This window comes from Fundulus heteroclitus, chromosome 8 (assembly GCF_011125445.2).
Source record: "Fundulus heteroclitus isolate FHET01 chromosome 8, MU-UCD_Fhet_4.1, whole genome shotgun sequence".
NCBI classification, from domain to species: Eukaryota; Metazoa; Chordata; class Actinopteri; order Cyprinodontiformes; family Fundulidae; genus Fundulus; species Fundulus heteroclitus.
In genome coordinates, this window is record NC_046368.1 from 1,493 (window position 1) to 72,113 (window position 70,621).

Genomic DNA, 70,621 nt, shown 5'->3' on the forward strand with positions numbered 1-70,621 from the left:
AGGTTTTAACCATGTTGTATTTTAAAATATTTCAGTCTAGTTATCAAACACTTTGCACTCACAAAATCTAATGTTTTAATTAGCAAAAAGGAAGTGCGTAACACACCTGCTCAAAATGTGCACTTTTCCCCCTTAAATTGGTCACTCTTGCATTCTGCATTCACTCATCAAGTCCCTGAAGTTCCTAACTAGCACAAAAAATTTACTTTTCAAATGAGCCCAAGTTTGTCTCCATCATCCACCTTCACACATGGTGCAAAACTGAGAAATCATGGAAGCCGCCGCCGTCGCCGCCGGTTACGGACTCTTTAAACAGTATCTGATTGAGTTAAAAAAAGGTGCAATCTAGATTAAAAGCAAATTGCATACATTTTATTACCTCATCTAAGCATCCCATTAGGTTAGGATGACTTTAAACCGTGGTCTACTGGACACTTCATCATAGCCAGGAGATGTTGGAGCTACAAGGGGAAGGATGGCGTCCTGCTGTTCGGAGCGGACTCCCCCCCCCGCTGACTCCACAGTGTCATAAACATGGAGCCGTATTTTTAGTTCCTCTCTGTACTTCTGTAAACAAGCAGGCTGTGCTGCAGAGCAGAGAGAGGAGGCCACATGCTGTCCACAAACCCATCAAGAAGCCGCTTTAGGGAACCGCAGAGGTCAGTCAAGGGTTTGTGGCTGGGCCGGTTTTGGGGCTGGGGGATTGCGGCGAGCCTTCAGAACAGGGTTCAGTCCTGCCTTCAGCGCAGACCGGTTGCTGTTCTCCGCCGAGACCGTCTTCACCCCCTTCCTTAAGGAGGACCTCGTCGTTCTCCAAAACCAACTCCAGGCTGGGTCCTCGAGCTGCTCCTTCCTCCGGCTCGCCCTCCTCTCTGAGACGGAGTTTTATGTTCATGCTGACAGGTTTTTCTGACTTATCTGTACAATGAAGAAAAAGAAAAAAAAGAACATTAAATGGATAATCCCAGAAAGAAGAAGGGAGAATGAGCTAGAATAGAGGTAGAAGTACAGTCTCATGATTAAAAACTTAAAAGTATAAGTAGGGCTGGGCGATAAATCGATCTAATCGATTAATTCAAATTACAATTCTTTAGGATTTCATTTTTGGAAAATCTGGATTTTATTTTGCCAATACAGTCATTGGGTTTCCATGAAAAGAACAGCATGTGATGCTGAATATATGTTTAGGCAAATGTATTGTCAAAATATTGTTAAGTGGAAACTTTTTTTTACCATAATACGAGGTACTTCATTTACCTATTTACTTTTTTTTTTATTTAGTTTGAAGTTCACAAGTGCAGTGAAGCCTGTTCTTAGCTCAATGTGTAATACCGCTAGCAGCAAATGTTTTGTTATATTTTTATTGTTTATAATGGCACGGCTGCCATCTTGTTTACAAGCATGTTTCACATCTTGTTTTTAGTTGCACTTTGAATTCAGGTCACCTCCCTGACGAAATGCTTGACATAAAAAGCAAGGTTTTAAAATAATTTCTTCAATTTCTTTTTATGAAACAAAAAGGAGGGGAAAAAAAAAAAAAAAATCGATTAATCGGATTTGGTATGATAAAATCGGAGATTTATTTTTTAATCCATATCGCCCAGCCCCAAGTATAAGTTATTAAAAGCTCAGTCATTGGAACTCGGATATATGGGGTACAGTGATGGACACATTTATTTGCACCGCTACAAAACTTTCATTCGAGCGCAAGTAGTGGGTAACAAAGAAAAAAAGTTACGTTGTAAATGCTGTTGAAACCTTAGCTAGCTGGGTAGCATGTTGTCTTTTCCTGTAACATCCTGTAACAGCCACAAATGTTTTTGTAGGATTTAAATTAGGGCTGGACGATATTTCAATAACAATATATATCGATCGATAGACATATATCGATGATAGAAAAAAAGTGTCAATAGAAAGTTTAATAGAATAACAGTTTTCCTTCATTTTACATTCTAGCCTATCATGTAGGTTAATATTACAGTCGTCAATCCTCCCAACCAATCACAAACGAAGACCAAACTCCGCTCCCTTCAAAGAGTTAATGTTCTTTTTTTTCCTTTTTTTTTTTTTTAATTTGCAGTTTTGGTAAAATGTTGGTTGAATAAAGGGTTGAATTCACTGTTTGGGTGTTCTGTTGCTAAGCAACAGTATAAAATGGCCAGGGCTGCACTCAAGATATATGTTTTGAATTTGTTGATAATTATCAATATCGATCATCAATATGATTTATCAATTTCTAATTTTCTTATATCGTCCAGTCCTAATTTAAGTCTTGGAACTAAGATGGCCAAAGACGGACCGATTTGTGTTGTTTTGGTCATCTGTTTCGGACCATTTTCCAGCTGAAATACCCGGTTTACTGACAGAGTGCATCGGATTTTAAATTAAAATATCCCCACATTTCAGTGAGTTCATAATGCCATGCATGCTAGAAAACGTGTCCAGGCCCTTTGGGAGAGAAACCGGCGGAGAGCCCCTGCAGATACTTCGCCGTACCCAACAGTGGGCATGGGTTGCATTCGCAGACCTTCCTAAAATGTGTGTTAATGAAAAGTTTATTCTCAGTCCCTTCTGAGCTCAAATCCCAGTAGAGTTTATAAAACTCCAAATGCTTATGTTTTTTTTGATCATTTATCTTTGAATGGCCTTCCTCCAGGTCCCTCACCCTGTCCCAACTGCCTCTCCTTGGGCAGCAGCAGCACGTCCACGTTGCGATGCTGCTCCAGGGCGGCTGTGAGCACGGCGCCCTCGCGGCTGAACAGAAACACCAAAGGCAAGGCGATGTCTTCGGTGGAGTCGCCGTCTCCGATCATCTGGAACAGGGGGGTCTCCTCGCTGTTGCTGTCTTCGCGGTTATCTGTGCGGCAAGCGTTTGCAATAGTTTACTTGCTGAGCAGTTCAGACATTGAAGCCTAGAAGAAGTAATGCTGAAATAAAAATAAAAAAAGCGTTTCAGCTCTGATCAGAAGCCGCACCTATAAAGATCGCTCCACTCGCTCCTGCTTGTTGAAGCCAACGGGCCTTGGCTGCGAACATGCAGTCGCCCCGTAATGCCAGCGCAATGCGGCCTTTGATCTCTGCTGCATTTTCTATTGGTCCACATGCGGTGTAGGGGTCAGCTTTCACTATGGTTCCTTTCACCTGTGGTACAGGAATTCATTTTAGTTATTAAATTCAGTTTATGCTTGCGAGAAAAGCAAATTAAAACAAAATAAGTATCTCAGAACTGATCCGGCGATAAACCTTTGCAGCATTTCTCATGTCCATTCACGGAATGCTATCATTTATCTCACCCCGTGCTCCTGCTTGGTGAGGTCCATCCCAAACTTGGCCGGTCCCGCGGTGAGAGCCGTCCTGCCCAGGAACGGAGGGGAAATGAGCTGAACGACGTGCGGCACCACCAGCTCCTCCTCTGCAGTCTGGCTCACCTCTGCCACGAGCTTTACACGAAACACTCCCTTATGCTGAGTGGAAAAACGGCAAAAAGACAAATAACAATCTATTTGAACGTGGCATTTTCCATGTTGTTCAGGTGTGTTTTGTAACTAGAAAAAGATCCTTTATGCACCTAAAATATTATATTTTTTAATTAAATGTGCAATTTAAGTTAACCATTTTTTTAGTTAAATGTGCAATTAAACATGTAGACTTAGATTCCAGGGTCAATATTTTAAAAACAGAATAAAATCATAATAGAATGATAGAATTATTCTATTATTATCTGAATAGATACAAATTACAATGAGTTCAAAAGGTTTGAATAATAAGTAGTAATTACAGGTATGGAGTACTACCAACTTTCATTTGACAGCATTTAGACAGGAAATGGGGCAAGGAGAGAATGAAAACACGTGTACTGGATGGATCAGGCTAGGAGCACATGTTGTACAGAACTGAGCCACCCAGCACCAAGGAAGGAACCCATTTCTCTAAATTCATAAAGTTCAAAGTAATTGTAATTACACAAACTCCTTTAAGTACCCCAGTAGGCTACTTAAAGGAGCTATAAGTAATACTGACACCTCGTGGCTCAAATTGGCACATAATTGAATACGCCCTTTTTAAACGGTCCGTTGTTGCACTAAACTTTTACTTCCACAGGACAGGTAAATAATGTTCTATTCTGTTCTATTTCTGGTCCGTTTCTCTTACTGGCTTCCATGTTTGCAGGCTGTTGCTCTTTTGCCAAAATAAAAAAACAAATGCTGCACTCTGTGTTCGGAACCCCGGGAACTCTCATATGATTGGCTGAGGAACCAGGAAGTAAACACTAGCTATACGGACCTCTAGGTTTGAAAGGAGAAAAAAAACGTGACTAAGACATTATTGATGGAGAGGAAGAGCTTATAGGAAATGTTACTTCCAAATGTTACTTTCATCCTGGGTATGAAATTAGAATGATTTAGGTTGACTTTACAGTAAATATCTTACTTAGAGCTCCTTTAATTACTTTTTTTATATTTAACAATAAGTAGCTTGAGGGATCATAAATGCATGACTCCATAATGCATAAATATGACCAAGTTGATTAAGTCTTTTCTTTTAGACACTTAAAATCTTTATTCATACAACATTGAAAAAAGTTAATAGTTAAATCAGGCAATGACTGCTCTCACCTCAATCAGGATTTTATCCCAAAGCGCTTTTTATTTGCTAAATAGGAAATCTTCCAACATCTTGGAATCTGGAGATCTTAAATGCTCATATTGCGGACCAGGGTGTGATCTAGAAATTGCTCCGTGTGCTTAAGAGGGATTGATTTTTATGTAAATAAGGCCCAACATAAATACCTTCAGACCACCGCTGTCTCCTCGGGTAATGTCACTCAGAGGGGTGAGGGAGATGCCCATGCTCTTTAAGAACTCCACCGGCTCCATGACGTTATCGTGGAGCGGTAGTTCAATTTCCCTGAGAAGAGTAATGAAAACACTCAGTTCCACATTAATGCAGCAGAGAGTCTAATGCAAAAAGTCAAACCTGATAGGTAGAGGGGTGAAGGCTCGGCCCACCCCGGTCAGGTACTTGTAGCCGTCCCGTATGGATTTGGCAAACGATGGGTTGTTGGGGAACAATGTCTCTGTGCTGGGGCAGGAGTGTGTAAATAGGTCCTCATCATGAGCAACAGCAGCATCCTCCTAAAGGCCAGCGAAATCAGGTAAGAAGAACTGCTGTACTATTTAATACTTAACGTATCAAAAAAAAAGGAACATTAGAATTTCAACAGGGTACCTCTAACAAATTATTCAAATTATTATTAGTCATTTTGTATCTTTTTTTATATATATAGAAAGGATATAAGTGACAGTTTAATATAAATGAGTTCAGCAATATATACACAGGTCCTGGTCATATAATTAGAATATCATGAAAAAGTAGGATTTTCTTCAGTAATTCCACTCAAAATGTAAAACTTGTATATTATTAATCAATTACATAGAGACTATATATATATATATATATATATATATTTTTTTTTTTTTTTTTTTATATGACCATCACCTGTATGTTACACAATAAAATGTCGTAATTATAAGATGTTTAATATCCTTACACTATGTGTGATTAGGGCATATAATCTTGTTCATGTTATAGAGCAAAAATGTGCAGATTGGGCTAAAGAAAGAGCTTTTACCGTGACGTTGGTCTGAACGGCTGCTTGAGTCGTGGAGAGAGAGACGGGCAGTAAGTGAGCCTCTGTGGTGAAGATGTAGTCGTCTATGTCAATTGGCAGCTGGCTCTTGTCCGAAAACAGCAGATAGAGGTATTTGAACATCTCTGCCAGAAAGAACGAGTCCATCCTGTACAAAAAGACAAAAACAATAACGTCAACACCAAACGATGATTTCCTGCTGCCCTCAAAGTTTGCCTCCGTTGGTCCCAAGCAGCACCTGTCCTCATGTGTCCCAGTCCGGACGTCCTGCACAGCAGCAAAACCACAAGGCACCCTGGCAAAGGCATTGAGCTTCTCCACTATGGATTGTCCCACTCTGAGGTAGTAAGGGTCACCAGTGGCCTGCACAGATCAAAAGCTATACTTAAACCCTTGCCAAAAGAAAGGAAAAAAACATGGAAGTCAAGCAATGCAGGATATAGGAGCACTTTTATTTGTTAGGGTATTTCACCTGGACTTTCTAGACTGCAATAATATTCAGTATAGTAAGAACTAACAACAGTTTAAGTTGGGATTTATAAAAGGGGCATCTATCTGGCTGCTAGCTGGCTGGATGGTCCATCTGGTAAAGATTTTAAACATTATGTCTTTTAAAAAAGTGCTTCATAATGATTATTCAGGCGTCAATATGCCACTAATATGTTTGTTAATTGGCAACTAGTTAGGGGTCAATATGTGAAAAGAAAGTGAGACCAAGCTAATCATTAAAACTGCTATGTTTTTGGTTTTAGGGATTTCATAATATGTAAAAAGTGTAAACAGATTTATTTGTATCCAACTGCATTTACATTTTCTTTTTACACGGCGTTTATTTGTATTCTGGTCTACTCCTTTTAAAAATGGATGTGAAATTAAGTATGTTGACTTTAGTGCAGCAATGTTGAGAATTGCTATTAACCTTTCAATGTCAGCAGTACATTTTGCTCGTTTCTTTCACGATTTGTTGGGATCTTTTCGTGTTCCTTTTAACCGTGCAAATACATCAAACTAGGGCTACAGAGTGGCACAGTTGCTAGCACTGTTGCCTTGAACCAAGACAGTTCCTGGGTTCAAATCCCAGCATGTTTGTTTGTTTGTTTCGGGGTTTCCACCTTATAGAGGTAGTAGGTGCTTTCTGCAAACTCTGGTCTCAGGAGGTGTTGGCCCCAATGAACTCGGAACTCCGTGGTAAAAGCCTGTGTGGAGATTAACCAAAGGAAGAAAACATAAAAGACAGTGACTGGGGACACTGATCGACAGATTCAGCCACAACAACAGAATATAGCTGCGTAATATCACTTATTAAAAAACACAAACTTTATAATTAGTAAGACATCCGTTATTCTTGTATATTATAAATGTGTATCCATTGCGCGATAAGACACAGAGCCAACAGGAGATGGAAATACTTTACCTCTGGAAGGAACTTGTGCTGCTTTGTGACTTGGTATAGCATCTCATGAGTTTCTATGGCTGGTTTCAGATCTCCTGTTAAAACCTATACAACATAAAATAAGTAAAAACTTTGTTTAGAATGAGCAGTCTGTCATCTACTGTTTACTAATTGGAACAAATGTGCTTAAGATCATTGATGCTTTGTTGTTGTATTGACATTTATTGGGTTTTAATTTCGTACAGTGTCCTTGAGTGTTATGAAAGCTGCTTTTCAAATATAAAAAAAATGCATTATTAACGTAGTAAAAACTAGGGTCTGTGATTTTTCCAGAAGTTTCCCCAAGTCCCTTTTTGAATAACTGCGCATGCGCACGACCGGCTTCCCTCGCTCTTCAGGGGGATCGCATCTTACAAATCTCCCAAATCCACTCTGGTCTTATTTCTTTCTACTGAGGCCTTCCTCTTCTTCTGATAAACATGAACGCGGGTCGCTTCATGCGACTCCCGGCCATGTGAGAGCATGGAGCTACAATGAACGGCTAACTGCTAAGCTAACTGCTAACCTAGCCGCTAACCTCACCAGATACATAGACACAAGAAGTGCGCATGCTAAGCTAGCAAGTTGAATCTTAGAAGGGAACGAGCAAGGACACTGGTGTTACAGGAGCGAGTTAGAATGATTGCCATGTGGACTAACCAATAGATAAAGTGATACTTCAGGGACAGAGGGGAGTGAAAGCAGGAGTAAAACTCATATCCATGCTTTCTGGACTGAGGGACATGGATTGGTTAGAGTTTTTACAGGCCTGCAGCTCCCACAGAACAAATTTTTAACCTCTTTTTTGTGAATACATGATGCATAAATTACTTTCAGGATGGCAGGACCATTTCACCCAGTATTACAAAAAGCGTTTCTGAACAGAATTACCAACTACAGCTTTAATGGAGCATTGTTTATTTTTAAATGGTGCACCTGACCTGTAATCCAGGGAAGAAAGCGAGCAGAGAATCCATCCAGCTGCGAACGCTCACGGTGGGATTGTGCATGTGTACGTTGAGCAGAAGAGGAGGCTGGCTGATGTACTTCATAATGGCGGTGTAGTGCTGTTACGGAGAAACGTCAAAGGAACTGCATTAAATATAAGTCGTTTACAGCATCCGGTGACAAGGTCTGTGCCAGTGTTGTAGGATGGGATGCAAAATAACTCACACCCCTTCAGCTTTTCCAAAATATCTTCCCACATTACAACCACAGGCTTCAATATAATGTTTTCTTTTTATGTGACTGTCTAACAAAGTAGCACATAATTGTGAAGTGAAAGGTAAATGTTAAATGGTTTTGAATAGAAATCAGAAAAGTGTGGCATGCATTTGTATTCAGGCACTATTTCGTCTTCAGGGTTTATGTCGACCAACTTTGCATACGAGGGACTGAGATTCCTTCATTTTCAGTGTTATCACAGATTGTTAATTGAATCGAGATCTGATCTTTGACTGCCGTCTCCTCTATCCCTTGCTGAAGTAAACCCACAGCAGGATGCAACCATCACCACGGTTCACAGCGGCAATGGCGTTCAGTGCGACGTGGAGCGTTAAGGTCCTAAAGACGTTGGGTTTTGCTTATAGTTTGTGGTCTTATGTGACCAGTGTGCCTCCTTCTACATGGTTAGTGTCCCGAAGGCGAGTAGCAACAAGACTTCTTATGGCTTTTTTTGCCGCTCATATATAAAGGCCAGATTTGTGTAGTGCGTAACTAACAGTTGATACAGTCACTATTTGGCAACATTTTGAAAACCCATCACTCATTTTTCCTCCCATTCACAATAATGCTTTACTGTGCTGTACTATGGCTTAAAACACATTAAATATGGCAGCTGCACAGGCGTTTGCTTAAAGGGTCGCTTACAACGTTGAACCTCTGTAGAAATGTATCGTCTCCTAAAAGAATGTAGGCCTTCATCAGATACTCGTAGTACGAGTCGATCCCTGCGCCGACTCCACTGTCTGCAGAAAAACGGGGCGTTAAATCAAAGCGATGTGGGATCAAGATTGCGCAACAATAGGAGGGACTGTGGGATTTATTAGGCTTAAGCAAATGTATACTTAAGCTAGAAGGATCTTACCTTTCCTGACCCATTCTCCGTTGTGGATGTTGATCACAGTTCCCACCAGGTCACTTCCTCTTTGTCTCCTGTCCCAGAGGACATCCAGGGCCTTCCTGGCATGCTCCTATGAAACATCAACCAGCAGCCATCTTTAATTTTCAATATAAGCCACACATCGCAGTAATTACACATATGCAGGCACACTAACGCACAAAAGCAAACATTAAGAGGACTCTGCAATTATGGGCTGGCGGTACCTCGAACACAGACTCTCCCGACAGTCTGCTGAGAGCAGCAAACTCCAGGATCATCGTCCCTGCGCAGGCTGTACATGTGTCAGATTCAGTGCCGGTGCGTGAGAGTGGGTTCAAGGTGCCGTACCGCAGATTCACCTGGTGAACAAAAGAAGGGGTCGCCACTTTATTCAGTTAAAATAAAATATATATATATATAAAAAATAATAGCTAGCACATGACATTTACAAAATTCCCAAACATTTTCTTTCGGTCAGAATTGTTTGTGTTCACTGAACTGTGCAGAACTAGCTTCCATACTGAGGGAGAAAGTCAAATTACCGTATTTTCTGGACTATAAGTCGCAGTTTTTTTTTTCATAGTTTGGCCCGGGGTTCGATTTATACTCTGGAGCGACTCATGTGTGAAATTATTACACATTTTTACCGGTATATCATTACACCTGTTATTTTCCCACCAAACCACAAGAGGGCGCTCTAGGCCTGTGTTGAATCAGACGTAAGCGACGTAGAAGCGGAAGTGCCGCATCTTCTACGTCCGGAGTTAACGGAGTTATTTGAAAGTGACACCGAGGATGAAGATTTCACTGGATTTTAGTTATTTGGAGTGACACGGGCGCTTTGGTTAACTTCTTCGCATGTTATTTATGCTATAGTTATCTGAATAGCTTTTAATATGTTATGTTAACATACCAGGCACATTCTCAGCTGTGTCATGTAGCGTAAGCTAACTGTACAATTATTCAGCCTGTTGTTGCCTCCGTTCTATTTTTTATTTAAAATTGTCTTTCAAGTTGACACGCCTGATCTGGATGTTGTATATTATCAAATAAATTTCTCCCAAAAATGCGACTTATACACCAGTGCGACTTATATATGTTTTTTTCCTTCTTTATTATGCATTTTATGGCTGGTGCGACTTGTACTTATAGTCCGGAAAATAGGGTACATTGATTTCCCTGACTCAGGCCAACTTAATATTTTAGAGAAATAATAATAATTTGCTCGTTTGATACTTAATTAGATCACATTTAGTAATTTCTGTTTATTTTTTTAGCCCTTTTGAACACCTAGGGTACAATAATGTCAGTTTTTACAGTTATGTGCTTTATCTCTTTATTCCTAAATCAAAGAACAGCCAACCTGTTGCACATAAAGTATAATCCAGCACCTGAGGCGTGTTGATTCTCTGTAAACTAATAACTGACAGCAAAAACGTTTAACTCAAAGCTGGATGTGCATCGACCAAAAAAAAGGGACAAAATGACATTTAAATTAGATTTAATGTGGAAAATCCATTGGACGCTTCAGTCAATCAAGGGATTTTAATAATATGCATTAATATTAATCACACAAATCCGCCCCTTGTGGGTACCTTAGGGTAGGGAAGGCCACTAGTGGTGTTGAAGGCAGGAAGCAGCCGATGGCCCAACTCTACGGCCATCTGGAGGAGCTCGCCGCGATACCACTGCATCCTCTCCCCGCGCTGCCTCAGCAGGTCGGCCATCACATGTCCCCCCAAAAGGCCGCTGGACACACGTTTTCAACACGATGAGCAACGTGGCGGGACACGTGCAGCACGTAAAGCGCGCACGGCAAGTCTGCGTTATACCCCAAAACTCTGATGTTGGTCTCGAACACGGACACCACCACGTCGTTGTCCAGGCGCACGTCGCTCACGGCCTTCTTCACCGCGTCCTCGAACTCGTCCAGCTTGTTCAACACCTGCACACACGGATGAAACGACTCAACTGTCAAAAGGAAGCAGGTGGTAAAACGCGCGACCGGATGAAAAGGAAGTACTTACCACTAAAGTATCTAGGGTGTCGATCAGCGTGAGGGAGAACCTACAGAAGATGTGGCAGAAATGTTACGACACGGTGGGTGAGAGGAGGTCATGTCACACTTCACTGATGATTACCTTTATTTTTATTTTTTTAAAGATCCACAACCTGTTTGAACTGGCAGAATATAACAATGCACTCCTTTTTGTACATACAGTGATTTACATTATTGTGAGTCCGTGATTTATTCCTTTAATGTTGATTTCATTCACACACGTTTTATCAGTGAGAATGCTATACAGCATTCTCAAAAAATTGAGGAAGTTGAAGAATTTGAAAAAATTTGAAGATTCTTCAATTTTGTTCAAATTCTTCAAATTCCTCAACTTTTTTCAAATTTTTCAGATTTTTTCAAATTTTGTTCAAATTCTTCAAATTTTTCAAATTCCTTCACATTTTTTCAAATTCTTCCATCAAATGTTTTGAATTCTTCAAATTCCTTCAGATTTTTCAAATTCTTCACATTCTTCTAATTCTTCATTTTTTTCAAATTCTTCAAATCTGATTTCAGTGTTTTTCAGCTACTTTTCTCTTCTGCATTGATATTCTGCATCTTCTGCTCAAATCATTCTGCAGATTAGCATTCTCACTCGCTGTTACGCAGGAACAGCTTTTTCTAGTTGTTTCAAAAGCACAGCAAGAAATCAGCAGGAATATCATCGATCCAGGGCTGGACGATATATATTAAAAAAAAAAGCATATCGATAAAATAGAAATCATATTGATCGATATCGATGATTATCAACAAATTCAAAACATATGTTTTAAGTGCAATGCTGGCCATTTTATGCTTTGCTTGGTGACCTATTTTAGATACAGAACACACAAACACTGAATTCAACCCTTTATTCAACCAACTTTTACCAAAACTGCAAGTTTTTAAAAAATGAAAAAGAACATGTGCCCTCTGAACTCTTTGAAGGGGGTGGAGCTTGGGGGCGGAGCTATCCTGTGTCTCTGTTTGTGATTGGTTGGGAGGATGTAATGACTAATTAACCTACATCATAGGCTAGAATGCAAAAGGAAGGAAAACTGTTATTCTATTGAACTTTTTACTGACCCTTTTTTTTCTATCATCAATATATGTCTATTGATCGATATATATTGTTATTGAATTATCGTCCAGCCCTATATCGACTAATTATTTATGTATATATATATATATATTTTTAACAGTAAAAAATATTAATTAAATAATGCTGTATTTTGATTTGAACCGTTTTCTTTTTCCTTTGGGATTGGTCCAAAATGGTATAGTAAATAATAAAGCGTTTAGACTGAGGTAAGACTCTGCAAATGAACTCTAAAGTCGACTGGCAGCACTGTCTTTAAATAAACCATTTAAACACATTTCAACCAGTCTGTTCGCTTCAGGGAGCCGTGAGTTTTCCCTCAAGCTTCCCAGGCATCAAATGCCAAACTGTGCTGCTCTTACTTCCCCAAGGAGTCGTCGATGTCCCCTCTGTTGGGTTCTTCTCCGCGCACTCTCCCTTTGCAGCTGAGAGGCATCAGCTCGTCTGCTGGATAGGCGTATTTCTGCAACAGCAACAGCTGCAATTAGGCTTGCCACAGCCATCACATAATCATTTCAGTCCTGCTATTTAAGCAATTTAACCATCTCCCTGCTACTTGTAAAAGGTGTTATTCGTTTGTATGCAATGAATGAAAGGAGACTCTTTGAGCCTTACATCCTGTTGAAAGACTCGAGGCTAATGGCAATTGATTTGGGAGTTGAAGCTAAGTTACCCCTACCATCACAATCAATCAAAAGAAGGGAAATCGTCTATTCTGAGGAGCAAGCAGGGAACGCCAACTCCACATTGGCTGCACGTGTATAAAAGCTGCAGAAAATGTGTTCAAGATCCAACTGACAGTCATATTTTTAGTCTCTTGCGGGGTTTTTTGCAAGTACCCGGTTCGATCCCAGTGCCTGCACTCTGGGTCCCTGAGCAAGACCCTTAACCCCAGATTGATCCCCGGGCGCCACACATGGCAGCCCACTGCTCCCCAAGGGTGATGGGTTAAAAGCAGAGAACAAATTTCGTTGTAATGTATGTTTCAATGACAATAAAGATGATATTACTATTAAACAACACAGCGTAATCTTGTGACTTTCTTCTCAGCCAAATAAACAAAGTTGTTTTTTTTTTTAGGTGCCAATAAACCACTCCTGAATTTTAACAAAAATGTATTTAAAAAGGTTTTTAGATAAGTTTGCAATTCCTATATCTAGTCAGGCTGTCTGGTAAATACATACATAAAAATGAAGGAAAGAAATGCAGGTTTGGAGTTTCTGCTGCCTTAAAACGAGTCAGCTTTTCCAGAAATGAGCTAAGTTAGGAAACATTCACCATGGAGAAATTGTACAGAAATACTTGGTGAAACAGTTGAACCACTTTATCATCTTGTTTTCAGTCGTGGTTTAGATTTTCCAACATCTTGTATCTGTGGACTGATCCTTAGAAGTTTCTGTAAAGCATTTGTCTTTGCAACTTGTAAAAAAAAAATCTTATGACCTGTCCAGGGTGTACCCTGCCGCACCAGCACCCCTCGCGACCCCACATGGGATAGACGTGTAAGAAAATGGATATATATATATATATTTATAACATTCTGACTTTCAATGTCAGGCCCAGTCTGGCTGTTATTGATGTTTTCCAGAAGCCCTGCATGCTGTGATTCTTTGGTCTGACAAACCCGATGCATGTCCACTCTTCATTAAACTAAGTGATCGTTTCAAAATCAGGTACTTTAACCGGATCCAGCTCGGTTGGTTTCTATCTCCACTAATAAAAAAAAAAAACTTCCGACTCAACAAAACTAAACAAAACAAACAAACAAAAAAACAAACAAAGAACTGGCAATTAAAAGAAAAACTTTAAATGTCCTTACCATGTAACTTCCATAGGCATGGTCGAACATTTCAAGAATTTGGTTTCTGTAAAACAAATCAGAGTTTAACATGAAACGAGCCGCCCTTTCCAGCTGATTCCAGCCATGCCACAGACAGAAGAACTGGCTTTGGGTCAGTTTTCACCTGATGTTGGTCTTCTCCTCTGGGCTCATGCTCTGGTTCTCTAAACAATCCACCCAGCTAAGAAGACCAGCGATCAGAAGCGTCTTCGTCAGCATCTCAGCGGCGAAAGAGAAGCCCAGCTTCCTCCAGGGTTTACCGCCAAGTCTCCTCATAGCTTCTCCCATAAGGCTCAGCTTTAATAGGAACAAACAAACTCCTCTCTTATCCAACACCCACGCTAATCAAACAGTCCAGCTGTGGCACAGCTGTCCTCTGTCAGACCCCAGCTCATCCTCTCTCGCTCTGGTTGAGAAATACCTCGGTTTTAGCTACCTCAAAATCTCCATTTTTTTCCCCCCTCCAGCTTTGTTGTCCGAAACTAATAGGAACACTGCATGAAAACAAAGCACTTCCGATCAAGTGTCTCCATGTAAACAAAAGAGGAAGGAAGAAAGAAGGGACTCCAATTGGAAGAATAGCGAAAAAAAAACTACCAAAATAGCCAACTAGCTAAAGAAAACACACATCTACCCAGATGTGGAAATACAAGGAAGCTATGAATAAACCACAGAAGTGAAATGAAATGAGACGGTGGCGATGTGGCTCCTCCAGCCTCCAGCTGTTGGGAGGCTCCCCGATGCTAGCCCGATGTCGCTAGCAATGCTATTTAGCTAGCGAACTAAAGCTTCTTGATAAAACGCGCGAACTGAGTTGGTACCGGGTTTTACCCGAGAACAGATATAACTACGTTTTCAGCTGGATGAAACGACTCAAAAGCAGGTACACAGCCGGGAACGCGAAGCTAAGAAGTCTGTTGGAGCTGTCAAACAACAGGCTACCCCGGCTGTGAAAGTGAACGACAAAAAAAAACCCTGATTGTTGTCTTTCAGGCAACCACAGTGCCGCGTAAGCGCGTAGTCAGTCCTTCGCTTTATTCATTTCCGCTCTTTCGGGCCACTATTCTTCAAAATATTATCCCTATTTTTACTTTATTTGTCAAATTAAAGCGAAATGTACGTTTGAAGCTTGTCCACGACACAACAAGCGTCCTTTAAAAGTACAGAAATTGTCCTTCAGACTGAGCTCAGGGTAAAAAAGGTAACCACACGCACAGGCAGTGGGTTCGCCTCATCTGTCATTCGCGACGGAATCAGTTTCCCGGACGAGGGGCGGAAGCACAGTTTCACTTGTGTGACCGATACGTAACTTAACCGTTATTAACGTAACATTTATTTATTTATTTATTTATTTATTATATATTAAAAAAAACATATGAAGTCCCTGCCCTAAATGAAAACGAGTCAATGATATAGTCCATGTCCTGGGTGTGATCTCCCATGTTTTGTGTTTTAATTGTGCAGATTTACGCTAACAGGAGTTAATGACGTAACAAACTTAAATCGCCCCAGACAGGTCGTCTCTCGACCTCTTTCCCCTCCCACGCCGCCTCGTCATTCCCGAGTGATCCGCCGTCTAAATGCACCACGTCCCGCGTCAGCTGACGTTTTACAAAAGCTCTTTTTAGTGCATCTGTACTGCAGAACTCAGTCTGTTGATGTTACTAAATTAAAATAAAAATGTCCACAGTGCGTTGCACGCTGGAATCCGATGGACATTTTGAGTGATAACTTCCCTTTTTTTTATTTTACTTTACTAAACGATCCAGTCTGCTGTGCCAAGACTTAGCCACAAGATGTCACCATTGAGCAATTGTTCTCGCTCATCTTTGCACACGTTTGGGTCGTGTTTGAGTTCTTTATAACACGGGAATTACATCTGAGATTCAGAAATAGTGTGTCATTGCAACGATCAAATTGGTTTCAAGAGCTTAACGTGGAATTAGCCCAGCCCTAAAACGTTTATGGATGTGAGTCAGACAGAGGAAGGAAATGTAGAAACAACATGAGATGTGAGTTTGCTTGATCTTATCTGTGGGATTTCAACACTTTACAAGATGTGAACATTTCAAACTCTGCTGTAAGAAGTACAACTTGGTTTAAATTATTACAAATCTCAAAAATAGGTGGTGAAAATTAGCGGGTAATAGAAGTATTCGTGTGTCATCATAAGAGTGGCTATAAAGCAGTTTTTAATATGGTCTAAATCACCAGCCAACTGCACTGCATTCTATAGTCATGATCTATATTGTCTGGATTTATTTTTCAACATAACAGCAACGTAGCTTTTGTTCAAAATTTACACACGCAAAATCTGTAGGGAATGTTGCTTCTAATATAGATATTTTATTGTATTAAGTGCGTTTCTGAGACACCATCCGGTGTGAGGAGGAGTTTAATGATTCAGCCAATAACGGGTGTTCCCCTTTCCCTGCTTCTCAGAAAGGTGTGGTAAGCTTGTGCTCACAGAAAAATCCACTTTCTACCCGCTTATCTCTCAAATCAGGTAAGAAAAACGCATGCAGTTCTTTGATTTCTATCTCGGACACAGGCTCTTATACGCTTAAGTGTTTCATGTTTGGGTTTGTTACGCTTTGCTGCTCCGGAAACACTTTTTTCCCCCTTGTATGGAGTCATCGACAGGACAGTTTACGTTGTGCAGTGCTCTTCTTGTACACGCGTTTCTGGAAAAAAATACAAATCAGTAGAAGAGATCAACTGAACAAAGTTTACATAAAGAAAACCAGGAACATCAGGCCAGACCGTAGCAGAGAAAAAAAGGGGTGTGGTGGAGGGAAATATTGATACTTGATACATTCCTCTTTCTAAGTTTAAACGTTTTCCTCTACAGCCTCAACAATGTCTGTTTGGGTGAGTTGTTCAATGTCTTTATTAGTTTAATTTGATGTTGGGTGCAAAAAAGGGGTAAAATATTTATATATATATTTTAAAAAATGCAATATCTATGTGTAAATGTGGTGCAGGATGACCTGGACCTGCTCTTGGACTCCCCCTCCTCACTAACTACAACTGTAAGTTGAACCAGAATCTATCTATCTATCTATCTATCTATCTATCTATCTATCTATATATATATATATATATATATATATATATATATATATATATATATATATATATATATAAGGTGTGCATTTCAATGCTCTCCACATATGTGGTTTTGTATGGTCTCTTTAGTATGCAACTCTTTTATGAGAGAATGAGTTGATACACAGACACAACATTGATACAGAACTTTTTATTTATCTATGCTCTTTTATGATCCATCATTACTTATTTCTAATTATTTATTTTTGAATTGGTCTTTTCCAGTCAAATGCCAGAGGAACTGTGAAGGACCAGGCCAGCTTTAAGGCGGAAGAAGACGTTGCTGCTCTGAGGAAAGCCATAGAAGGCCTTGGTGAGCAAATAAATGACCCTTATCAGCTCTTTTTATGATTATCCTGGGCTACATAGATCAATAAAAGATGTAAAACAACCCCAGTAATAATTCAGAAAGTATGCGCATGCTCCATTTAAAGGTGACCTGATATAAAGGTGAAATAATTATTCTATAGTTTCTGTATGAGGATGCAAAAGGTGCAATGTAATATTTTCCTTCTAATCGTCGCAGGTACAACAGAAAAAACACTGATTGAGGTGCTGACCAAGAGAAGTAATGCCCAGCGTCAGCTTATCGCCACGGCTTATCAGAAAGCCACCGGAAGGGTACATGAATTACCTCTGAAAAGTATTCACGCCCCGTGTACTTTATTGTTCGCTGTTGTTATTGTTTATGTGTGATAGATCAATACAAATTAGTGCGTAGATGCGAAGCGGGAGGAGAGGAGGGGAAAGATGCTTCAACATGTTTAAAAATTAAAATATGAAAAGGGAGATGTGCATTTGTACTCTGCAACCTGAGTCGATACATTTTAAAACCATTTGACGGCTGCATGTCCTTTCTGTTTTTGTCTCTAGCAGCATTTGCACATGCAAAGACTGAAAGCTTTGCCCCTTTCTCTTTGTAGAATATCTCAAGCTCAGTCGGATCAGATCCCTGAATCCATGGATATGCTTTGATCTAAACCATTCGATTGTAGCTCTGGATGGGGGATTAAGTTTGTTGTTCTGCTGGAAAGTGACTTGTGGGTCTTCCAAAGTTTCTCTATATTTACTTCCTATCAACTCTGAACACCTTCTCACTCCACCATGAAGAAAAGAATCCCCATAATAGAATAACCTTGCTTGCAAGATGAATTGTCGCGGTATTTGTGGGTTTTCAAACACACAAAAACCCATCTTATACCGCTCCTGCTTCAACCGTTTGTATCCGAACCAAAAATCATGTGGCAGTATTGTGGTTTAAGGCGGGACATACCAGTGAGACGAAAGAAAGAGCGGCTGAACCCACAGCCGAACTAACATAAACACGGCAGCGCCGGAAGATGCAAGCATAGATGCTGCTGCCTTAGATAGGACATTTTTTGACCAATCTGTATAATCTGATTGAATTTGACTTTGGAAAGTGCCTTGAGATTACACGTTTCATGAATTGGCGCTATATAAATAAAATTTTATTGAATTGAAATTGAATTGCTGTCATATCTGTTGTGTAAGAATCCATGATTTCCTCTCTGAAAGAAAAACAGCAAGAAGTGACCTGACGAGCTTAGCTTGTTGTGGTTTCTCATGACATCTGCTGCTTTCCTTTTTAATTTGATACTGTGATTGGCTAAAACCAACCTCTGGTAGGCGGGCACTAGGCGTCGCTTCGCCCAATCAGCTCAGAGAGTTCTGCTGAATGTCCTTCCTTTCCCCAAACAGATTAGATGGGAGCAGTCCCAGAATGATAATGTGAAGAACATAGAGTGCTACACTTTATCAATCTGGCTGGCCAGGTTAATAGTACAGTGAAGTCACCACCATGTTTCACAGTTGACATTGTGTTTTCAAAGAAATGCATGCAAAGTTTATTTTTATTTTATTTCTAAACTGGAAGAAAATAATCCTCCCACTTCATAAATATGCACCCGTGTCAGTGTGTCCCATAAAATCCCTATAGGATGGATGTAGGTTCGTGGCTGTAATGTGACAAATTCACGAGAACGTTAACCGTCTTCTTGTGGACAAACACGACCCAAAGTGTCTTATGTCCCTCCATTAGACATTGGTGGCCGACCTGGAGGGCGACACTCACGGAGACTTCGAGGACTTGTTGGTGGCTTTGGTAACGCCTCCTGCCGTCTACGACTGTCATGAAGTCATGAAAGCTATGAAGGTGAGATTGATGAATAAAATGCAAAGAGGCAGATGTCTGCTTATAGAATTTGATGCACCAGTTTGTATATTTAACTGATATTTATTTTACAGCCAGCTTCCAAAATGTGCGTTTAGTTCTGATTTTCAACCATTATAAGAACAATTTTCAGGCGTCACATGGAAAAAGTTGTGTTCATGCTGGTATTCCTTATGATTTATTGTATTTTTGGGTCAAAACAGCACTTAAGTTATATTTATTAATTAAGGCTTTATTGTAACTAATAAGATTACTGATTCTTCTCACATCCAGGGTCCAGGGACCACTGAGAGCACTCTGACAGAAATCTTTGCTTCCAGATCCAACAAACAGATTAAAGCCTTGTCTGATGTGTACCTCAAAGGTAGGTCACTCAAAAGCAGGTGACTTTTACAGCGTACATCAGCACTGAAACAGCTAGAAACTAGCTAATAGCCTGTTTATGCTGCTAAACTATTGTGAAATCCAGCAGACTGTGCCGTTTCGTTCCAGAAACCGGAAGATTGATAGGTCATGATCTGAAGTCGGAGGTATCTGGGGATTACGGCAAAGCGCTGCTCATCTTGGCTGAGGTACTCTACATTAAACTGAAAGCATGCTGTGATGCGGCACTCCCGACAGCAGCAGCACATTTATTCAGTGGGCGGGTCTATCAACATTCCCAAGATAGCCTAAGAATGTACTTCTATCCAAACAGTCTACGTGCTGAATACTTAGAAAGCCTGGATTTATAATCTAAAGCGGCTGTTGAAAACTAGCCTCGTGCAAGATAGATTAATTCAGTAATCAGAAGGTTAAATTCAGAGAAAATGTTTCCACTTATATTTGTGGATGTACTTGAAGTATTCTAAGGTTCGTTGTTGGGTTATAACGGTTATCTAAACTGTTGAGTTGTGTGAGTCTATAAAACACATTTCTGAGAAATGGCCAAACGTCTTTATGGAGTCAACAATATGCCGTGCTGATTTGTCCACTTTTACAGGGAAAGAGAGACGAGACCACCAATGTGGACACAGAAAAAGCTAAAGCAGACGCTAAGGTACTTTTTTCAGTTTCAAAAAAACAAACAGTATTCTTTAACACAGTTTTAAGGCAGTTTTTAAACTTTCGTGATTTCACCGACATTTACGCAGCAACAAAGCCTGCGAACCCTAAATGGCCGTGCTTGTCCCCCTGTAGGCGTTGTACGAGGCGGGAGAAAAGAAGTGGGGAACCGACGAGGCCAAGTTTATCGACATCCTGTGCCACAGGAGTATTCCTCAGCTTCGACAAAGTGAGTTTACCTCTTATTTCTGTCCCAGTGAAACGCTTATATACTAATATTGGGCTGGAATGTTAATAATGGTGTTGGGCAACTGATTATAATTTTAACCATTCCTTTTTTCAAAATGAAAAAGAATAGGTTGGACGATCCTGTCGTTTATTTGTCCCTCAGCCGTGAAATTCCCAGTGGATCAGCCACAAACTGAAATACAAATAAACACCAAATATCAACTAAAGCCGGGGTTCCTGCCACTCTCCCAAGGGTGTCCCGACACCCACTATGAGCTCCTCACCTGATCTCCAGAAGAAGCTCATTTCCGCCACTCGCATCTGGGATCTCCTTCTTTCACTTCTGATCCATACCTCTTGACCATAGGTGAGGGTCAGAACATTGAAGGACCCGTAAATCAAGAGCTTTGCTTTTTGGCTCGGATTTCTGCCCAACAGCCCGGAGCAGCGCCCGCTTTACTGCGGATGCAGCCCCAACCCGTCTGTCCATCTCCCGTTCCATCACCATCACTCATAAACAAGACACCAAGATATTTAAACTCCTTCGCTTGAGGCAGAGATTGACCCCCCAACTCCCAACCAGAGGAGGCAGTCCGCCATTTCCTGTCAGACCTAGAAGAGCTTTCTATATTTAAGAAACTTTAAATCTAACACTTATGACCACCAAAGACTGCAAAAATGATATATCCCCATCTGGCCTCGAACGCCCCAGGATCGCCAGAATGAGCTGGAGGATGTCTCTTTGGTAGAGGGATGTCTGAGTTTTCCTCTCGCCCCCGTGAGCCGATATGGGATAAGTGGAAGCATAGATATGTAAACACAATATATGTAGCGTTACAAAATATGTTTAATGTATGAAAGCCTACAGAGTTATTACACTGGAATGAGCAAAATGTCAGGAAACAATCATTCAACCAGGGGCGGTTCTAGACAGGGGCCAACAGGGGCCTGTGCCCCTGTAGAACTGTTCCTGGCCCCCCTGCTAAATTTGGTCTAGAACCACCACTGCCTTCAACGGCCGTTGTAATGGCATTAGCGACACCAAATGAATCTTCTAAATCTCTTCACCAACCACGGTCCTTGGTTCTGCTTTGTTTTGTCATTTCAGCTCTGATTGAGTACAAGAATATCAGCAAGAAGACCCTGCAGGAAAGCATCGAGAGCGAGATGTCTGGGGATTTGGAGAAACTCCTGGTTGCTGTTGGTAGGAGAACGTTTTTTTTTTTTTTTTTTTTACAGCGGAAACACGTCATCTACCGGGGCCTCTGAATATTAACCGTAACCTATTCTTCTTCTAGTAAAGTGTGTCAAGAATGTCCCTGCATACTTCGCTGAGAGGCTGTTCAAGGCCATGAAGGTAAAAATCATTACTTTATCTAGAAAGCCTGGGTACTTTGATTACCCTCGTTTTGTGCCAGACCAGCCTGTTCTCATTGGCTGCTGGTGTGGAAAGGAATGTTAAGCCATGCTTTCTGGCTGCTGCTGCTGCTGCTTCAGCGTCAGCACGTTGGCTGCAATCTAAAGCGGGGAACAGAAGAGCAGTGAAACTGCACGTATAAAGCAAAGCTATCGCTAAGGAAGTTCAGGGGGCAGAAAAGACAACAGCATTTATCCTAAAAAATAACTTTACATTTAATGCTTGTTTCAGGGAGCAGGAACCACAGAGAGCACGCTGACGAGGATCATGGTCAGTCGCTCCGAGATCGATTTAATGGATATCAAGGCAGAATACAAGAAGCTGTTTGGATACACCCTCCACAGCCAGTTGGAGGTCGGTGCTCCTCCTGGATTCAGCTTAATCGTTAAAAACAAGCCCAGCAGCTTCAAACTCTGGCTTCTTGAATTATTTTATTTCTAACTGTGGTTCAATTCAGTCATTTCATGTTTTCTCTCCATCTCTCTTACTTCACATAGTCTGAAGTGTCGGGTAATTATGGCGAAACCCTCAAGCAGCTGTGTGGCCAAGATGGCTGACTTCCCCAAGAAACCGTCCTCAGATTACAAGCCGGAGCAGAAGAGATGATCAGTAACCATCTGAAGACCTAAGAACTGATCCTTTCCACTGATCTCAACCCAAATTAATGGAAATCATCAAGAAATTCTTTAAAATACTGAATTACATGTGCTTAACATTCCTAAGTCTACTTTGTGTGATGTGTGTACTGTATTGATACTGTACGGTGGTAAATTTTTACAAGAGCCTTCTTCCCACATTAGGAAAACGCTACCGTCATAACTTTGTTTGTAGAAACAAAATTAATCTATTAAAGTGTTTGGACTGGAAAAAACACAAATGCACAACAACATTTTAATCTAGAAAAAAAAGGTTTTATTTAATAGTTTTGCTTAAATTACTATAGCCGACCCCGACACATGTCATCAGAACTTTATCGCCACCTTTCCGTTCATCTTCTAAAGGTTTCTGGACTTCGATCTTGAACATAACCTGGAAGAAATCTCTTATGTGCCTCAGGAACTCGATCCTGAAGAGAGAGAAAAAAAAGACGCGGCATAAAGAACAGCATCTTTGGAGGCTGCTGTTACTAAGGGTGGCGAAAATCATCATCCCTTACATTTCCTGTGTAGTACATATGACTTTAAAAAGCTAAAATCTAAAAGAAGTATAACAGAGACTAAAAAATATCCCCTCCCTGATCGGTTCTCAACATTACCTGAGTGGGACGGAGTGTTTTGCGATGGCACTGCCAATCTTCAGTTATCATAGTACTGTACTTGAGAGGAACACAGCACCGGTACCATGATAGCTGAAAATGGACAGTTCATAGTTCGCTCCAAGTTCTGTTTAAACTCTACTTTCACTCATCCTCTCATTTAAATTATTTTCATGATCTATGCGAATTCAAACTTTATCTTAAAGCACAACACACTAAATGCTTCACACATCACTCTTAAAATATCAAAAACAGATTTGTTACAAAACAAAAGAGGTTTAATAATAGTGTCCTGAAACCTTTTCCCCCCATTTAGTCACATTACAACCACAAACTTTAATGTATTTTACTGGGAATATATGAGACAGACCAACATCAACCACCCTTTTGTAGTTTAATGTTAGCTGTGCTCTGAAGGCCTCAGGGGTTTAATGAAGAGCATTAGTTAACAGATAAATAACTTTTTAATCCATCATGTAAAAATCAAAAGGGTGGCAGAACTGCACACCTATCAGGACAACATGGATCTTCACAAAAGAAGGCATTCTTATCAAATGAGACCAAACCTGAGCTTTTTTGCATATATGCAAAACGTGTGACGTAACACTAAAGCTGCACATCATGCTGCATACACCGTTCTCACTGACGAGCGCGATGGTGACGACGACATGCCGTAAGGATAATTTTTCTCAGTAGATACAGCCACGATGATCAGCGTTACGGGGAAGATGGATGGAGCTAAGTACAGAGAAATTCTCCCAGAAAACCAATTAGAAGATGCTTATTACTGGAGAAGAGCAGAGGTTCACCTTCCAGCAGGACGACGACTAAAAATAGAGCCAGAGCTATGATGAAACCGTCTGTTTATAAGTCAGAACGGCCTAGTCAAAGTTCAAACCTAAATCTGTACCAACTGAACTGAAATAGGACTTTAAGACAGATTTTGCAAACATAAATTAGACATTTCAGTTTCTAGATGTGTAAAGCTGGTAGACGTGCTGTTACAACTCCTATTAAAAAAGGTACATTTGGATTTGAATGCATTGCTTTGTGTTCATCTATAACAAATAACACCAAGAAAATACATTAAAGCTTGTTGTAATGTAGTCCCCAGTCCCAAATACATGTGTTTGACTTGAAATCGTTTTTTAGAAAGCCCCTTTCAACTGTGCACAGGCATACTTTGCAAGTTTCCCCAATTATTAAAACAAACCACGGCTGTAGTTCAGTTGATGAGCTCAAACATTTAGAAAATAACAGGCTGACACGTGATAAACATCTAAACAAAAGCACAACTCTGAATTATGCTGAGCGGACCTACCAGATCTAGTAGAAGAGTAACTACCTGCGGGCCTGAATTTTTGTTTTTTTTTTCTCCCTCACGGTAGGAGGGTCAGAAAGTACTGGATGACGGCTGCTTACGTGTATGGTGAGAGGGGTCCGAGCAGAACCTTTGACACGTCCTGTTGGCCAAGGGTCATCAAGAGCAGCGCCAGGCTCTGATTGGACGAATCCACACAGCCGCCCTACAGTGAGAAAAAAAACAACCATTTTTTTTAGCAGTGAAAAACAACAAAAAAGTGCGTCATTGTGAGGTGGGGGTGTTTAGAAAGAAGTAAACCCTTTAACAAGTCTGAGTTTAAAGACGAACCGTTGGTCAACAGCTCGTCGTTTTCAGGCACAGCATTCTGGGCTCTGTCTTAGATGTGTAATTTTCCACTGAATCTCCCACTCTCTGCCTGACGCTCCACGTGTGTCGCACACATGAGACTTTTGGGAGACAGAGGATCCACTCAAGTTAACACATGCCACGGCGATTACTCAACGCGGGCTATGAGAAAATTCCCAATGCTCGAGAAGAGGGTCGCGCACAAGCGGACACACCCAGACTCGTCTTGCTACCGTCGCCCAGATGCAGAGTTGCGGCGTTAGCGTAGCGGCAAACTTCTTGGTGCGCCGTTTCTTCTAAAAGAACTTGCTTGGCTCCCGTCATTTCAGCCCAGTGGCGTCGTGACAGCTCGTCAGCAGAATTATGATTCAATTATGCGATCGCAACACAGGAAACATTGTAGAAGGATGACAACACGGTTTATATTGTTGACGGGGGCCAAAGTTTAACTGGATTCCTCAGCAAGCTTGAAAACATGTGCCCCTGCTTTACTTCCATCATTTCTAACAGAGTCAGTTCCTATGTTTCATCCTCTTTTACTGTAAATTTGAACCTTTTTCATCATTATTAGTCTCCCTTTATCTCCTCAAAACTGCATAAAAAGCCAATAAAGTAATGAATTTTATGATAAAAATTAACTGATAGCTTACCTTTTTTCTCTTGGAACAAAACTACACAAGTCATTCCTGAGAAAGCTGTCAATTTCCACTGAACCGCAGAGCAAACTAAAAGACAACAATTTAATTTATCACTGCAACTTTCACACCCTGCCTGTTTTTAGGATATCCCAGGAGGCCGACAGCCTCTAGCAAGCAACTCATGGAAAAGTCCCATAAATCCTCAGAGCGACATGTGATGCATTTCCTCAGCAGAAAGACCTAAACTCTTCAGCACTTAAATGTAGAGAGCAAAACAATCTGGTTATCAGCCAAATATTCATACAGACATTCGTTACACCCGTAAACCTGCTGCCATCAGGCCTGGTTTTAATATTTTATTGGTGAGCAGAAATGACTGCAACAGGTTTAAAAGCCAAAAGTGTTTGCTAATCCCAATTGCCATATTAGGAATTTATATTAGGCTTGAATAACGCATAAAAGCTAAGCAGACAGAGATTGTGCCGAGTAATAAACGACCGCATCTAAAACAATAGTAGAGTGGAGATGTAACAGAGTGCAACACTTACATCGGCTCCTGTTTGAGTGTTGACGCTGCTTTGGAAAACAAGTTGTCCGCGGCGTTTGGACGGTCCACTAGTAGCCGACTGTACTGATTAACCATAAAACAAACAGAAACACGTAGCGCACCCATGCATGCCCCTAAATACAAACCCTGAAAACGCTCCTTAAATTTCAAAACTGACTTTCCCAATGCAAGAATCTCACCAAGTGTTACTGAGATGGGCCTCTCTGCTCATACAGTCGCTCCTTTCCCTCGCAAACTTTGTGGATGTAACGATAAAATAATCAAAATGTAAAGTTTATCTCTCGTCCAGGAGCTTTAGGTTTTTCCAACACTGAAGCATTTCTGAGCGTACCGCTCTGGAAGGCAGCAAAGAGGAACTCTGGTTTGCTCTGCACCGTCTACAGCGAGTTAAGAGGACGCATCAACAATATTCCTCTTTCAGAGATAATCAGCGCTACCCTGACCAACTAACTGGACTCACATGGCTCCGATGAGAGAGGCCTGAGTCCTGCAGCCGTAAGGGGGGGAGGGGGGGGGGAGACGCTGAAGACACAGACTCTTGTTGTAGATGCTCTGTGGAAGCTGCCGGTTTTCCCCCACCGTCACCAACCATGGCGATCTGTGGGTATGTCCAGTTACCCAGCAGGTTATCTCGGTTTGTGGTCAATGCAGCACAAATACGCAGGTGGAAAGACAAACACATTTCTTCCTACTTTTTTTTTAATCCCTGGTTGAGATTTCCAGACTTTCCGAGCCCGTTTGAACAAACGTGGTCCAGCTCACAAACAGCTGTGGCACTTCTCCCATAAATAAAAACCTCTGATGGGGTTGAATTAACGGTGTAAAAACCTACGGTGAAAACTTTGAAACTGATAAATGCTATAATGCAATAATCAGTTTATTTAATCTTTATTTATACAGGTTGTCTCATTAAGATCCAAGATCTTAATTACAAAAGAGACATTTAATAGTTCAAAATTATTTGATCTCCATGTTGCAATAACAACAACAACAAAAAATCTTTAGACACCTTTTACCTAATTAACTAACTTTGACCTTTAAATAGAGAAAACAGGTAAATATTAGAAATTAAGGCTGGACGATTTGGAACAAAAATAATATTTATCTCCATATGACGCCTGAATCTCTGAATCAAAGATTTATCCCAAATGTCTCACACGCACATTTTTTAACAAACGGCTGTAGACAAATCTGAGAAACGGCTGAAAAATAACCAACTGGGATAGATAAAAGTATAATTATAACGCAACATAGACCATCTCGATATAAATGATATAGTCTCATCTTACATCTAATTTTTTTTTAAAAATCTACATTTTTTTTAACATCTCAATTTATCGCCCAACCCTAATTTCTTTTAATTCAAATTTACCATTTTTAAAGATTGAATTTTTTGAAAAATCTGAATACTATTTTGCTAGTGTGGGCTTCCATGAAGAGAATAGCATGCAATGTGAAAATATATTGTCAAAATATTGTAAATCAGAAACTGTTTTACCATAAGAAGAGGCACTTTAATTTATCCATTAACTTTTTTTAAGTTAGTTTGAAGTTACACAAGTGAAGGGAAGCATATTCTTAGCTCATTGTGTAAAACCACCAGCAACAAACATTTAGTTATATTTTCATTGTTTACAACAACAGGACCGCCATCTTGTTGTACCAGCATGTGTCACAGCTTGTATTTAGCTGCACTTTGAACTCAGATCAACTTCCAGACCAAATGTTTTACATTAAAGCAACTTTTTAAAATAACTTCTTTTTGTGAAACAAAATGGAGGAAAAAAATGGATAATACATTATTCAGATTTGGTATAATAAAATCTAAGATTTAATTTTAAGACGTTTTACCCAGCCCTAATAGAAATACAAACATTTCCCAATTCTGGTTACCCACATCATCAGGCATTAAATTATGACCACTGAGACGCAAAGGCAATAACACAGATTCTCTTCTTTGTAGCACCAATTAGTAGGTTGAATATATCATTAAGAAGAAAGTGATAATTTTATCCTTAAATCTGATACATTAAAGCTATAGCTTTTTGTTACACTGGGTACAATCCAGGTCCTTCCATCCTAAAAGTAGTAAATACATGATGTATTCACAAAAAGGAGGTTAAAAAAAATCATTCATTGTGGTAGCTGCAGGCCTGTAAAAACTCTAACCAATCTCTGCTGTTCGGTCCAAAGGGCATGGATCAGAGTTTTGTTCCTGCTCTCACCCCCCTCTGTCCCTCACCTTATCTATTGGTTGTTCCACATACCGTCATTCTGACGCGCTCACATAGCGCAAGTGTCCGCGCTCTTTCCCTCCAAGTTTCCGCTTGCTGGCTGCTCAAACACTTCTAGTGTTTAGGTATCCGGTTAGCTTAGCCGTTAGCTTGGGTGTTAGCTGTTCATTGTAGCTCCGCTGCTCTCACCATATACTTTGAACATGACTGAGAGTCGCAAGAAGCAAACCGCATACAAGCTTATCAGAAGAGGAAGGCCTCAACAGAAAGAAATAAGACCAGAGTGGATTTGGGAGATGTTTTTCACACAATCCCGCTGAGGAGCAGAAGAGCAGGTAAGAAAGTCTTGTGCATGTGCAGTTATTCAAAAAGGGACTTGGGGAAACTTCCGGAAACAAATCACACACACTCTAGCTTTAATAGGAAGCACAATAGACAAGAGTAAAGATTTGGGTGAATCAGGCCAACTTGTGATGGCTAGATAACTGGAACTGATTATCTCCAAGGGTTGCTTATTTTGGGCTATTGTAGCTGAAATTGCTAAAGCAATTAATGCTCCTATAGACAGAAACCAATAAGAAGACACAGGAGAGTGCAATTTGTTGCTTATGGGGCTGCATAGCCACAGTCCAGTCATAGTGTCCATGCTATTCCTACTCCACCACCAATAATACGATAGCATCAAACTGGACAACGGAGGAATAAAAGAAGCGTCGCTTACCAGGAGAACGTATCGCATCAGCGGTGAAGGCTTGTGGAGAAAGTGCAGTGCTTTGGACAACATTGTGCTGGGAAACCTTATGTTCAGCCGACGCATATTAGGGCTACATGTACTAACTAATCTACACCACTTTTTTTTTTTTTACAGAAACAGTATTTCCTGCCGTGGCCTCATGGAACAGGACAATGCAGCCTGGTTCAATACAAACGTGGTTTCGGAACGATTTCAGTAGAAGGAGCTTGAGATAATGACAATCTCGAAATCCAAGCGAGTATCTGTAGGATGTACTCAACAGACAAGTTCGATCCAAGGAGGATCCGCCTTGCAAGTTGGGAGATCTGCTACCAGCATCTTTTTTTTATTTTACAGATACTACAACTTCAGTGATCTAGGTTAGCCCAAACCTCAACATGTCGATGGTGTTTTGGCAGCAAAAAATGAGCACCACACTATTAGACAGGTGGTGATTATGTTTTGCTTGACTGGTGAAAAAGCTAGGTAACAGGGCGTGCTCTGATGGCGCAGAGGAAGTGAACACAACCCATACACGGAGGCCTTAGTCCTCGACGCGGCTGACCCAGGTTTGATTCCATCATGGAGATGGATGAAAATCTATTTGATGCACCCAAACAACCGACAGGAACCGTAACGGACAGAATGTGACCGTCTCTCTCTGCATCATCGGCAAATTGTCCCCGTCTTAATCTGAATTTCCTTTATATTGTACAGACTCAACCTTCTTCTGCATGTAAGGACATTTAGCAAATTTACCAACACAATGAAGAGCCACAGATGCTGGGAAACAGTTTCTCAGCTGATCTGCAGACAAGTCATTACAGGAGAATGTGGGTAAACAAAGGCAGCGAGTGCCGTTGCACGAAGGGACTCTAATGTGTTCAGCTCATGTATGTCTGGTATCTCCAGATCAATTCTGGTTTCATTTGTCCCAGAAAGAGAGGTGCCGTATACAGTGTTAAGTAGAAGTCAGACGGCCAGCAGAGTTTAAGGATAGTTTCAGTATCGCAGGCTAGAAGAGCATCAATAAGAAGTTTTAAAATGTCTCTTGCTAAAGTCTGCTATTTAATTGTAGTAATATGTTCTTTTTTTTTTTACAGATTTTACAGATAAAAAGCATAGTTTTAGAGGTTCTCTATATAGAGAAGGTATAATCCATCCTTATTTGTCCCGTTTGGACAAATAATAATCTGTGCCGTTTATCATTTGTCCCGTTTGGACAAATAAGCAACTAATTAAATTAGCTGACTTGTTTGGATCCCAGTCTGCAATAATAAAAATCCTTAACTCAGTAAGTCTTCAAAAAAAAAAAAAAAAAAAAAAAAAAAAAAAACCAGCAACATTTTTAAATCTCTCTTAGTTACAGACAAAAATCAGAGTTTTAGAGGTTCTCTATATAGAGAAGGTATAATCCATCCTTATTTGTCCCGTTTGGACAAATTAGCAATCTAATAAATTTAAACAACTTATTAGCGAGTTTGTTCATGATAAAAACCTACATACCAAATATAAGCTGATTTGTTTGGATCCCAGTCTGAAATAATAAAAATCCTTAACTCAGTAAGTCTCCGAATCTGGAATATGATACCGACTGAACAGTAAGTCCATCCGAACCCATTCTAAACTTTATATCTATGCAGGGTTGGACAAACAAGTATGTAGATTGTTTTTATCATAAACGTTGGTAATTTGGGGATTTGGCCTAACAAAGCTGGGGGTTTTCCAACAATATACAATACTGCTCAAACGTTTTGGGGGTCCCTTAGGCACAACTTTGTTCATTTAAAACAACATTGAATCAAACAGAAATACAGTCCAGGCATTGGAGCAGCTTAACCGTGTGCTGCGCAGGAAGCCCCCATCAAACCAATCAAACCTGTGGGAGGTGCTTCAGGAAGCATGGGCTGACATTTCCTCACATTACCTCAACAAACTGACAGCTGGAGTGCCAAACGGCTATAATTGCGGCAAATGGAGTAGTATTTGATGAAAGCAACGTTTAAAGGACAAAATTATTTTTAATCTCGTCAGTGTTCACTATATTTTCTATTCATTTTGATACTAATTTGATAAAATATACGTTTTCTGGACAAAATAAGACATTTTTAGAAGTAACCCCAGACTTTTGAGCGGCAGTATAAATGTCTATGTACCCTCTCCACTGATATTCACAGTAAAATATAATAGAAGCCTATTTCTAATCCCTGTCTTCCCGTGGGAAGTACCCCACTTAGCTGAGGCTCAACAGGCAGCCGCGTGAGCGAGACCCAGAAACCATCAAGCAGTACACCTTTATGTTTAAAAAATGTTTTTTTAAAACATATGCACGGATCGATGGCACTTTTTAAATTTCGTTGTTTTTGTGACAATGACAATAAAGTTTTCATTCATTCATTCATTCATAAAGTAAAACACTTGAGTTTGTGACACAGGGGAACAGCTCCTCCTGTAAGCTTTGTCCACACATAACGGGAAGCGCAAAGAAAACCTGCTTTGAGTCGTATTGGCAAACACACCTATGAGCGAAGAACCTCAGCAGAATGAGACGCTTGTTCTGTAAAGTTTTTTTTTTTCTGTGAGCCGAGTCAGACAGTGGTTTTAATATACCCAATAAAGCTGAAGGTGTTTCAGGCGTGTTCAGAGTGTTGTTTGAACTTTTATCTGATGAGTTTCTATGTTGCAATAAAGATTCTTACTTTCAGGTATTCTTACTTTTTTCTTGCAAAAATACTTAAAGAATTTTCTATGTACAAAAGCTACGTAATACTAACTAATTTTGGCTGTTTTTCTGAATGTTAAGTGTTTAATTCTATATATTTTTTACAGTTAAAGAACGTGTTTACTGGGCGCAGTGGTCGAGCACCGGACCAACGTTCAGGGATCACAGTCCTCAACGCAGCCTCCCCGGCCGTAGGACATCATTTTAATTTTAATAGAGCAGCCTTTTAATGTTTAAAGCTTAAACATTCTAAGCAAATTAAACAAAAGGGAATTGCTCATCACTAGTTGTTCTGGACCTCTGACCCCATCTGGAAATTGGATTTGGACATCTGCGTGTAAAATGTAAAAACCAATGCCTTTTTTCCTCCTTTCCTTACAGACAAACCACATTAACATAACCAAGGGTTCAATACGAACACCTGAGAGGATTTAAAAATCGTACCCGGTACACCTCCTCCAAGAGCAATTTGGCACAGTTCCTGCCAAGGTCCTCTGGCAGCACAGGGTCTCCTTGCCCCTGTGGCGTGGACGACATCTCTGCGCTGAGGAAGCAACCGTTCAGTGTTTCTGCCACCAGCGTTAGACCAAAACCTGGAGACCTGAAGTTGACAAAGCAAATTACAATCCCTCCATAACTGAAGGTTGAAAGAAAGAGAAAAGCATTATTTGGTAGCGAGCACAAAAAGAGAGACTCACTTGCCAGAGTTGACGCCTTTCATGTGGTCCGTGTAAATGTAAATGTCAGGGAGGAACTGGTTCAAGACGCTCCTGGCTGACTCCACAATCCTGTTTCCCATCTGAGGAGAAACTCGGACCGAATATCTGAGTGCAGGAGGTCAAGGAACTCCAGAGACCAATTTAGTGAGTTTATGCTTTAAAGACTGAAATCCAAAGTTAAAAGTTGAATTATTAGGAGCACAAACCAGATCATAAATTGTTATCATCATCATCATCATCATCATCATCATCGTAATAAACCTAGGGAGCTGTGAAACTATTTCATCACCAGAGTCATTGTTTCTGGCAACTACTCAAACGTATGAACTTCCGCCACTGTTTTTGTAGTGCTAAACAGGTTTTAGCCATAAACAACACACACACAAAAAAAAAAAAAAAACAACGAGAAGGATACGCCACTCCTCTGATTCGTTTGATCTTCCCTGGCTCGGTCAGCTGGACCGGCTTGATGGTTTTGCGGACAGGACACGTGAAGACTACTTCGCCTCCTCCACCGGGCGCCATCCCCCTCTTCACCACCTGAGGGAGTAGCAGCACAGAGAGTCAGAAAAAGGCCTGCACACATGGGCGCATCTTTATGCGGCTGCCTTGTATGCAAATGGGTTCCCTGCAAAACACGACACTGCCCTGCTGTTTCCTGTCAACAGCTTACCAACGTCCTTACCTTTAGTTCAAAGGCCTCTCCGTCGATTCCAAACTTCTTCATCAGCGGGAGAGATGTGGACTTCAACAGGTCGACCTAGGAGATAAAGAGCAGCTAAATCTTGACATCAAATAATGAGATGACGCATTTCAATCGTTGTTTGCGACATATGGCTTATTAGCCAGAGAGGAAAGCAAAGCATGGGTAAAAAAAAATTATATCAGCCATGGATTTGGGAATGATTCGATCTCCAAGGAGCTGACATTTCTACAACAGGGATGTGGCAGTGGCAGGAGCAGAGGACTATAATCCAAAGAAGTGACAGAAGATCAACAAAGGGTGGGGTCCTATAGACACACAGGGACAGGGGGACACCCGAGCCGGTGGAAAATAAACCCTTGCAAACCTATTAGCCCTATTAAACAGCTTCAAGTGCTTGTAATGCACCAAGAAGACATGTAGGCATGATAAATGCTACAGAAAAAGTCAGAAACTTATTGTTTAACCCAAGAAGCTTGAATCAAGATTAGAAAACGGGGTTTTTCCTAAATTTCAAATGCCTCCACTTAACTTACCAGTTTCGAAGGAAGGAAGAAAAAAAAAAAAATCACGTTTCAACCTACCGTTGGATCCGTGGGATCGTTTGTCACGCCCCTGAGCGTGGCCTTCAGAGGAGTCTTCATAAATGGAGCCAGCATGAGCAAAGCCTCCAGATAGTATCCTACTGACCGCTGTGGGTTACAGTCGTGTTCTACAGAGCCTCCATACAGCAAGCCAGGCTGGTAGAATAACGTAGTACCTGGTAGAGACGGTCAAAATAAAAATCACCCAATGAGTCTGCAACCGGATCACGATATATTACTATACAAACATTCGAGCTGTTATAGAAGACAAAAAGTAGCAGCAAAGGTCCCCCCCCTTATGTCTCTAACCTACTACTAGCAGCTGAAATCTCCTTAGAAATAATAATAATAATAAAAAAAACTGCACATTCTGTTTTGTTTGGAGAAACTTTGATAAAATCTTATTGTTTTAAGAAGTTTTTATTTTTATTTTGCTGGGAACAGAGTAAAATCAGATATTAGATATACACATATATAGGCAGACATGTGAACTCAAAGAACAACAGCATCAAACAAAACTGAACTTTGTCCTGGTGCTCCCCATTTATGATTTTCTTTTTTATTTATTATTATTATTCTTTAACTTTGGTTTCTCTGTTTGCTTTTCTTACTTATATAAAGTACTCCTGATTCAGTGTTTCTGTGTCTGGCTGTGTTTTGCCTGGACACAGTCATGCACATAGAAAGTACCCCTGACACAATGTTTCTGTGTCTGGCTGTGGCCCTTTCCCACGTGCCATTAACACAGCAAACTTGTTGTCTCTTTAAAGAAAGTACTCCAGGCTTTTAGTGGTTCCATTTTTTTTCCTGCGTCATTCATGTCCTCTCAGCCCCTTGTTGATGGCTGTCTGTGCCAAGACTATTTCTTATGGGTTAACTTAACTATTTGAACAATTTAAAGCGGCAGGGGAAAAAAATACCAGAGGTAAAGTGTCACTACCAGAACCTTATTTTAAAGCTTACCAGTCTGATTGATCTCTATTCTGGAGCCATTGGTCACTTTGTCGAGAAGTCTGATGAAGCTGGCTTCAAAATCTACAACAAATACACAGGAAGTCACATTACAAGAACCAAGTAAACAGACATCATATAATAATAATAATAATAATAATAATAATAATAATAATAATAATAATAGACATTTAAAATTAGTTTTTTTTTTTCAAAAGCAAATTTATGGTTTCTTAATGCCATATTGTATTTACTTTAGCCATATTAAAATATAAGACACATTAAAAAAAAAGTTAACCAACGCAGAGAGGAAATAGATTTAAAAGTACTGCTGAAAAGGTTCAGACAAAGTCGAAAAGGTTTTCTAGTAATTCACAAACGTATGCCCTCGTTTCTCCCTTTCCTATCTGCCTGCTGTAAACACACACTCCCAACTGCGTAGCAGCTAGCCCGTTAGCATCGGAGCTAACAGCGCGGCTGTAACTCACCGCGCAGCCCCGGCTCGTCGTCTCTGGAGCGGATGTTTTTTATTTTAACGTGCTTCCCGCTGAGGGTCGACATGAGCAGCCGCTGTCTGAAGAAATTGCAGCCATCGTAGGTGAGCCCGTGGCTTGCCATGTTATTGTTGTTGGTTGCTGGCGTAGGTAAAAAAAAAATCCACGTGTGTTTGTACAGGGTGAGACGTTAGTAGGAGGCGGGAGTACGGCAAGTCGCGAGGTACAAACAAAGAAGGAAAACACGGCGCTAAAGTTGGCTTATGGTTCATAGATCAGTAAAGGGCTAGCTTGCTTTCTTTTTTCTTGTCTTTTCTTTTTTTTTTTTTGAGCGGGAGGGTATTTCGTATTCGTATTCTCTATGTTTATTATTTAGATTTGTTAATAAACCCAAATACTAATTATTTAATTTCAGTTCTTTATTTGTTTAAGAATGCTGTATTATTTTGCCATCTTAAATTCTTTAAATTTGTGGTTAGAGCAAAAAATATTGTTATTATTAGTAGTAGTAGTTTGTTTGTTACCTTAATCTAAAGAGGAAAAACAACAACACCCAAAATCAGTCAAAAAGACCCTATTCAGGCGAATAGGGTCTTATGACTATTTTTCTATTTGCTTTGTTTTCAGACATTATCCTGTTATTTCTTTGTTTAATCTGTCTGAATTACATATTTTAGGACATAACCTCGTTTCTTTTATAAAAGTTAAAAATTAAAAAAAAAAACTCTCTGACAGAAATAGACATATATTGTTTTATTTATAATTGGTGTACAATCCAATGTCATTTTTCCACTACAAGCCATTGTTTAAATGCTTTTAAGCTGACACTAAATATTCATTTTTCTTTAAAAACGATAAATAAATGATAACGGATCATTTTTACAAAACTAAGTGATGTAGTTTAGTAAAAGAGCATAATTTAGCTCTTGTGCCAAAAAAAATGTGAAATTACCCTTTAACCATCATACAATTCACAATCCAACTTCAATGTGCTGTTTATAAAACAGTGCTCTTAAAGGGCCCTTGCCTTCATAAAGTGGGTGTGCACCATTTGTCCTCTGGTGAGACAACCGGCACACTGCTGGATGTTGTTTACACAGAGCTCCAGACAGGGCATCACCTCACTCAGATATGATGCCTACTTTCAACTACTTTCTAGGAATCTGTCAAATATGATACATTCCCTAGGGTAATGCAAATTATCTAATTGAATAAATAAATTAATACCAGGGCAAAACAGACAGATCGAGGCCATAATGTGCATCCTTTTTAACAATGTGTCAAATGATTATCAAAAATATTCTTATAAATAAACATATCAAAGCTCTTCTCTGAATAAATAAAACACAGATAATGCCTCAGATATTACCTATAAAATACAACTATTTACAAAAGAGGCGAGGCGAGGAAGCAAGCTTGTTCAAGCAGCTCCTTTAAAGGAGCACCCCGCTTGGTGGCATCTTTTGGATTTTTATGAGCTCACACTGTTAACGGTGGTCCTATCACTTTGCTAATAAAATAAATATTCATCTTTTACAATGGTTGCTATCTTGCTTCCTGATGCACGGTCGGTACTACCAGCAGATAGCACAAACGTTTATGTCTGCTGATTGCGCCCAGTGCAAAATTCTTTTCAGGCTCAAAAAGAGGGTGCAAGGGGGTGCTGGCCCAGTGGTTGGAGCAGGTTGCAAGTACCAGGTTGAATCCCTGCAGATTGCCACTGTCCCTGAGCAAGCCCCAGATTGCTTGACAGGCGCTGTGATAGCTGACCACTACTCCCTAAGGGATGGCTTAAATACAGAAGACAAAATTTAAATGGAATGTACAATTGCAATGACTAATAAAGATTTCTTCTTCTAAAAGGAGTAAGTAAGCAGTGTCAGGACGCATATTGTTTTAATTGAAGAGGGATATATGGTTTTTTGGTGTTTTTTTAATATGGTCATAGTACGCAACTAAGCCCCTTTTAATAGTTACTTTAAAATACTTCTGTTAGTCTATAAATCCCTGAATGGTTTAGCACCTAAATACATCACAGACTTATCAGTGTATCAACCCTCCAGACCACTCAGGTCTTCTGGCCCCAGCCTGCTCTGCAGAACCAGAACCAGAACCAAACACGGAGAAGCAGCATTTAGTTCCTATGCTCCACTTATCTGGAACAAACTTCCAGAAAACTGTAAAAGTGCGAAAAGCCTGCGTTCTTTTAAATCAAGATTAAAAACACATTTGTTTGATTGCCTTTGACTGTTCTAGTTAAACTGTTCTACTGAAATATCACTAGTTCAACTTTTTTAGCCCAAATGTTTTTAATGTTCAATTTTGTTTCTACATATTATTCTCACTTGCTTTTATTCAGTTTTATTTTCATATTTTTTAATCATGTAAAGCACTTTGCATTGTCTCTGTACTGAATTGTGCTATACAAATAAATTTGCCTTGCCTTGCCTTGAACTGTCCCTTTAAGAGGAGAAAACCCCTCCCACTTCACTTCGCCGTTCCGTCTGCCACCCATCCCCCGGATGACCGTAAAGGAACGAACCCACAGTGGAACAGCTAGGCGGTGCCTCTTAACCATTCATTAAATTTCAATGGGCGTGGCTAGAAGGGCGCTTGATGCAAACAAATCTGTCAACCGCACGTTTCTATTACTGCGTTTTCGAACCATAATTCTTGTGGATGTGATTCAGCAAGTGGACTTTTTTTTTTTTTTCAGAGGAGCCTGGCCTGCTTGCAAAGCTGCAGGTCTTCGCATCGAGGCTTGGAAGGGGATTAATCTCAGCGCCACCTTCCCCACAAGCTTTTGTAGCCGGCAGCCCAATTATATAACTGCATTACACAATAAATGGATCACCATTAAAGCCAATGCAGTGGCACGGAGAGTCCGTTTCCGCGCACGTCGAGGGTAAAATGCATTTTGTGCACGATGCGCTTCGTCTTCCAGCACGGATCTCCTCCATCTGCCTCTGCTGGCTGAGCTGGCTCTCGTTTGCTTTCCCCTCCTCCTCCTCCTCCGCTTTCCCCCTCCTCTTCCTCTTTCAGCAGAGCCCAAGCAAGAGAGAGGGCTGACACTGCCTGCTTTAAGACTCGCCCCATTGTTGCGTAGTTTGTAAGAAAGAAAGAAAGAAAGAAAGAAAGAAGCACTGTCTACTCTCTCTACGTGCTCTGATCCAGTCTGACTGGGGCGATCCAGACGGGAGTTTTGACCAGGATTCTGCAGCAGTTCTCTTGGGGAACGATGGTTCTGCAGAGAGTGATCCGAGCTGTCATCATGGGACCTCCGGGGTCGGGGAAGGGAACGGTGTCTGCGCGTATCACCAAAAGTTTTGGACTGCAACACATGTCCAGCGGGGACATTTTAAGAGCCAACATCAAGGAAAAAACCGGTAAGATAAAACCAGAAGCAACCTATATGTAAACTAAAAGATTTAGCAAACAAAACACCCTCTACTTTTTAGTCCTTCCTTAAGAAGTGCGTTATTTTCTTTTGCAGAATCCAGACACTTTGCGTTCTGCGCACTATGATAAGAGCACCACCCACCCTTATATATTTCTTATCTGGCTGCTACATGCCACATATCAGTGGCATAAAACAGTTTCCCCCACTTAAGTTGAAGTCAAACGGGTTTGCGTGCTTAACGATGGTGCCCTTTTTGATGTTTGTACTGCAAACATTTACACCAAATACATAAATCTCTGGAAGGCGGTCGCTGATTGTTAATTTCACCTTGAAGGAAGATGGAAGAAAAAAAAAAAAAAGAGCGGTAAAGATAAGTGCAACTGTGAACTCTTGCACCCTGGGAGGGGAGATTGCTGATAAAGGAGTTTGCCATAACAGCTGCACCACACCACAGACAAATCACTATGTGAGCAGAGAACGCCGTATCTACACTTTATCAGGAGGTGTGGAGTCTTCTGCAAATACCAGATGGTGCATTTTCCCTGTTCTCCAGTTTATCTTAAATTCTGGTGCTATATAACCATTTAAAACTGAAGCAGCATTTAAAAATGGCTGAAACAGGCCTGAGGAACTAAATCTGTTTACTCAGCAAAAAAATGCTTTAAGTTTAAACTGGATCACAATCCTCGGTTATGTATTGCATGTTTCTGCTGACCTAATTGAACACGTGGACTGATTTTTTTATTTTCTTTGAACGGGTATCAGCAATGCCTGATTGAATTATCCTCGCCGCTCCTTTGACTTGAGCCGCCCGACCTTTGGCGGGCCTGATTGCTCTGCGCCTTCTCATTAATCATTGTAAGAGAAATGCAAGTTTGCTTCCAGGTTTGAGACCTTTCTCAGTGGCAACCCTCTAACGCCGCAGCAGCGGAGGTTTTTGCGCCGATGCCCTTGGAATTTCAAAAGGAGACTTTCTTGCGCGGGCTTGTTGACCCAGGTTCCTGAAAAACCAAACAAAACCTTCAAGGTTATGGCGTGCACCAAGTTTGATCTTTTGCCCCGTTTCCCGCTCACAGCAGAGTCAGGAAGTTTCTGCAAGACTTGTTAGAAAATGACTTCCTTCTGGTTGACTTTGACCGGCTCGAGTGAAAACGACAGACGAAAGGGTTCACCTTCTGTTTGTCCTCCAACCTTGAGCGCTTTGCTTGGTTTTTTCACCTCGCAAAACTACTCAAAACCATTGGAGCCGCACGTGTCAATGTGTTATTTATTTGGTTTTTATATTAAAGACCAATACAAACGTGTGCACGGCAATGAAGTTGAAAGGAATGCTGTAGATTATCATACTACAGTAAAAATACACATATAACATTATTAATATTCAGCCTACTTTACTCAAATTCTCCTAATCAGAATCTAGTGCAACCAGTTGCCATCAAAAGTCGCCAAAAGAGTAACCAGAGTCCTCTTGTGTTGAATTTAACAACAGGAGTACAACAGTTGTGTGAAGGCCTTAAGACGGTTGTTGAAGGAGAGTCGTGAATAAAGTTTTTTAACGTCTCCCAGAGGACTTCTCAGTCCATCATCCTGAAACAGGACGAGTACGGCACAGTTGCAAACGTAGCAAGACACGATCCACCCGATGTGGGAGGGGAGGCATTGTAGCTCTGGAGGAGCTGCAGAGACACACAGCTCAGGTGGGAGCATCTGGCACCAGTCCCAACACGGCCCACACGCAAGGCAAGGCAAATTTATTTATATAGCACAATTCAGTACAAAGGCAATGCAAAGTGCTTTACATGATTAAAATATAGCAAAAATAAAACAGAATAAAAGCAAGTAGGAATAAAATGTAGATAGAAAAAAAGATCAAAAACAGTGGTGATTCAGTTAACTAGAACAGTTGAAGGCAATCTTAAACAAATGTGTTTTTAATCTTGATTTAAAGGAACTCAGGCTTTCCGCACTTTTACAATTTTCTGGAAGTTTGTTCCAGATAAGTGGATGGACGCAGGACAATGCAGGACGCTGTCCGTGGTTGAAAAGTAACTCGGCACCTGCTCCTGGAAACACCATCTCTATTGTGAAACACGGTGGTGGCAGCAACATGGAGTGGGGTTATTTTTCTTTAGCCGGGACCGGGAAGCCGTTCAGAGCTGATGGGAAGATGGATAAGGCTGAAAACAGGCACTACTGGAAGAAATGGGGAAAAATGTAGAAAAGCGATATGAATACTTTTGAAAAGCACCAGGGCTGGACAATTAATCACTTTTGCAATATAATCACAATTTTGAAAACACAATTTCCAAATGGCAGAGGTCTGCAATTTCTGGTTATGTGACAATTAATGGATAAGACGCGTCCTTTAGGTGCCGGTAATCTGTTTAAAGTGGGTTTTACCTCCACATGGAAGGGAAGAGAGTTGCAGCAGAGAGATAATCTACTTTATATAATCAATACTTCTTTTTTTTTTTTTACCAGAAACTTTCAGAAATCTCATCATAGCATTAAGTAGTGGTCAAACTGTTTAATGCATAGACTTGTTTATTGGTTTCACTTTGCACTTTATGTTCAACAAGGATTGTTGTCCAACTCAATAAGCTAACTCTTGAACAATAATATTCAGATTAATAAAATCAGTTCCATTTCTTTTAAATAGTCCGTGTTTAAAAACATCTTTATCGACTACGGGGCATTTTGTTGCTTGTAGTCAATGCAGAGAAAAATCAAAATGAAATCGCATATATGGTTGAAATATATCGCAATTTTGATTTTTGGCAAAATCATACAGCCAATTGGTGCTTAAAATTATTAGAAGGTGGTTTTATTGCTAAAACAGGTGGATTCATGCCACATATCATTTTTACTTAAAGTCATTAATAAATAATCATGCCCATCTGTTATATGCCGGTCGAGACACATCGCAACTTGTAAACGTTCGTTTGGCTTGTTTCTGCTCCCTCAAAAAGAACCTCCTGTGTTTTTCGACTGCCTTGAAATCTGTATTTTTTTTCCTGTCTACAGACTTTTAATTGATGGTTAAGCTTGTGCACTTTGGTCCTGTTGTGAAACGTGCTATGCGGCGTTTGCGACCATAATTCTGTGTTATTGGATCCAGTTCATTCTTCCCTGCACTGTTGAAGTATCCTCCGGGCCAACTGGCTGCAACACGAGTCCAGAATAAGGGATCACCTGACCTCTGTGCTTAAAGGAGGCGGAGGCGCTCTCTCTTTGCTAAATACTGAAGCTTTTTGTGCTTCATCTGTTCGCTCCAAACCTCTCCGTGAAGACGGAGGAACACGTTTTCCTCTGATTCACGTTTTTATTTAGATTTCTTTTTTTTTTGCAGGATGTCATTTGCAGCCAAGCGTGCCGTTGGTTTTGTCTGTAACTATAAAGCAAAACCTCTGCCGGTCCTGTGAACAGCTAGAAATGACGTTACCAACCGCGGTCATGTCTCGCTATAGCCGTTGACGGCTCTGAGATCATCAATTATTAAATTAAATCCAGCTCAAAGGACCATATGGCTGCTGTTTGTTTTGACAAGGTCCGAGGAGCCAGATTAGGGACAGGCTGTTAGACTGGAAAAACTATTTTGCAGCTGAAAACATTAACATGTGTCCTTTTTTGTGCGCTGAAATTGTGTTAAATAAAGAGAAAGTAATTATTGTATTATCCATGATGAGAAGAACTGTTTTGTTTTTAACAGTTTTCCACCGGACTGTGACTTTAAACCTCTCTAATATTTGTTCGAAAACTAGCGGCGTTGCTGTTTTTTCTTTTACCTGCCACCATAAATATCCATGTGTTTTACTGAGATTTTATGTCTCCAGAGGCTTCGCACATCTAGAGACTCACGTTTTTTGCTTGTTATTCTTTGCAAAAACAGCTGAGCCGGACTGACTGGAGAACAGACATCAGTTTTGAAGTTTGGCACAGATGCTCATTCAGATTTGCGTCCGGAGTTTGACTGGACCGCTGTAACACATAAGTATGCCTCGATCCAAAACAGCTCATTGTAGCTTGGGTGTATATTTGAGAGCCATCCTCCTGCTGGAAGGTGAATCAACACACGCTGCAGCTTCTGGTTTCCTTCCAGGCCTGTTCTGTATTTAGCTCCATTGGTCCTCCCATAAGCTCTGACCTGCTTCCTTATTCTTCATTAGGAAATCTCTCCCACAGCATGATGCTGCCTCCACTATGCTTCTTTTTCCGTACTTGTGTGGTATATATTGTTCTCAAAGCCTGACCTTGCTTCTACCTGTCTTCAGCGTTCCTTGGTCTGCACGGTGCCTTTTGTTCACATTTGTACAATAATAAACCTCCTAAGGCCTTCACAGAACAGCTGTACTTGCAGGGAAATTAAAATGGATGCAGAGGGACTCCATATATGTGGTGAATGTTGAGGGCAATTGTTTGCACTGGATTTTATTTAGGGGTATCGGAGTAAAAGGGGGCTAAATGTGACGCTATGTGGGGGGAAAAAAGTCAAAATGTGAAAACTTTTGCAAGGTTGTTGCTCGGAACCTTAATAAATCTTAGAATATTTGAGGCTGCAATAAAACAAAAACAGAACAGAGATCATTTCCTACCATGTGAACATCAGTCTTTATGTTGCTGCTCTGTTTTTCCTGTGCTCCAGAGCTCGGCCTGTTGATGAAGGCCTGCATCGATCAGGGGCAGCTGGTACCTGACGACATCATGTCCCGTCTCATCCTGAACGACCTGAGGAAGATAGACAACAGCGGCTGGCTCCTGGATGGTACGAGTTTGTTCCCTTTGTTGTTTCTCCTGCTTCAGATCACGCGGCTGGTGTGCGGCGAGCCATCATCAGTTATTTCTAATCATTGACGAACCACTCAGGAGAGTCTTTACCTTATCATCACTTGTCTGTATCCAGATTAGGTTCCCCCCCCCCTTGATTAACTTGCCTTATCTGTCTTATCTGCAGGATTTCCTCGGACTGTTTCCCAGGCGGAGGCTCTTGATCATGCCTTCTCTTTAGACACGGTCATCAACCTGAATGTACCTTTCCAGACCATCAAAGAACGACTGACGTCTCGTTGGACTCACATCCCCAGCGGCAGAGTCTATAATACGGATTTCAATCCGCCCAAAGTTCCTGTAATTATTCCCTCTCTGTCATATATATTTATATATCTGTTGTTCACTGCAGAATTGATCAATTATCCACAAGAAAAACTTTATTTGAAAAAAAAAAAAAAAGAAGTGAGAATAGTTGTTTGTTTTTTGAGAAAAGTTCCCTTCAGACCCGTGGGAAATGATTCCCAGGAGCAGACTGAATAAACATTGATTTCTGACGAGGAGGCGTGTTGACCCAACGCAACATAAAGGTGGAATATAGCTGCGAGCAGAGAGGAGAGTGCCAAATGGTTCAGCCGGTCACAGCTGTCATGGCAACTTAATCTGACCTTGTTAAAAGCTTGGCTTTTAACAGTCGGGGGGGGGGGGGGGGGCGCACATGCTTCTACTTTCCGGCAATCAAATGAGCCATGAAAGGGTTTGGTAAGTTCACAAAACCAGCAGCACAGGAAGACAAGACAAGACAGGCCATCACCGGCAAACCTGTGGAGACTTGGTCTGAAGATGAGGATTCCTTCATTGTCCCACAATGGGGAAATCTGGGTGTGAAAGTGGCAAAGACACAGTTACAATTATTAGTGATGAAAAAAGAACAAATTAGTCCAATCTAAAAACTAGCTGTAAAGGAATGCCTAGAATAGAAGATAAAAAAAGTAAATACCAGAGAAGAACTTGCACAAAGCAGTAGAAAAGACTATTTACAGACACAGTAATACAAAATGCAACAACTCAAGATGATCCGTGGTGATTGGTAAAAAAACAAACAAGTTGATTGGTTTGGGAGATTTTTAATAATCATGAAACATATCAACAGTTTTTTTTTTTTTTTTTTTTTTTTTTAAAACAGCCTTAAAATCATTGGTCGTCACGGGAACTTGGTGACCCCACCCCCACAGCACCATGATTTGCTGCAGTTTTCTATTGGTCAGCTTTGGATACTTTGTTTTTGTAAGGTAGTGTGGACATTTTTTCCGGAAATGTAGGTAAGAAAGGCCTAAGTAATTTTTGGAATAACTATGAATGTGCAAGTCCATCTTACCTGCTCTCCCACTCCTCTGGGGGATCGCGTGAAAGAATCTCCCGAATCCACGCAGGTCTTATTTCTCTCTCCAAGACCTTCCTCTTCATCTCATAAACTTCTAAGACCGTTTGCGTCTTGTGACTTTCGGCCATTTTCAAAGTGCGCATCACGATGATTGGCATGTGGGACAACCAATAGATAAGGTGATCCCTCTGACACTCAAAGCCAAAAGAAGATTATCCACTATACCACCATTTACTTCCTCAATGACCACAGAGGCAGGAAACATGTCCTTGTCTAGACCTTTCAAGTAGACTTAAACTGTAATTATTGCTTTGACTGTAGATTTTAGCTGTTTAACTAACTTTGCTTATTTGTATCTCATGTTCTCTTGTCCTTCCCATTTTGATGAGTGGCTAAAAAAAAACAAAGAGCCTTTGTGGGGATTTTATATAGAAAGAAAATCCTAATTTTGGATTTATTATCCACTGAAATAATGTGCTGCTTAGTTTCTTTTCCTAAAATTTCTGGTGTGACATCATAAGAGGTGAATTTAATTTCAGCTGGAACGTAACATGCCTGAGACAGAATAACATGCAAAAATGGAGGGGATGATTTATAGTTCATGCCACTCTTGCATTTAAAAAAAAAAAAAGATTTCCTGTTCGTTGGGACGCAGCAGCATATTTATGGTTGGTGGTTGGCCCTTCCTGCTCCTGTTTGGCAACAGGAAAATTTCACAGAACCAGTTAGGCCAAAACGGCTAAATATGCGCTATATTCATGCATATTAAGCTATGAAATATAAATACATTGTTATTAAATACATTCAGTATTTTTCTTTTTAGATTAAACCCTTTCATAATAAAAATCTAACAAAAAATGCTTTAATTTTGTAAGTATATCAAATTATTTAACGCTCAGTATATATATTTGAATTAAATAATTCAAATAAAAATGAAATTATGAAAAAAATGATATTCTTTAGTCATAATGAATTACACACCAATATACTGATGCTTTCTATGCTTTTGCTTGTATTTGTTTTTTTAGATGGGATTTTAGATATGAATGATAACAAAACCCACATTTTGCAGCTTTCTTCAAATACGCTCAGTTCTAAAAACGGTTCTAAATGAATATATCAAGTGTGGGCATGTTTTCATCCTCTCTTTCCAGGGCTTGGATGATGTGACAGGAGAGCCTCTGGTCCAGAGAGATGACGACAGGCCGGAGACGGTCACACGGAGGCTGAAGTCCTATGAAACCCAGACAGAACCCGTGCTAGAGTTCTACAGGTAGACCTTTTTTCAGATACGATGAAAAACAGGTTTAGAGTCAACCAAATTCACAGTTTAGCTCAGAAATGATGGCATATCTGATTTTTTTTCAATCTCTTTTTTTTATTTTTCTTATCTAGAGGAAAAGCAAGATTTATGCAAAGAATATCTAAAATATTCAATAATTATCATCATCTTAGATCAACGTTTGGTTGAAGAGGCGTTGGTGACAGGTTTTTAAGATGCGTTGAGGCCACCCAGAAACATTTGCAAAGTTTGCACAAACTGACCCGGCTGTTTTAGCAAATGTTTCAGCCATGTCCACGAAAATATTAGTTTTTTTTTTCACAGGACTATTCAAGGAGGTTTTGACGTCACTCTTTTAAGATCCCAGGCGGTTTGTTTGCATTTAGTAAAGCAAGGAGGAAACCAGAGACAGTCAGCCACTCCTGTCCTGGAAAAGGATCACACACATTGGTTGGCCCGCATCTGTGCGCGAGGCACAAAGGAGTCTTTATTATCCACTGAATGAACTCATTCAAGTAATTCCTCACAAGAAATGCATCCATGATACAGTTTATCCGTTTTATTTGCTCTATTAACATTATTTATAGGATTTATTTTTGCACCACCCATCAACTCTGGAAGGTATAGCCGCATTAGAGCGTTAAGACGAAGAGAAAACGGTAAAATGTAGGTAAAAGGTCAGAGCTCTGACCTCTGCACTCCTAGTGACCGAGTAGCTGCTTAAGAATCACATTCCATGGAAACCAGAGGGAGAGGAGGGGGGGGGGTCACACGGACAGAAACAGACGGTTTTACTTTAAAGGTGCAAACAACATACATCTGCACGGTTCATTACAGAACGTCTGCACGCACGAGTACAGTACCCCTTTCCGCTTTTAAAAATGTTGCAGCCATTCATATAATTCTAAGTAAAATCTGAACATTATGGCATGCTTTTGTAGTCAGTTCCCCGTTGAATAAATGGAACTACCACTTTCCAAAACATTGACAATCATTTGTCTATCCCCCCCCCCCCCCCCACCCCCCCCCCCCCCCCCACATAATCACATAATCCCAAGAAACCAGTAACATGAAGTCTGGGGTTTTAATGTGATTAAATGTGAAAATGTCGTGGTACATGACTTGCAGACCTGTGGGGGCTCTCCAAAGTTGTTTTATTTTTGTAATGTGGAAAAGATGAGACCATTATAAATCCTTTAGCAACTTATCCCCAAATAATGTGACATTTATCCTGAACAAACAAATGATGTTGGGGTTGGGGGATCTAGAACTTGCAGCAAGCACATTTTAAATCTGCTGTGGGAGAATCCTTCATCTTGGGTTGGTGATATTTGTCCAGTTTACCCTGCAAAGGTTCTCCAAGATCTATTAGATTGTGAGATTTCTACTCCACAGCCCTCTTCGTCTGACTTTTCTTGCAGATTTAGTTCTGGGCTCATCAAAGTCACCCTTTGATAGATTTTGATCTCAGCCTCCCTCTGATGCCAAAAAATAAATAAATTTAGCTTTTCTAGCAGACATTCGAAGGCTGAAGCATACAGACCTTTGGAGCTTTTTTATAATTTCTTGGCAACCAGACAAACACCTCACTTCCATCTAAAGGAAAGCAATCCCGGATCTTGATGCCAACGCCACCGCGTTGTGTGGCCTTAGGGTGATAGTCTGTGTCGTTTTTGTGCGACTTAAGGAAAAGTGGTCCAACATAACGTTTGGAGAGATTTTGGTGAGGCCTGGGTGGTTTCCTTGGAATAAAAGACAACATCCAGCCTCAATAAGGGTCACTGTTGCTCCAGATTCTCTCCAATTATACGTGCCCCATGATCCCTTTGCGCAATGAGATCAGTCTGCTCCTTTGGAACCAAACTAACACTTTAGTTTAAGGCTGACCTGAAATTGATGCCAGGTGTAAACCTAAGAAGCTTAAAAGATGCTTCAACCAAATATTAGTTTAAAGGTGTTGCAACCAGGGTATTGCTGCTTTTTATTGTTTCCTTTTCTGTTTAATTGTACGGGATAAATGTCATTATATGTATATATCGGTAAAAGTTTAGATGTTATTCACCATGGTCTCGTTTTTCCTTCCCATCACAGAAACCTGAAATTATAACAGGGTGTGTAGACTTTTGACAGCCTTTGTAAATATGGCAAACTAATTCTAAGTTGTTGTTTTTTTCCCCCTCCTTCCAGGAGTAAAGGTGTGCTGGAGACCTTTACGGGGACAGAAACCAACAAGATATGGCCACACGTCGAAGCTTTCCTCCACAGAAAATTCACCTCCCTCAGTCAAAGAGCTGCTTAGCCTCAGTGAAGCACAACTGATCGTCCAATCGAAACGCAGCATGTAAATAGGGGTGGGGGGTTATGGGTGAATTTTGTTTTTAATGAACGTAAAGCCCTTAAATTTGTAAATGAAGAAATCTATTTTACTAAATAGACTACTACATATGTTAAAAAAAAAAAAAACGTCTTTTTTAGTCTAATCTTTGAACTCCTGTGTTGTTGAAATAGTTTGGGGGGAAATTCAGACGAGCGTGTGCAAGACCTGTTTAAGCATTGGCTGTTGACGTGTCCCCCCCTTGTGCCTTTTATAAATCCAGAAGATAACGGCTGAATCCAACCATGAAGTTTTGCAACTGTACAAGATCGGGGGATAAGTTTGCACAAGATGCTGCAGGAGGAAGGGCGGAGTCGTTTTTGATGAACCCAAAGCAGCTTTAGCTCTTCTAAAGACAATGCTGTTGGCTTTTAGTCTGATGTGTGCACACGTGCCTTCTGCTGCTGTTCACTGGCAGTTTGACACAGAAAGATAGGGTTTGCAAACACTCCCCCCCCCTCCTTTAATCATGGACCAGTTTTAATAATGAGTAGACATAATAATGGATTTTTATTATATTTTTAAAGAAACATTGTATACCAGCTTTGTTGAACCACGTCAGATCTTACTAGTGACGCTTCTGAAACACTCCATTCTTTTGAATTTCGTCGTCCATTCCTTGTTGCGACTATATTCCCTGTGAGCAACAGTAGGCATCGGTTTTGTCTGACCCGACAGCTGAATAATACATGACTACATACATGAACACAGGGTAAACGGGGTTAAATGTTGTTGGAAGGTATCAGCTTGCAGTTTTTGCACATTCTAAATGTTTACCCTGTTAAAAAGCCTTAATAATGCTTCTTTGCAGTGTACTGTATGTGATCATTCTGGTTTCTTAAAACTCTTTCACGCATTGTTGAAACGCAAAAAATAATCTTTTCACAAGCAGCTCAGATATTTATGAATCTCAATAAACTTCTTGTACTGTAGACTTGAGTGACATTTTGTATTTCCTCTCATTGTTAACGTTTCATTGACTTTGACAGCAGAACAGTGGCCTTTCTCCGTGCCAGCAGTTTAATATTGAGCTTTTTAATTAACAATTTTAGTGTGAATGGCCCAGATGGGCTCCTACTGGTCATACAGAACTCTATTGTTAAGCTCGGTGGAGATTAAATTAGAAATGTGTCTGAAAAGCCTTTCAGCAAATGTATATTTATTCCAGGTCTATAATCTCTCACTAAATGAGGTTCATTTTATCCAGGGGGCAAATCAAGAATTATTTCTAACCTTTTGCCATTTTAAAGTCGACCCCTGGTTCCAGAAATTTGAATAGATGATTGAAGACGGACTTTTTGCAATACAAGATCGATGAAAATACTAAAAAGGGCAGTTTTTCTTGGCTTCTCTTCAAAAGGGGAAAGACAGGAGAACATTCCACTCAAGTAAACAGTTGTGCATTAATCTTCAGGTTCTTGAACATGTATTTTTTGCAGTTTATTGACTTTAAATCAAGTACAAAGATACTGACCTTGTTTTCTACATGGTGCCAAGGTCTGTCTGATACTCAGTAGTATGGTGTTTTATTAGTTTTGCATAGACAAAATTAACAACTTTAAATAATATAACTTTTAGTATAGGAGTATAGGAAATTTATAGCTTTGTGTTCCGTTTCAGATCAGAACCACAAAGTTTTAGAACCACCTTTTTAATCTATAAATCTAATCTATGATATAGATGCCAAAAAAGCTCCACAATTTGTCACTTACCAAACATACTGAATGAAAACATCTTGTATTAACATTTAGCAGCTCATTTTCTTTTTAAATGTGTTTACACCTCAAAGCATATAATTAAGAAATAAAATGGCTTCCAGTGGGCCATATAAAACCAAACTGGTTAAGTTTGGTAAAAACAGAAGCTCTGAAATGGCAATTTGGATGAAAATGGATGCAAGTTAAGAATTAGTTAAAAACATTTTATTCCTGGGAAATTTCAGTTTCTTAATTTTGGACGACAGAAGGAGGAAACTTTGGAAACTGATTTATTCTTTCATAAAATAGTAAGGGAGGTGAAAAATAGTGAACCAACCAATGTGTGGGATTATATGGCTTCCATTTTAGCAGTAGAGTACAAAGGAACCAAACCATAAAGCTGTTAACAAATTTACCCAAAGAAAGCTAATTTCTCCAAATCTAGAGATTTCAGTGGCTCAGTGACAAACAACTAATCTTTAAAATGAGTTTTACATGCAAGTGAAGTCCAGAAACCCATAATTCAGAAAGCAAAAGTATCAGAACAGGTTTATGAAAATACTTTAAGGATCCAACCCTTGTCTTACATAGCTCATAAATCATTATGTGGAAAAATATGTAAACAGCAAAACCTTAAAGTAATGTTCAACTGATATGCTTAAAGACAAATTGAGCCATGACGTCTTGCTACCGTCCACAAATAGCCTATTATTAGCTAATCAGTGTAACTGCATAAAAGATGAATCACTTCCTCATAAAAAAATAAGCAATTAGCTCATCAAGCTGAGTTTACATGAAAAAGCATGAATTCAACTCTCACAAGCAAGAAGCACTGCTTTGCTCAAAGGAGGCCGAGTAAAAGGACTCCATGAGTCAAACTGTGTTAAATACTTCAGATTATCAGGACATGTACAAGTAGCGCGACTAATTTTAGCCTTTTTGTTGTTTTTTTTAGAGCTGACATTAAGCAATAATAAAATGGACCACAGGCAATTATTGTGCTGTAATGCAGTGAAATAATTGGTAATTTCTGTAAGAAGTGGTACAGAGCAGCTCACTGCAGAGCAGATGTAGGAAATAAGGGACTCTGTGGCGAGATGACGGCGCTGCTGCAGAATCAGTGCATCACGCAGCTGCTTGGAGTCACAAATTACATTCCCTTAACTGCAAAACACATCTCACTGACGGGGATGGCTCAGCGGATTTTCACATTGTTTGACAGTCTTTAAGATAAGAGCCATTGTTATTATGGGAAACAGATAAATGAGAACCCATTACTGACGTGAAAGCGCCACAGCGATGACAAATGAAGTCAACAGAAGACAAGTTGAAAATAGACGTTTCAACAACAACCAATGTAAAGTTCTACATTTGTTTAGCTTGGTGGTAAGATGAGATAAAATTATATGATGTGATGAAAACTATCTGTTGTGATTTCATAATAAAAAAAAAAAAAACACTTAAAGAACTAGTGTCCACATTTACACACAAAATTAAAAGGTCAGCCCTCTTCCACTGATACTTTTTACAGATGTTTAGTTTGAACACTGAACACTTGGGTTTCAGGTACAGCTGGCATAGTTGGGCTACGTTTAATCGGTTCCTGTCAGGAATAATTAACCAGGGACAATTGCACAACAGCCATTTAGTATCAACTGTGGATTGGCTAAAATGAAAGACTATTTGAACAGTTGTTTCCTGAGAAGGACGAATTTGCTTCCACGTCTTTAAAATCCAAACAGTATGTGGATGTTTAGACATTACAGGGAAGTTCTTTTTCTTTAAAGTTTAATATTTAATCTGGTAAAAGCAGAGAGCGCTTCCTGCTAAGCTCATAGTAAACACGGTGCCTTGTTAAAGTCGCCGCACTCCTTTTGCTTCTTCCACGTTTTGTCACGGCACCATCATCAACTCCAATGCCTTTTATTTAGTTATTTTATAGCAGTGCATAATGGAGTGGAATAAAAAATGTTTACAATTGAAAATCTGAAGTGTGTCCTTAAACTACACTCAGCCATCTTTAATCTAGCACCCCTAAATAAAAATCCAGCGCATCCAATTAGCTTCAGACCTCATTTAAAACAGAGTCCGCCTGTGAGTAATTAAATCTGATTTAATCCATTGTTCCAAAAAAACAAAAAACAAAAAAAAAAAAACATGGCTGTCCACCTAAAAACACAGGCTGGGCAAAGAGAGCATTAATCACAAAATAAGCTAGGAGCCCCATGGTAACTCTGGAGAGGCTGCAGTGACAAACAGTGTTGTATAAAGTACTGAAATCTCAGAGTCAAGTAAAAGTATAAGTACCTCTCTAAAATACGACTTTGGTAAAAGTCCAAGTCACTGACTGAAATGTTACTTAAGTAAAAGTCTTAAAGTATCTGAAATGTCTTATACTTTTTATTACATTACTTGAGTACATCTATTTTTACTGTAATTGTCACACTTAAGTACAAGTAAAACAAATCAAATGCAGTTTGAATGACATTTTTTAGATTTTGGTAAAATTTGAAAGTCAAATTCACTTAAAACCACCTGTTAAGAACACTTATTATTTCACCTTCCGATGCCACGTTTAACGCAATCGGTTAAATGTCAATATGAGTCGGAAGCTTGTATTCATGTTCGTATGTTGTTACTAAAAAAAATAAAAATAAAGTTCAAAAAAAAAATTTAACTTAAAACAATATAAACAACCAAGTGCAGGAGAAATTTAGACCAAGTTTAGACAGAAAAAAGCTCAGGTGGGTGAAGATCTGTGGACAAGACGACTTAGTTGTGCGCTAGAAGAAGTTTGAAGTCATGTTTATAGTTTTGAATAAATTCCTGCCAAAGAATAAAGTGCTCCAGCCAGATGAGACCAAAATGAAACTTTTTGGCCTACACCCAAAAAGCCAAATGTGTGTCGGTAAACTAACACGACACATTGCACTGAACACACCGCCCCCATGGTAAAACACGGAGCTGCCATGGGACTATTTTCTTTAATAGGGTCCTATTGATATGAAGATTGAGGGAGCTAAATACTTGAAAGTCCTGACAGAAAACCCGTGAAAGGCAGCTATACCTTCAGAGCGGCTCCTAGGTTCCCCTCCCAATGAGCCTAAACATAGAGCCACCAAAGCTAAATCACGCACTAGAACAACTCGATCCAAATTTAAACTAATCCGATTGAGAATCTGTTGCAAGACTTGAAAAGTGACGTTCACACAAATTTTCTATCCAATCTGGCTAAACATGAGCTAATCTGTAAGGAAGAACGAGGAAAAAAATGGCATCTCTATATTTGAAAGGGAGGCAGAGATGTATCCTCTAGGTTTGCAGCCACGTAAGAAACAATAGGTGGTTAAACAAAGTATTGACTCGAGGAGACTAATACCAAACTCATGATCTTTGATCACCATGTTTTCCCTTTCATAAACGTTGTGTTTAATCACACAAAACCCCAATGAGATGCATTCAACTTTGTGGTTGCAATGTGGCAAAATGCTGCAAGACACCTGTACCCAAACACTTAATTTTAGTTTACTTACCGTAAATGTTATGAGTCTAAACCTCTCTTGGAAACATGTTCGAGTATTTTTAGGGGATATTAACTGCAATAATTATTCTTAAAGTCCATCAGCTGTCCACCTGTTCAATTTAAAGCACAAGTGTTCGACAACAATTTAAGGCCACTGCGACAATCAAAATCAAGCTGCTTTTTTGGTTGCCCACCTTAAAACAAGATCAAACCACACAAGCAATCAAAACAAGCCACTCTAAATTAAAGCATTGCTAAATTACCACCCTGAAAAGTCTTCCCCCAGTAGAACAGACCATGCCGGACTGTGCGCAACACCTTTACCACTGAGATCAGCAGTGACGGTGGAAGAGGACCAGACCAAAAACAGTGTTACCAGGCTGCCTTTTCAGATTTGATGAAAACAAATACCAAAACAACTGCAACCACATTATTCGTTTATTTTTTTCCTCATGGTCATTACAACAAAAAAAAAAAAAAAAACTGCTCCGTTCAACATATTCCCTTTAGCTGCTCCTTTTAGATGATCTTAAGGCGAAAACGTCGGATTGTTTAGAGAAGGCCTATACTGTGCATGATTTGTAGTTTATATGATGGTGTGTATACCAGTACGGTACAGGTTGATGGGGAAACTCCCAAGACTTACAGATTTGTCCACAAATGGGCCAATGATGAACCTTATTATAAAACATTTTCCCTCCACATTATCAACAATCAGCCACATTTCAGCCAAAGCACGTCACAAAGCTCCCAATCTTTCAGATATAGTCCTTTTAGACTTCAACTCTTCTTTGTACCTGACTTGGATATTGCATTTGCTGTACCTACCTTTTGCCTTCTTTTGGATCCTTTGTGTTTTCTGAACAAAATGTGCAAAAGATTAGCTCCATCTTTAAAAAAAAAAAGGAATAAAGGTTACACTACGGCACAACATAAGCATTTACTAGCTGGCAGAACACACTGCAGCAGGAGCTAAATGCTAAAGGCAATGCTCAAAAGCACGTGTCATCAGCAAAACATCGTTTCCTCTTGTTTCTGCTGCAAGATGCAACACAAAGGCTGATCATGTCTCCGTTTATTCTTGCCGTGCAGCGGCGCTTCGGCCCGGTGGGCTGGATGGAGGCTTAGAAACTCAGGTCGCTCCTACGCTGCCTTATGAGATCTCCATCATCCGGATGTCTTCGCTTTCTGTAGTGTCCTCCTTTGTCCATTTCCCCGTGCTTGTCCACAGTCCAGCCTCTAAACAGTGCTTCATCTTGTATTCAGCATCCTCCTAGAAGCCAAAGACAGGTAGAGGAATGGATAGCGTAAAACCATCAATATACGTACATAGGTTAAAACCAAAAACTTGTTTTAAAAGAAAATTGCACATATATTGCTCTGAAATTTCCTTTATGCAACCAAAAGAAAGGCTGTGTGATGTTAGACAACATAACGAGATAAAAACATCAGAATCAAAAAAGCAGGACTGGTTTCAGTTTCAACAAGCTCAACCATCTTGAGAACGGGAGGATTTCTGTGGCAGAGTGAATGTTTGGCAGCTAATCAAGCTGTGGGGCCAGTGGCGGGGGATGTGGCCCCCCATTCTCCACGTCGCTTTCAAAAGCCTTTTCAAACTACAATGAAAAGGTTCACTGAATAAAATGGGGCAAACTAGCTTATTACTGTGATGAAGCGCTTCTTTGCAGGTTTACCAAAGGGAAATGACTAAATGTTAAAAATCCCACCACAAGGTAATTTTTATGTCTACATTATGTTTTTTCCATTTTATAAATTCAAATTTCTAGGACACTAGCAGTTAGGGGCTCCTCCTTGTGGACACAATAGCTGTGACAAATCACACAACTGCTGTTAATTAAAGTGGCGGAGCTTGGCGCGCTCCATCTACAGCGTAGTAGGCTGCACAATAAATTAATTGGATTTTTTTAAAGAATAAAAATAAGAACTTAGATGAGTTTTAAACACACCAGTTTATCTAACTGGACACACTTTGTTTCTGCATACCTTTAAATTCCGTCTGATACATGTTTACATATTATTTAAACATGAAAAACCCACAGAGAGTAAAACTTTAATTTACAAGGGTGTCCTGGTCAATATGGCAGCAGCTCAAGATGGCACTAAAACAACAAACACACGAAAATGAAACATAAAAACATCAAATGTCATCAAAACATAAGCACTACTAAAATTTGTCCAATCACATATTCAACAGTGTAACAGTGAGAGAAACATCAACTAAGATTCCTCCATTTCATTATTTAGACGCCAACTCCATTTGAATACAATAGAGAGCAGCAGCTGGAAGAAAAACTGTAATTTTGACTTTTTTTATCATTCAAAAGGAGTTTAGAATGACATACGGTCAACTGAACAGTATTAGAAATTATTGGAGCTGGTAAAAGCAATGGATGAGGAATGAACCCAAAAGCATAAAATACAGTATCATCAGCATAGAAGCAAAAGTTCCTCGCTCAAGACTGTTAATGAAAGAAGTAAAGAAAAAAGCAGCTCCCCGGTGAACCCTTAAGCTACATAAAGGAAGCTACCTTCTGCTCTCACACACCGACTCCAGTTAGAAAGATAATTTTTTCAACCACCCAACAACCTGTTCAGACAATAAGATGCAAATATACAGTATTTTTAACTGAATAGCAAATGATCCACTGCAACAACAGGATTAGATGGCTCAATAAAAAGGGCTGCATGGTATTGCTATCTAAAGCCTGAATAACAATCACTTTAAGGCAGCAATAGCTGCACTGTGTCCTTTTAAAACCAGACTTAAACTTAGTCAAAAGATTACCAATAGTTGGTAGTTCCCAAATGTTTTTAACATAAATGGAATATTTTTGAAACATGCATGTAATAGTTTAGGTGCAGGATTCCACCCATTTAAATAAAGGGAGAACAATGGCTGGTCCCCAAACGAAACGAATGTGAAGAGGTAAGTCTGGGTGGTGCACTAGAATCAACTGCCTGTCTGATAGAGATAGAGGCGGGAACGCCATTATCCGACTGAACCGCAGAAGCACAGATCCCCATGAGAAGCTAATCCAAGAAGGCAGCACTTTGCCAACAAAGCAACAGGAGAGCATTTAATCCCTCACTGGATTACAGAGTTTGTGTCTGTTTTATGAAAGCATGTAATTCACTTTTCAAAATTTGTTAAGGAGCGAATCCTGACTGAAAAGGGTTTATTCAATAACCCACAATGACAAAAAGATATGGGAAAAAAAAAAAGAAAAATAGGTAAATTAAGTGATTTTAACACCAACTTTTTAAACACAAAAACCGAACTTTTCAAATTAAGACCACAGGAACATTTAATAACGTACAAAAATACACTTAAGATAGCCCAACTTTAAAATAACTGTACCGTAGGTGGATTACTAGTACACGCGAGGCAAAAAATTACACCAGATTTCCAGTATTGCTCCAGAACACAAACTTTTTTTTTTTTGCGTTTTACCAAAAATACACAAAAAGAATTACAAACTCTATTGTGTATTTTTTTTTTTTAGATCAAATACAGGTAAAGCTAAAACGAAAGAGTTTTCTGTAGAAAAACTAAATAGACCCTTTCTGCTTCCATTAGATTTATGTGGTAAAGTAGCAGCCAGGCACGGCTTGTAAAATGTATTTCGCTATCAGGAAGTGTGGCCCCCTCTATAAAAAGCACACATTTTATTTCTTTCACAAGAAGGAAAAATATGAGTAGTGGCCAGAGAGAAACAATTGTTGTTGCCTATCAATCTGGGAAAGTTTAAAATACCAGTTCCAACAATTAATTGACGATTAAATATGAATCACAAGCAGAAAACATTTAAGACAGCTGTCAATCCCACCAGGAGTAGGAATCCCAACAAATACAACCCTAGGTCATAGCGTCCATGATCTAAGAAGTTAAAAGAAACAATAACAATACCCACAGCTATATATCTGACCTCAGTTTGGAAGCTAAATGTTTAAGTTTATGACAAAACTATAGAAAAACGTTGAACAAGAGCGATTTGTTTGGGAAGGATCGGCAGTAGATTAGATAGAAAAGAATATACTAGCAAGAAAAAGGGTTGCAAAACGTTTCAGATGAAAGATGAAACTTAGGTTCAGATGTCTGGCCATGATGCACAGGGCTCATTTTTATTTGGTCAATAATGATAGTGTGGTTCAACTAAGGTATAATTTTGGTCACTTTAAATGTGGTAAAGACAAGATCCTCCTTATTATGTGCTGAGACAAAACCCTAGACTGGGATTAGGATGTAATTTCTTTTTCCCCTCATGATGATATGCTGTGTGTACATTTTCCAACAGCTAAAGAAGTAAAACAAAACAAAAACAAACGTTTTTGTTTTAGCAACATATAATAAAATATCTGTCAACAAACCACAATTTAACAGAAATTGTGGTCTGATTTTTTTGCTTGAGGAAAATACATTTAAAAAAAAAAAAGAATTACTATTCAAAAATTCTAGATATGAAAATATGCAATATTGTGCATCAATTATAGAAAGAATGTGCCAGTAGGATGAAGATGTTCACTTACCAGTACAATGCAAAAGTACATCAAAGATACCCAGAGTGTTGCGAGTGCAACTAATATTTTATTCTAGTTATCTGTGCAATATTTGTGAATTCCAAAGATATGGCTTTGATTTAAATAGTTTATAAAAAAATACCCCATAATGTAGAAACTTGTACCTTTTAGAGACTTAGAAAATCTTTAACTGATAGGCACTTCACTTGAAGCAGTTTTTTTCATTAAGAGGTTGTTAAAACAAAGAATTTCTGCAAGTATCTGCGGCTAAATGCACTAAACTGAACATGTAGTGTTGTTTTCTCAGCACTTTTGAAAAACGTCCTTGCTTGGAAAAGTAAAGAAATATAAAAAAACATTATTGGCAGCATTGGTGTCGACTTAGAAACAACTACTTTTTAGTGACATCTACTGGTTGAACAGGATAACTACAAGAAGTCAAACCACCCGAGAAAACATAGCAGCTTACCTGTGATATAAAGTCTGTCGTTCCTTTGGCGTTGGGTCTGTAGTTTGTGCCGTCGTTCTGCTGGTCAACGTTCAAAGCATCATTTCTACATTTAGCAGCATATTCTGTAACTCTCTGTTTGAAGGCCTCAAGTTCTGCACGGAAGACTTCAAGGTAGACGTCCTGTCCCTCCTGCATAACGACAACGGCGCTGATATTATCAAGGCATAGAGGTGCAATGCTATTCTTGTTATTGTATAAAGCTAACACAGGAGCTCAGATATATTGTAGAACATTTAAGCTGTGCGACTTACTTTGGCTTTGTGGAAGAACTGCCTGAAGCAGCCTCGGGGATCCTGTTGAGAAGTTGAGGCCATTTCTAAGATAAACTGCATAACTACCGCTTGGTGCGCCACCTGCTCCATCAGTGCTTCTTTCTGTAACACAGAACAAAACAAAAAAAAAATACAACAAACAAACAATCTATGCTTATTACAAGGAACCTTGTGGGACAAAACAAACCTCAACTTGTGCATGTAATGTCTTGTGCATAAACAACAAGCTCAGTGTCCTTTCATGGTGCTATCAGAGAGGAGCTCTGCAGTTTATTGTGTATAGCAAAGGAGAAATTAAAATTTAGCTTTAAAACATGTATATCTACATGTGTAACTGTTAGGGAAGCCCTCTGGTTAGAAGGACTCCTCACAACAGTTCCAGTTTGTTGCTTAAAAAAAAAAAAAAAATCATGGTTCAGCACGTTTTCAGAACACTACAAGCAAAATCCATAAAATATTTTATTTTAGCCAGCAGTAAACAACCGATTTTTGTTTTAAATTCCTAAAACTAACTTGATTTCATTATGTTCTAAAACTTTAAAACAATGACAAATAAAGAACTGACAGGACATTTGGTTGCATTTTTTTTCTAGGCATAGAGTAGAATAAGTAGGCATAACCAGCGCAGTGATGGATTTTATAATATAACCGGAGGAAAATGGTCAAGGTTGATGGTTAGGAATGTTTATTAAAAAAAAAAGAATGTGGCCCTATCTGAGCATAAAACATGTTTAAATAACCGTGGAGTTGTTTTACTATTTCAACAACCAAGAGTCCAAGTTGTGCCTGAATGCAGCATACTTGACATGTCGCCTATATGATGTACAGAGTTTGGGCTGATTGGTGCTGAAGGATCTGATTTTTCTCCAGTACCAGTGATGTTTAAGTTCAGTTTAAAATAGTTTCAGGTGCTTAATTAAGCCAAAAGTGCACCCTAACTTATTAATGTAAAAGATGTGTAAACCATTATAAAGTTTTGGTTCAGTCCACCCATTTTTCTCCATTGTAGCTGCATGAAAAACCTTTATGTTTCCAAATACCAGAGTTTAGTCATAGCTGGAAATCCTCTTTGTTCTGGTGTCACTTTTTAAAGATCGTCCCACTTGTGTGCATAAACATTCTGCGCGTGTTCAAGTGTAAAACAGCGCTCCGTTTATTTGGAACATGCGCATACCAAACTGACAGGGCTGTTGCAAACATTTTTGAATTATGTGTACAGCTACAACCCTACTGTATTGGCTTTTAAACGCATTGCATTTATCGAATGGACAAGAAAAAAAAGAGCACACTTGTGGGAATTACTGTTGAACTGCAGAAAGTTGGACTCTGGACTGCTGAAGGCACAAAATGGACACTGTAATTTACTGAAATTTACTGCATTTTACCGTGATTTTCCAAGTTGTATGCAAAAAGGATTTTCGTTCTCTACGCACTCTGTGCATGCAGGATGACAAATAAAGTTGTCTAAGTCTAAGAATTAGGCGGCAAGTATAGTTTTAATAATTGTTGACTGACTGGAGCCAAAAGAAGAATTGAAATAGAAATTTGATTAACGGAAAACTGCGATAGACCTGAGACCTTTCCAAGGTGTACCCCGCCTCTCGTTCATTGACAGCTTGAGATAGGCACCAACAACCCTCGCAACCCCAGCAGGGATAGATGTGTTAGAAAATGGATGGATGGATTAACGGAATAGCCTTTAGTAAATATGGTGATTATAATTTACTGATATACTTAAGCCAATTAGTAAAGCTGCAGCTCTGGATTAATAAAAGCTCTGGTTTACGCTGCTGAAGGGTTCTTTCATTCATTTTTTGGACACCAACTACTGCTGCTGCTTCACAGATGTACAGCACTGAGAAAATGTATTCGGCATTCACAGATTTCTTTGTTTTGATTTTTGTTACACTTAAAGACGCAATAAATAACATATTTACTGTCAAATCAACCTAAATCATTCTCATTTGGCCTCTGGGATGGAAGTAACGTTCCCTATAAACGTTCGGTCCTCTCCATCAAGAACATCTGAGTCAAGCGTTTCTCCTTTCAAACCTAGAGGTACGGTCCGTAACTACTTTAGTTCAGAGTGTAGCGTGTGTTTACTTCCTGGTTCCTGAGCCAATCAAATGAGAGTTCACAAAAGAGCTGCAGCCTGCAAACATGGAAGCCAGTAAGAGAGGCGGAGCAGAAATAGAGAATACAACATCATATACCTATCCTGTGTAAGTTAAAAAAAAAAAAAAAAAAAAAAATCACCAGCAGCAACGGACCGTTTTGAACCTGCAGGCTGCGTATGTGTTGTTCCGATTGTAACCACTAGGTGTCATTATTACGCTACTTATTGTTCCTTTAAATTGTTTCAGATAAAACTGTTAAATATAAAAAGGTGACCAAAGCAAATACACAGCTTTCAAGTCATAATTTCACACATTGAGTGTTTTTTATTTATAAGAGGAAAAATAATCTATCCAGATCAACCTCAGCCTATGTGGAAAAAGTAATTGCTACCTTGTAAAGCTAGACTTGCGGGTGTACATTGGATCCTATTACTGTTACATAACTCAAGTGCATTTGACCTTATGGCATTAAATTGAGAGCCAAACATTCTCATTCATGGTTTTCTCTTAGTAAGCAGGATTTATGGTTCCATCAACTCCAGCAAATTGTCCAGATTCTGAAGTAAAACCAGTCTTCTATGCTACCACCACGTACGATGCTCTTTTTAAGCCAGATGTAATGGAATACACATCGTTAAGATTCCACAGCATATTTTCAAAAGGCTTGTCGTCAAGTTGTTCCCTAGGATCATTGGGATGTTTTCTGGCAGAATTTTATTTCATGCCTTGTCTCACCGTTTAATCATGGACATTGGCCATAAAAAGAGGAGGTCTACAGTGCTTAAGAAGATGCTCTGAGTTTTTTGTGACCTTTTGGATAAGTTGTCGACACAGCTTTAGAGAAATCTGGGTAGGCCTGCCACTTATCAGAAGTTCACATGTTCCATGTTTTCTCCATTTGTAGATAATCTCACTCTGGTTCATGAGAGTTCTAAAGCCTAAGAAACAGCTTAGTAACCTTTTTCAGAATTATGTAATTTAGTCATTTTTTTCAGCGTATTTAGATGATATGTATTGCTTTTAGAGATCTTTTGGCCTACTTATTATTATCAGGCAGGTTTTATGTAAATTTTTACATAGGACCAGGCTGGTTGGACAGCTATGTTCCCTTTATAAATTAAAACAGCGTTTTATATTTACTACATCTAAGTGCAAAAAGAAAAGGATTTGAATACCATATTTTTTGGACTATAAGGTGCTCCGGATTATAAAGCGCACTGTGAATTAATGTGTTTATGTGCATCTTTGTCCACACATAAGGCACACCGGATTATAAAGCGCATTAAATATTCTTCCAAAGTGTTTAATATTACTCCGCCCCTCCGTGTACAGAGCTCTCTCATGAGAGGGAGAGCTATCCGTCTCTATAAACGTAACTTTTATATTGAATTAACTTACTTGGTTTATTGTTGCTAACTCGTACTCCGGACACGGGCTGCCTTACATGAATGTACTTCTAGTTTAGACATTACAGTCAGGCAGTCTTGTAGACTGCTCAGGGGTCTGATCAAGTAGTGACACAGTGTACCGTAATGCTCCGATATCCATTGAGGGGAGCAGCTTTGTTACTAACCAAAGCCGTACTTACACGTTTTAACAGATTTTTGAGCGCATTGTACCACATAAAAATCGACCCATAAGCACAACGCTAATCGTATATAAGGCGCACTGGATTATAAGGCGCACCACAAATTTTTGAGAAAATTTAAGGCGCACTTAAGAATTTAAGTGCGCCTTATAGTCTAAAAAAATACGGTACTTTTTTCAATGTCCTGTTCATAATGCATGTGTACTACAAATATTTACACAAAAGTAAACATTTGTTGTGCTTGAAAGCGTTTGGGTTTGTTCAATTCACTTTGTAGTTATACCTGAAAGAAAACAAAAACACCTTCATCCTATTATCTAATTACCCCTTCTTGCTGTAATCGAATGCACCACAGGACTAAGAAATTCGCCGTTTCCTCACAGATGAGCTGTGGCATGTGTGAGAGGAATCGCTGACTGTCGTCCCATCGCCGTAACATACCTGAGACAAGAAATTCATGCTTTACCAAAGCTTAAGGACCGAAAATACAACATTTAAAAATGTGGTAGTCGAAACATTTTCAAAATACAAGGAAGGATCAAAACAAAAATGACAATTTTTTTTATTTTTTTTTATATGTGAAACTTTCAACAATTGCTTTAACCTTTTCTTCAGAATAAAAATATTATTCTACTTTTAAGTGCCTCACTCACCAAAATGCCTGAGCTCTTGTTCGTACTTCTGGAGAAACGTTTTGCAGTTCTCCTGATCCATTTCCACAGGCTGATTTGAGAAATTAATGATACTCTAGAAGAAAAACAACAACAGTTGTACCAGCATATAAACAGTACCTACAGATAAGTTAATTTTCAAATATTTTTCAACAGTATTACAAACCCCCCCCCCCCCCCTTTGTGGTATACCTTATCAAAAACGTCCCAACTTCCAGTGGCACCGAGCACGGGACTGCGCCTTGGTTCCGGACCTCCCAGCATGCTCTCCTTGCGTCGCCACTCCTCCTCTGTGTTCGTGAGTTCTGTCGGGCAGGCGAGGCTCCGGGCACGTTCCTGTTCCAGCGACTCAGAGCTGTGGACCCCCAAAGAGCACAGCTGGTCCTGCGCCTCGGCCAGCCTCCAACTGGAGACGATGGAGGCCTTCACACAGCCCTGCTGGCTCTGGCAGAGTGACGCCATGGGGCAGTCACAGAGATGGGGAGATGGCGTCTAAAGAAAGGTCAGCGAAGAAAAACTTTACACTTTATTTTAACTCTACTTCAAGGGAGTTCCTAATCAGAAGCAACGTCTAAACTTTCACGGAGTGTTGTTCAACACTGAAATGGATCCAAACTAAAAACTGACCCATCTTAAAAAAATAAAAAATAAAAAGCGGAAAAGTATTGTACAGGCTACTTCAGATGCTAAAACAATATACAGGGTAAAATATGCAGCGCATTTCAACACAGCTCCCCAGTATATCCAGCTGTAGGCTGGACACAGGCCTGTCAAAATCGTTGAGTTTCCTTCTTCATTTACCTCATATGCTAAGATATTTAATATTAATACAATGCCAAATTAGTAATGTATCCGGATAAAGTGTTTGCGTATCAATTCTTTTGACATCACTGGTATAAAGGTGCACTAGATTATAAGATCCACCATGCACCATCAATTTAAAAAAAAAAAAAAAAAGGTATATATATATATATATATATATATATATATATATATATATATATATATATATATATATATATATATATATATATATATATATATATATATATATATATATATATATATATAGCTGCACAGTGGTGCAGTGGGTAGCGCTGTTGCCTTGCAGCAAGAAGGTCAAGAAGGGTTTGAGTACACCCCTGGGTCTTTCTGCATGGAGTTTGCATTGCATGTTATCCCTGTGCACGCGTGGGTTCTCTCCGGGTACTCCGGCTTTCTCCCACGGTCCAAAAACAGGACTGTTAGGTTAATTGGCTTCTCCAAATTCTCCTTAGGTGTGAGTGTGTGCGTGAATGGTTGTTTGTCTCTGTGTTGCCCTGCGACAGACTGGCGACCTGTCCAGGGTGTACCCCGCCTCTCGCCCGGTGAACGCTGGAGAATTTGCATTTTGCACTATTGGATCTTAAGAAGGTTCTAAGTAGAGCTTCACAATGTTAAAAAGGACAAATCAGTGCAAGAGACAAGAACATTTGAGCAGGGAATTGTCTGAAAACTGCATTTACACTCAAACATGATTTTTTCAGCTGATCAAAAGTTTAAGACCATAGTCTTTAAAAGCCAAAAGCTGTGCAAACATCTGGATTCCATGTCATTTTCTGTGAAGTCTTTACACTGTCAAGAAATCCTGATGGCAAAAGCAAAAAAGCTCACTGACTTTGAACGTGGTAGGATTGTTGAGCTGCATGACAGTGCATAAGCAAGGCCTCTCACAACGTGCCATCGCTGCTGAGATTGGACGCAGTAAGACAGTCATTTTGCATTTTTTAAATGATCCTGAGGGTTATGGAACAAAAAAGTCAAGTGGTAGACCCCAAAAAATTTCACCAGCTCTGAGCCGCAGGATCCGATTGGCTGTCCGTCAAGACACGGGACGATCCTCTACCCAAATTAAGGCCATTACTGGTGCTGACTGCAGCCCAATAACCATCAGACGGCATCTGCGAGAGAAGGGCTTCAGAAACAAAAAACGTCTTCAAAGGCCACGTCTTCTTCAACGCCACAGAATTGCCCGTTTGGACTTTGCAAGGATGCACCAAACATGGGACATTGAAAGGTGGAAGAAATTTGTCTTCTCTGATGAGAAAAAAATTAACCTTGATGGTCCTGATGGCTTCCAACGTTACTGGCATGACAGGGAGATCCCACCTGAGATGTTTTCTACACGGCACAGTGGTGGGGGCGCCATCATGATTTGGGGTGCGTTTTCCTTCAATGGAACAATGGAGCTTCAGGTTGTGCAGGGGCGTCAAACAGCAGCTGGCTATGTGGAGATGTTGCAGCGGGCATCCCTTATGACTGAGGGCCCTCGTCTGTGTGGTAATGATTGGGTTTTTCAACAGGACAATGCTGCAGTTCACAATGCCCGCCTGACAAAGGAGTTCTTCCAAGAGAATAACATCACTCTTTTGGACCATCCTGCATGTTCCCCGGATCTAAACCCAATTGAGAACATTTGGGGATGGATGGCAAGGGAAGTTTACAAAAATGGACATCAGTTCCAGACAATGGATGCCCTTCGTGAAGCCATCTTCAACACTTGGATCAACGTTCCCACTAGCCTCCTGGAAACACTGGCATCGAGCATGCCTAAACGATTGTTTGAAGTCATCAACAAGAATGGTGGAGCTACTCATTACTGAGTCCTTTTTTTTGACATTTTGATTTCTGTTTTGGGGGGGGTTTCGGGTTTTTTTGAGCTATTGTCTTAAACTTTTGATCAGCTGAAAAAATCGTGTTTGAGTATAAATGCAGTTTTCAGACAATTCCCTGCTCAAATGTTCTTGTCTCTTGCACTGATTTGTCCTTTTAACATTGTGAAGCTCTACTTAGAACCTTCTTAAGATCCAATAGTGCAAAATGCAAATTCTTGCAATTTTTGACTGGTCTTAAGATTTTGATCAGGAGTATATATATATATATATATATATATATATATATATATATATATATATATATATATATAAATAAATAAAGATATATATGTGTGTGTGCACTTATTTCCACTTTTGTATCAAAGTATTGCTTCCTGTCCTTCAGCTAATTGTTTTTTTTTTTATCCATATTGGTGCCACTTATTAGTTTTACACATTTAATAGTTATATTAAAAAAAATCTAACCTTTTTCCTTTATTTGACCTGCCAATCACTGATCTGAACCATCAAAGAACTGACTTGTCTGGTTGGTCAGTTCATTTCAAATAGCAACAGGCTATCAGAACAGACAAAAAGCAGTGCTGACAAAAAGAGCCCCAAAATGAGAAGGTAGCTGCTGTATCACTTAGCGCAGGGCTAAGTGATACAGCAGTTACCTTGGTGATCTTCAGAGAAGTAGGCCTTTTGGCTGTCCAGCTTTCGTGACACCCCAAACATGCTAGACTTCGCACAAGGTGAGAGTTGTTTTGTTGATTCTGAGGACAGCATACTGTCAGTATATTGTTTGATCTCTCCCATTTTATTTTTTTATTTATTTTTTATTTTTTGGATGTGGTGTGATTTGTAAAGCGTGAACCATTAAGCAAATATCTAAGTGAAGTGCAGCACATTTTCCCGCCGTCTTTGATTTAGTTTTAGCTAAAGCTACTTTACTCTGCTTTCTGTAAGAATTCAGACCCCAAAACAAACCTTAGCCACAGAACCTACTCCTACTCCTTGTTCTAAAATCGGTCTCACTTTAATAAACACTGAAAGACCGTTAGCTTGTTAGCCTGTGAGAAATGCAGCCGAGTTAGGTTAGGTTAGCTCGGCTAAAAGTTACCATTAAACGTCGTTTACCTGTTGGTCGGGATGGACACCAGCGAAGCTCCTCTGCAGCGAAGGCGAGTCGCTATTCTGCTTATCGTTTGCATGAAACGGAGCTCCGTGTCCCATCCACGCCATGACTGCAACGGCAACTCTCTCGGAGTAGCTTGCCCGTCGGGGAGTGCTAGCTAAACGCTAGCTTTGTTTGAGGAATCCCACCGTTTTGCCTCCTTATATTCAGCCGTCAGCTACGGCCACGCGAGTCATAAATAGCGGCCCGAGAAGCCAGAGGAATAAAATCGGAAACGTGATTCAGGGGAACAGTATGTCGGCGCTCCAAACAGAAACAGCAACCGTTGCCTCAACTGAAGCAGGGCTGCAGCTGTTTTGGGACGTGACGTGAGGGTCACGTGGTGCGACGCTCATACCACGTGACGCTGTCACAAATGTCTACATATTTCCAGCAAATTCTTCCTTAGATAATGGCTAATTTAACTCTCGTGGTGGTATTTAACCGGAGTGGTTGGCTCTTTTATTAAGTGCAATTTAGCACGCAGTTTGCAGTTAAACAAACGGGTCTATTTTAAGGTTAGGTCAAAAGTTATCTAACAGTTATATTAAACACTTACTACAAGCTTTCAGTCATTTTATAAACTTTACACACAAAAAAAGATTTAAAATATATTTTTGTATTGTTATTGGGATCATCATCGCCGTGATTTTGTGGCAAGCGTTGAGCAGGTCGAAGAAAGAGAAGACAAGTGGAGAGTAGCACGGATCATCAGAGCAAGAGGAATGCCCTGGAAGATGCCAGTTCAAATTCTCATTTTATTTCCCAATGCCCTGGAAAGCTGGGATCAGATAACAAACAATTAGGCAGGGCACACGTTTGAATGACAAGAAGACGTCTGACAGATAATGTAAAAGTGGGTGAGTTTCAGTTCCCTGGGGGTCAGATACTATGAGAGGGTGAGCAGAGTGGAGTGCATGGAGATGAGTGTCGGGGTTGATATGTAACAAGAGGAAAGCTGTGAACGGGAAGATGGTATAGTGTACTACTAGGCAGAGCAAAAATATCTGCACAAGGACTGATCGTTCATAAAAGAAAGTATGAAACTCAAATAATTTGTATTTTCTCTGCTGTTTTATTGCATTGTAATGTATTTTCTTAGACAAGACATCGGTTTCTTTTGTTTTGCTACGTCTCCAAGCCCCAGCCCACCAGAGACCATCAGACTTTACAATGCTGCACTATAACTGTAATAACTTGTGCAATAACTAATGTGTAATTAATATTGAATACCCTGTGCAATAACATGTGCAATACTCCTGTTAAATAAGTGACTTCAGCTGTTATAGTTACCTGGTACCACTTTAATGTACAATGTCAAATCCATATGTATATAAGTCACATTGAATGTACATGAGTCATCTTAAATCTGTGCTTTATTTCCTTTTTTTCAATCCACTGTATATATGTGGGCACACTGTATAGACCTTATGCACCTTTTCCTCCTTTTGGCGCCTTCTTTTGATTAAACCGATGTGACAAGTGAATTTCTCCACTGTGAAATAAATAAAGTCTATCTTATCTTATCTAAATCCAGGATGACTTTATCATCGTTTGCCTGCTTTTACAATGCTGAACCAGCAGAGGGGGGTAACTCCAGTTTAAACCTCTGATTGCATAACGTCTATTCCCCTTTGCTGGTCTCACAGGCAGACGTGTGCATGTTTCTGATTACAGTATAAACATGAATTTGCGTTTGCTATGATACACCTTAAGTGGGAAACCGAAAATCGAGGTCGACTGGACACGAACGATCTCCGATCTGTGAATAATGGTGTAGGAGGAAAAGTGCCTGAAATACACAACTCAGGGTTTAGGATGAACCCGGCAGACGTTGGTGAGCCGAACAAACTGAAAGGCTCACAGCTACTAGTCAGTCTGCGTGACGATTTCTAACTAACTGAGAGAAACTAGTCAGTGGTGAGTCTATTTAGAATAATAATTAAACGACTAAACGGTAATAAGTACGCCTCTGTGAACCGACTGACACCATTTAAACATCCGAGTGTGAAGTGAAACAAGTCAACTTAGCTATGAGTTGTTGTTGTTTTTAGCTAGCTTACACCGACACAGTTGTGCTAATGAATTAGAAAACGACGTACTTTGTAAAGATTTTATTTTGATGTTTTTGTTTTTTTTGGGGGGGAAAGGCTGGTTACAAATACGAAGAAACGCAGTGGTTGATGTATACCTGCGACAGACAAGCTAATGTTTCAACGCAGTGAAAAAAAAAAAGAGTAGGACGGTTTCCTCACCACTAGGTGGCGGTAAAAGCAAAAAGAAGGAAGACGCGCCTTGGTCCCGCGTCCCGGTCGTGTCGTTTCGTGTCGTATCGAGCATCAGAGACAGTGGGCTGCCAAAGGCCGCCCGCAGACATTCAGACAGCGAGAAACAACCAGTCTTCAGGTCTCGAAAAAAAACATCCTCAGCCCGAAATCAAACTTTAGAGCCAGCTGGCATTTTGCCCTTTCTCAGGCTCCTGTTCCCACAGTTTTTTTTTCCTCTTTCTCCTTTCCACGTTGCTGCTTAAAATTGCAGCATGCATTTTAGTGCCTTTTGTTGAGGCTTGATTTTATACACTCAAAGTTCCCATATATTTATCTATAAAGCACTAAAATAAACCAAAGTCCGTATGTATACAAATGACACAAACAAAAGCAGAGAGTTGAAAACAGACAAGTAAAGAAAAGTAGTCAACCTCTCAGAGTGTGCCTAGGGGTTTGGCAAATGAATATGATTTAAGAAGATTCTTAAACTCAGAGAGAGAAGAGACCTGGCTGGTTGCAAGCCATAAAGAGGTTTTAAAGCAAATAAAATAACTTTAAAAAGGATGCTGAAATGTACAGGTAGTCAGTGAAGTGAATTTAAATTAAATTTAAATTTAAAGTGGGAACGCCCCAGCGTTTTGCACAATCGGCAGGGGCCTAATGGATGATGGCTGCGTGCTGCGGTAATCCAGCATATATATATATATATATATATATATATATATATATATATATAGAACCAATGCCCGGCTTACTGTTTTATAAAGCTGCCTTGATAGAATGGGGTTTCTGTAATTATATAAAAATATTTACACAGATCCAAATTTAAAGTTACCGTGAACGGTATAAGATGATTGTTGTGGCCCAGCTTTGACATCTCCAAACAAATCCACAAGGGCCACAGATGCACCTTGGACGAGTAATTTACGCAGGCAAAATTAAATCCATTTTCCAGGTAAAGTCGTTTAGTTTGTGGTTTATTTCTCTTTTGCACGCAAGCAAAC

General features: G+C 39.8%; 6 protein-coding genes across 8 annotated transcripts in view; 3 read left to right on the plus strand and 3 right to left on the minus strand.

Annotated features, from left to right (window-relative positions):
• Window positions 1-802: 802 nt before the first annotated feature.
• Window positions 803-15,133, minus strand: si:ch211-282j22.3 (ER degradation-enhancing alpha-mannosidase-like protein 3; the record flags this gene model as incomplete). Its single annotated transcript, XM_012871120.3, is given in 20 exon segments — window positions 803-918; window positions 2,666-2,857; window positions 2,976-3,141; window positions 3,294-3,464; window positions 4,791-4,908; window positions 4,978-5,135; window positions 5,633-5,798; window positions 5,889-6,013; window positions 6,763-6,846; window positions 7,065-7,148; window positions 8,024-8,149; window positions 8,952-9,049; window positions 9,169-9,274; window positions 9,408-9,542; window positions 10,779-10,932; window positions 11,016-11,128; window positions 11,211-11,250; window positions 12,683-12,783; window positions 14,140-14,185; window positions 14,285-15,133. Coding segments are annotated over 20 exon segments (2,463 nt in total), but the record flags the coding sequence as incomplete, so codon positions are not given.
• A 1,431-nt stretch (window positions 15,134-16,564) lies between these two features.
• Window positions 16,565-22,875, plus strand: anxa3b (annexin A3b). The gene is made up of 14 exons (XM_036139790.1): window positions 16,565-16,666; window positions 17,012-17,031; window positions 17,145-17,192; window positions 17,494-17,581; window positions 17,795-17,889; window positions 19,328-19,441; window positions 19,733-19,823; window positions 19,952-20,031; window positions 20,442-20,498; window positions 20,639-20,732; window positions 21,840-21,935; window positions 22,030-22,088; window positions 22,380-22,502; window positions 22,646-22,875. The coding sequence occupies exons 2-14, from the start codon at window positions 17,020-17,022 to the stop codon at window positions 22,703-22,705; spliced, it is 1,017 nt and encodes a 338-aa protein (XP_035995683.1). The 5' UTR covers window positions 16,565-16,666; window positions 17,012-17,019; the 3' UTR covers window positions 22,706-22,875.
• A 162-nt stretch (window positions 22,876-23,037) lies between these two features.
• rcl1 (RNA terminal phosphate cyclase-like 1) lies at window positions 23,038-35,625 on the minus strand. The gene is made up of 9 exons (XM_012871130.3): window positions 35,413-35,625; window positions 34,937-35,008; window positions 33,974-34,149; window positions 33,372-33,446; window positions 33,102-33,226; window positions 32,666-32,791; window positions 32,412-32,568; window positions 24,826-24,929; window positions 23,038-23,214 (listed from the first exon to the last, which is right to left on the minus strand). Exons 1-9 carry the CDS (start codon window positions 35,540-35,542, stop codon window positions 23,061-23,063), a joined length of 1,119 nt encoding a protein of 372 aa, XP_012726584.2. The 5' UTR covers window positions 35,543-35,625; the 3' UTR covers window positions 23,038-23,060.
• Window positions 35,626-37,959: 2,334 nt separating this feature from the next.
• ak3 (adenylate kinase 3) lies at window positions 37,960-49,554 on the plus strand. Its single transcript, XM_036139791.1, has 5 exons — window positions 37,960-38,804; window positions 43,461-43,580; window positions 43,770-43,942; window positions 46,121-46,239; window positions 48,436-49,554. The coding sequence occupies exons 1-5, from the start codon at window positions 38,657-38,659 to the stop codon at window positions 48,545-48,547; spliced, it is 672 nt and encodes a 223-aa protein (XP_035995684.1). The 5' UTR covers window positions 37,960-38,656; the 3' UTR covers window positions 48,548-49,554.
• A 4,705-nt stretch (window positions 49,555-54,259) lies between these two features.
• On the minus strand, window positions 54,260-67,686 carry cdc37l1 (cell division cycle 37-like 1). The gene is made up of 7 exons (XM_036139796.1): window positions 67,314-67,686; window positions 63,733-64,032; window positions 63,523-63,616; window positions 63,195-63,310; window positions 59,144-59,266; window positions 58,851-59,021; window positions 54,260-55,115 (listed from the first exon to the last, which is right to left on the minus strand). The coding sequence occupies exons 1-7, from the start codon at window positions 67,416-67,418 to the stop codon at window positions 54,996-54,998; spliced, it is 1,029 nt and encodes a 342-aa protein (XP_035995689.1). The 5' UTR covers window positions 67,419-67,686; the 3' UTR covers window positions 54,260-54,995.
• Window positions 66,896-70,621, plus strand: part of exd3 (exonuclease 3'-5' domain containing 3) — a 67,142-nt gene continuing 63,416 nt past the window's right edge. For 2 of the 3 annotated variants that reach the window (XM_036139792.1, XM_036139794.1), the window contains exon 1: window positions 69,170-69,270. The gene's annotated coding sequence lies outside the window, so the exon portion shown is untranslated. Of the gene's footprint in view, window positions 66,929-69,169; window positions 69,271-70,621 lie in introns of those variants that run through there. The other variant, XM_036139793.1, reaches the window with a different exon arrangement.

Coding starts and splice junctions, on each gene's coding strand:
- ak3 (XM_036139791.1), top strand. CDS start 38,657: ATGGTTCTGCAGAGAGTGATCCGAGCTGTCATCATGGGACCTCCGGGG. Junction 38,805..43,460: donor CAACATCAAGGAAAAAACCG/GTAAGATAAAAC, acceptor CCTGTGCTCCAG/AGCTCGGCCTGTTGATGAAG. Junction 46,240..48,435: donor CCCGTGCTAGAGTTCTACAG/GTAGACCTTTTT, acceptor CCCTCCTTCCAG/GAGTAAAGGTGTGCTGGAGA.
- cdc37l1 (XM_036139796.1), bottom strand. CDS start 67,418: ATGGCGTGGATGGGACACGGAGCTCCGTTTCATGCAAACGATAAGCAG. Junction 64,033..67,313: donor GTGTCCATCCCGACCAACAG/GTAAACGACGTT, acceptor ACCTTTCTTTAG/ACGCCATCTCCCCATCTCTG. Junction 55,116..58,850: donor CGACAGACTTTATATCACAG/GTAAGCTGCTAT, acceptor TTTGGCTTCTAG/GAGGATGCTGAATACAAGAT.
- rcl1 (XM_012871130.3), bottom strand. CDS start 35,542: ATGGCAAGCCACGGGCTCACCTACGATGGCTGCAATTTCTTCAGACAG. Junction 33,447..33,973: donor ACGATCCCACGGATCCAACG/GTAGGTTGAAAC, acceptor TTTATCTCCTAG/GTCGACCTGTTGAAGTCCAC. Junction 23,215..24,825: donor GGACCCCTCTCACCATACAC/GTAAGCAGCCGT, acceptor CTCTCTCTTCAG/GATCGAGTTCCTGAGGCACA.
- anxa3b (XM_036139790.1), top strand. Junction 20,499..20,638: donor AAGCTAAAGCAGACGCTAAG/GTACTTTTTTCA, acceptor GTCCCCCTGTAG/GCGTTGTACGAGGCGGGAGA. Junction 21,936..22,029: donor GAAACTCCTGGTTGCTGTTG/GTAGGAGAACGT, acceptor TTCTTCTTCTAG/TAAAGTGTGTCAAGAATGTC.